The following is a 72,089-nucleotide window of genomic DNA, read 5'->3' as shown; positions in this document are numbered from 1 at the left end:
GGTAAACGCAGTCCTTGCAGACCCAGCATACCCAACACATCAGGGGGCGTCTGTCCCCTCGCTCCTGTGGGATTAACCATATTCACCTGTTGAATGCGCCCCTGCCCTCCGGGGTTTCCCTTTGTTAGGGGGCCGTCCAGCATGGTCGCTGTCACTGCTCTCTCCATGCGGTCGGGTTCCTACGCTCCGGGATTTCCCTTCGTCTAGGGGTCCGCCAACATGGCCGCCCACTATACGACTGCCACGCAGGTAGTCCCCTGCACTCTGGGGTCTCCCTTCGCCCAGAGGCCGTACTGGGTGGGTGCTTGCAGCGGTTCCTTGTTCCGAGCCCTTGGTTGTGGCACTTTGTAGCCCTATTGCAGTTCCTTTTCTAGCTGGTTTGTCCCTCCGTTCCTGTGTTCCGCCCCCGCCTGTTCCCTCTCTTCCTGTGCCCCCCCCCCATTCCCTTCCTTTCCTTCCCCTTTCTCCCCCTCTCCCGTATATCCCTCGTTTGTCCCTCTTTCCCCCTGCTCCTACCCCAGTTTGCTCTCCTGCCTCTGTGGAGTGGTTCCCCCCCTCTGCCTGGCACCGTCCCTCCTGTTGGGAGCACGCTGCGGCCCTGCTTTATTGCGTGCCCCCGGCGCTAGCTTTCCTGTTGGGGGGTGACCCCCCCCCCCCCCCCCCTCCCCGCGAGTGACTGTCTCGCTTCTCCCTTGCCCAGTGTTTTTATGCCCACTCTTCCCCAGTCCTACCCTGCGCTCCCTCCGTTTGCTCTCCCTTCTCCGCTACTCTCGTGCCCTCGTGCTGGGGCCTGGTTTCCCACCTGTGGCAGTTCGTTGGGTAGCGGTTTGATTTTTGTTCAGGGTGCGCTCGCCATGGTGGGGGTGAGGGCGGGGGGGTCCTAGCGTTGCCTCACCCCTCCCCCCCCCCTCGGTGTGTTGTTGCCCCTTGCCAGGGGCCCCGTATTTCTACCCTCGCTGTTAGTTTTCCAGCCCGTGTTTCTCGATAAACCTGTTTGCATCGGCGGGGGCTGTAAAGAGATACTCTCTTCCTTGGTATGTGACCCAGAGTGTCGCTGGGTATAGCATACCAAAACACACATTGTTCTTGTGAAGGGCTGCTTTTGCTCTGTTGAATTCGGCCCGTTTCCTGGCGAGGCCTGCCCCAATGTCCTCGAACACTCTAATGGAGGTGCCCTTCCCATCTGCAGGTTCTGTTTTTCGTGGCCCAGCACAGGATTGTTTCCCTGTCTTGGTACCGGTGCAGTTTAGCTATAACTGCCCTCGGGTGTTCTCCGAGCCTGGGTTTCGGGTGCAGCGACCGATGTGCTCTGTCCATTTCTGGTGGGATGGGAAAGGTTTCCCTCCCCACTAAGTTGCCCAGCATCTCGGCCACGTAGGCCGTGGGGTTTCTACCCTCGATCCCCTCCGGTAGGTCCACTCTCCTGACATTTTGTCTTCTTGAGCGGTTTTCCTGGTCGTCCACTCTGCCCTTCAGGCTCCCCTGCGTTGGGCCCAGTCGCGCCACCTCCTTCTCCAGGGCCGTGATCCAGTCGCTCACGTCAGTCGCGGCTTTTTCCAGCTCCTTAATGGTTGCCTCTTGGGTTTCCAGTTTCTCCTCCTGGGCTTCCAGTTTCTTCTCTGCTCTGCCCAGGGCGAGCTGCACCTCCGCCAGGGCCTTGGCCATTGCTGCCTGTACTGCAGCCTCTATGTCTGCTCGGGTCCCTGCCTTGCTTTCCCCCTGGTGTTCCCTCAGCACCACGGCAAAGGCTGCCTTCCAGTTCCCCTCTGGCCCAGGGGGAAAATGCTCCCGTCTGGCCAGTTCTTTTTGTTGCGGCCAGACTTCCATTCCGCCGCTTCGTGTGCCAATTAGCTCGTCAGAGCGGGCTCGTGTATTGCCCAGCTTGCTTTGGTGCCCTTTCTCCCTCTGCCTTGGCTCCCTTCTGGCATTTCTTTCCCCCTTTTCTTTTCCCCCCTCCCCCTTTTTTTACCCCCTCCTTTTTTTTGTCTTTTTCCTCCCTTTCTTTTTTCTCCCCCAACCCCTTCTAAAAGCTCATTTCAGGTAAGTTTTTTTTGAAAAATGTGGAAAGAGGGAATTTTCTTTTCCTTTAACAGTTTTCTTTTCAAAGTCCCCCCCCCCCCCCCCCCCCCCTTCTCCCCTGGGTGGGGGTTCTCTCTTTGTCGCTCACTCTGCTCCTGAGCGCGCAGGTCTCCGACTTTGCTCTATTTTGGAGTCCGGGTTACTTCTCTTCTTCCTCACTGTCTCGCTGGGCGGGGTCCCAGTCGGACAGGTTTGCGCACTGAGGTGCAAGTTCTTCGCGGGGAACGGGACGCAACCGTGTTCCCCCCTCAAGAGCTCTCTTCCCGCGCCAGAAGCCGAATCCCAAGAGCACTCTACCTTGGCCCACGCCCCGTCCTGTCCTCGTAACCTAGTAACCCACCCAACTTGTTGGCCACTCGGGAACAATTTATCACGCCCAATCCACCTAACTTGTACATCTTGGACTACGAGAGGAAACCAGAGCACCAGGAGGAACCCCATGCCACCTCGGGGAGAATGTACAAACTCCACAGATACCCAAGGCTGGAACTGAACCCGGGACCCTGGCGCTGTGAAGCAGCTGTACTAACCACTGTGCCACCGTGCCACCCTTTGTATATTCCCTTGTCTTGCTAGTCTTTTTAGGGTGAAATTCTATTTTACGACTTAATCAGCCTGTCTATTTAGTGGCGCATTCTAAGGTTTTCCTTCTCACTATTTTCCACACCACCAATTTTGTGCCATTTGTGAACTTACTTATCATACCTCCTACACTCACATCCAGATCATTGAGGTACATTACAAACAAGAAGGGACTCAGCACTGATTCCTGCGGAACACCAGTGGACACAGGCATCCAGTCACAAAGGTAATCTTCGACCATCATCCTCTGCCTCCTGCCGCCAATAATCTAATTTTGGATCCTATTTGCCCTGGCTCCCATGGGCTCTTACCTTCTTGGCCCGTCTCCCATGTGATACCTTGTCAAGAGTCTCACTTAAGTCCATGTAGAGTACATCAATTGCACCATCTTCATCTACACACCAGGTCACCCCCTCGAAAAATTCAAATCAAATTGGTCGGACATGATCTCCTCCTGACCATCCTTGATTAATCCTTGCCTCCCAAATGGAGATTAATTCTGTCCATCAGAAATATTGCAATACCTTCTCTACCTACAGCAGCAATGGGTAGCACAGCTGCCTCACAGCGCCAGGGACCTGGCTTCAGTTCTGACCTTGGGTGACTGTCTGTGTGGAACATAGAATAGAACATAGAACATACAATGCAGAAGGAGGCCATTCGGCCCATTGATTCTGCACTGACCCACTTAAGCCCTCACTTCCACCCTATCCCCGCAACCCAATAATCCCTCCTAAGCTTTTTGGCCATTGAGGGCAATTTATCATGGCCAATCCACCTAACCTGAACATCTTTGGACTGTGGGAGGAAACCCACGCAGACAGGGGGAGAACGTGCAGACTCCGCACAGACGGTGACCCAGCGGGGAATCAAACCTGGGACCATGGCGCTGTGAAGCCACAGTGCTAGCCACTTGTGCTACCGTGCTGCCCAAAATGTAGGAGCAAACAGCATCCCTGGGTGTTCTCAAACCACCAACATTTTGGTTAACAGTCAAACGCGCTAACCAATTGAGCCACAGCGACTCGGATAAGTTTGCACATTTGGAGTTTGCAAGTTCTCCCTGTGTATGTGTGGGTTTCCTCCAGGTACCCCCGTTTCTTCCAACAGTCCAAAGATGTGTAGGTTAGGTGGATCGGCCATGCTAAATTGCCACTTAGTGTCCAAGAGATGTGCAGATTAGGTTCCAGGGATAGGGCGGGGTGGGCTTGAGAGTGGACCTAGGTAGAGTACGGTCGATTCAGACTCAATGGGCCGAACAAGTTCCTTCTGAACTGGAGGAATTCTATGATTCCACAGAAGTTAGACTCATTGATCTGTAATTTCTTGGTTTTCCCCTACTTCCTTCCATGAATAATGGTCCCTCATTCGCTATCCTCCAGTCCTGTGACCAGAGAAACTTTGAAAATTGTCAGAACCTCTGCAATCTCCTCCCTTGCCTCTCACAGCAGCCTGCAATACATCTCATCTGGGCCTGGGGTTTTAAACAAGTCAACAATTGAAGATGAGAATGAGAAAAAAAATGGAAAGGGGGAGAAAGTGTTTTACTCACAGATGTTGGGGACAGGAGGAAGTTTCAGTTTGTGTGAAGCTGGAGGAGCAGCAGCTGTGCTAGACAGACAGACTCTGATTGGCTGGAGGATCAGCGCATCTCCGGTCCTCCAAGAGTTCTCATTGGCCAGTTTGCCTGATGTCTCCAATTGGAGGAAAACCCACAGACCAGGGGTGGGAGGACCTCTGACTTGCGGTCGCACTGAGCTGTTATCCAATCCGCAGTAATGCTGTTTCTGTGACCAGTGCTGGCAACGCCCCTCTGACACATTGTGCCGTCACAATAAAGGCCTTCCTGAATCAGCGAATAGGAACTTCTCTGCTCCGCGCTGACGTCTCCGAGTTCCAGTGTGCAGACCCGGCGCGCGGCACGGGATCCCCGCCCCACCCTTTACTCCCCCTTCACCTCCTCGAGACAAGGTTTCCAGGCAACCGGCTTCGGACAGAGCGAGAAGGCGCTGGGTGAACTCCTCCGGCCCGAATCTGCGCATGTCCAAGGGAAAGGGGAAGCTGCGTTTGTGCGGGGGAAGGTGCAATTTTTGACCTTCCTGCTGAGATGTAGACCAATGAGAAGAGTTGCCGGACCGGAAGGACTCTGCTCCCCCAGCCAATCAGAGCGCGGGCTGTGAGTGCGTGTGAATGAAGATTGAGTTTTACTCAGACTGAAACGTCCTCGTGTCTCCAACATCTGTGAGTAAAACACTTTTTCTTTTCTCCCCCTTTCCGTTTCTTTTCTCATTCTCACCTTCAATTGGTCACTTGCAGCAACTGAAGGGAAAGGAAGTGATTCCAGGGAGGGTGCAGACTCTGCAAAGCTAGGCCCAGGTCTCTCTCTCTCTCTCTCTTAAAGACATTGACATCCTTTGCTCCTTAAGCTTGACACATTTATTTGTATGGCTAAAAGGATGGTCTCTTTCCCAATGTTCACGATTAAAGGGCTGGTTTCCCCAGGAGGTGGCTGATATTTAAGGGGACAGTGAATTAATATTGAAGGCAGCACGGTAGCATTGTGGATAGCACAATTGCTTCACAGCTCCAGGGTCACAGGTTCGATTCCAGCTTGGGTCACTGTCTGTGCGGAGTCTGCACATCCTCCCCGTGTGTGCATGGGTTTCCTCCGGATGCTCCGGTTTCCTCCCACAGTCCAAAGATGTGCAGGTTAGGTGGATTGGCCATGATAAATTGCCCATAGTGTCCAAAATTGCCCTTAGTGTTGGGTGGGGTTACTGGGTTATGGGGATAGGGTTACTGGGTTATGGGAATAGGGTGGAGGTGTTGACCTGTGCTCTTTCCAAGAGCCGGTGCAGACTTGATGGGCCGAATGGCCTCCTTCTGCACTGTAAATTCTATGAATGTTCTATATGTCTAGTGGTGCAAAGTAGATCTGTTATTTATGGTTCACAAAAAGATGCATTGATTCTTTCCATTTTTGGATGGTTGTCACTTGGTACCACAGAACTTGAGTATTGCTAAAAAGAGGGACTTGGTGTTGAATCTTTTCATCTGCACTCATTGGGATAGATGAAAAAATACCAAATTTCAAAGGGAACAATGTATAATGCTTCTGAAAACAGGTCCTGGTTGGTTGCAAAGTCAGAATTGATTGGGTGATAGTTTGTTTGGTGAATGCAACAGAGAGGTATTGACACCAGCCTTTTGTGTATTGAGAAAGGGTGCAAAATATCCAGCTAATTGTATTCCAGTTCTCTATGATCATCAGATCTCTGTTTCTTGAATGGGAAGTGGTGAGGATTGACCTGTTGACGAGAATGAACCAGCACCTTATGGAGAATTGGGAGGTTGTTTATTAAATACAGCAGAGTGAGAATGGAGGAAGAGTGTGAGAGGCAGAAATTTACTTTTGGGGTACAAGTGAGGGAAGAATGTTCTGTTTCTGTTCTGAATCTCTATTTTGTACTGGCAGTGATGAATTTTGTGAACTTCTTTTACAGGATGTTAAAAGAGGGGGATTCAGGAACAGAAATCTCAAACCTGATGTCGTGGGAAGATATGACAGTCTCTTGATTCATTGGGACTGGAACATTATCGACTTTGGAATCTTCATGCAAAGTTGATTGTTTGTCCTACCTGGTTAAAAGTATTATAATCATCAGCGTGACTGGAAAAGGTCTGAGACTCACAGGCACTCGAGTGAGAGTGATCCAGAGCACTGACCATGCACTGAGCTTTATCCATTTACACAACCTGAAAAACACTGTACCAGTCACAGCGGGAGAGACCGTACACATGTTTTGTGTGTGCATAGTGCTTCAATAGATCATCGAAGCTGGAGAGATACGAGGACACCCACACTATGGAGAAACCCTGGAAATGTGAGGACTGTGGGAAGGGATTCAAAAACCCATCGCAGTTGGAAATTCATCGACGCAGTCACACTGGGGAGAGGCCATTCACCTGCCCCGTGTGTGGGAAGGGATTCACTCAGTCATCCCACCTGCATACGCACCAGAGAATTCACACCGGGGAGAGGGCGTTCACCTGCTCACAGTGTGGAAACAGATTCACTCGGTTATCCCACCTGCATATCCACCAGCGAGTTCACACTGGGGAGAGGCCATTCACTTGCTCCGTGTGTGGGAAGGGATTCAGTCAGTTGTCCAACATGCTGAGACACCAGGGCAGTCATAACAGTGAGTTGAAATGCTCTGACAGTGTAGGTGGCTCTGTCGACCTGATGTTCCACCAACACATGAACACTGAGGAGGAGAGACCGTTCAGCTGCTCTCAGTGTGCGAAGAAGTTTAAAATGTCATCCGACCTGTTGGTCCACCAGCGAATTCACACTGGGGAGAGGCCGTTCACCTGCTCTCAGTGTGGGAAGGGATTCACTAAGTTATCCAACCTGCTGGTCCACCAGCGAGTTCACACTGAAGAGAAGCCATTCATGTGCTCTGTGTGTGGGAAAGGATTCAGACATTCATCCACCCTGCGGACACACCAGCAAGTTCACAATGGGGAGAAGCCTTTCACCTGCTCTCAGTGTGCGAAGAGATTCACTCATTTATCCAAATTGCAAACCCATCAGCGTGTTCACACTGGGGAGAGGCCATTCACCTGCTCTGACTGTGAGAAGAGATTCACTCTGTTACGGAACCTGCGGAAGCACCAGCGACTTCACAAGTCTTCACAGGGATTGGATTCTGCTGTTATTGCTGCTGTTAATGACACCCAGACTGAACCATGTTCATTCTGACAGTGGGTGAAGTGGGAGATTCACAGGGTTTCTTTCTGTTGAACTGTCCCATGTCACCACTTTTCTCCCAGCCTCAAAGAGCGTCCGTCTCCTTTCGGTATTTTAAGTATGCCATTCAATTACTTTTCACGTTCAAGCCAGAAAGTTTCATATTCCTATTTGGAGCAAATGCGACCTTGGGCTTCAGGAATAGATGGATTGAGAACAAAAACAGGGAAGTTATGTTGAACCTTTCTAAAGCTCTGGTTAGGCCACAACTAGAGTATTGAGTCTAGGTCTGGGTTACCACACGTTAGGGAGGATGTGAGGCTCCTCGAGAGGGTGGAGAGGAGATTTACCAGAATAGTTCCGGGGATGAGCCATTGAAACTACAAGGTTCGGTTGGAGAAGCTGGGGTTGTTCATCTTGGAGCAAAGGAGATTGAGGGGAGATTTGAGAGGGGTGGACAAGATGTTTAGCTAGGGTGGATAAAGAAAAGCTGTTCCCATTAGCTGATGGGACAAGGATGAAGGGGATACAGATTTCGGGTTTTGAATAGTTTGCAAACAGTTTTGGTTCCCTTAGCTAAGGAATGATTTACTGGCATCAGAAGAATCCCAGAGAAGGTTCACTCGGTTGATCCCGGGAAGGGAGCGATTTTCTGATGAGGCGAGGTTGAGGAGGTTGGGTCTGTACTCATTGGAGTTTAGAAGAATGAGAGGCGACCTTATTTAGACATCTAGGATTCTCGAGGGGGCTTGACAGGATAGATGCTGAGAGGATGTTCGTCTTGTGGGAGGGTCTAGGACCAGAGGGCATAATCCCAGAGTAAGAGGTTGCCCATGGGCAGCACAATGGTTAGCACTGCAGCCTCATGGCACCGAGGTCCCAGATTCGATCCCAGCTCTGGGTTGCTGTCCATGTGGAGTTTGCACATTCTCCCTGTTTTTGTGTGGGTTTCGCCCCCACAATCCAGAGATGTGCAGGGTAGGTGGATTGGCCACGCTAAATTGCCCCTTAATTGGAGAAAATGAATTGTGTACTCTAAATTTATATTTAAAAAAAGAGGTCACCCATTTCAGACAGAGGTGAGGAGCAATTTCTTCTTTCAGAGGGTAGAGAATCTGTGGAATTCTTTACCACAGAGAGCTGTAGAGGCTGGTTCGCTAAGTATCTTCAAGACTGAGATAGACAGATTATTAATCAGGAAGGGAATCGAGGGTTATGGGGATAAGGCGGGAATGTGGAGTTAAGGTCATATCAGATCAGTCACAATCTAATTGAATGGCAGAGCAGACTCAATGGGCCAAATGCCCTACATCTGCTCCTATGTCTTATGGACTCGAGCTATATCTAAATCACAGCCTGGAATCAATGGGCTGAATGGCCTCCTTCTCTGCCCTAATTACTCGGTGATCTAAAGAGAACAATTTCAGCTGCTCCATTCTCTCCAACTCACTGAAGACCCTCATCCCTGGTGCCATACTCGTAAATCTCCTCTGCATCCACTCTGAGAACTTCACATCTTTCCTAAAGTATGGGGCCCATATATAGGGTTCCATTCCAGAGTGATAGAATTGAAAAGCAGGGAGGTTATGTTCAACTTGTTTAGAGCTACACTGGGAGCACTGTCAACATTTGTCATCTCCATTTAGTGAAAGGAAATAGAGGCACTGGAGAAGGTTCAACAAAGATTCACAAGAATAATCCCAGAACTGAGAGCATTTCACCCTCAGGAAAGGCTGGGGCTGCTTTCCTCCAGAAAAGAGAAGACTGAAGGATGACCTGATGGAAGTCTTTAAGATTATGAAAGGGTTCAATAATCCGATAGGGATTTGATGAGAAACCTCTTTACCCAGTGAGTGGTGAGAATGTGGAACTCACTCCCACAGCGAGTGGTTGAGGTGAACAGCATGAATACATTGAAGGGGGAGCTAGATACATACATGAGGGAGAAAGGAATAGAAGGAGATGCTAATGGGGGGAGATGAAGAGGGGTGGGTGGAGGCTCATGTGGAGCATCAATACTGACAGAGACCAATTGTGTTGCTGAGCTCCGAGGCTCAAAGAGCATCAGACTAATGAGGATTTTGACCAATGACGGAGCGAGTTGTTGACACAGAAAGAAGCCATTTTGAACTTGATGTCTCCAAAAGAGAATCCAAAATGTTTGCGTCTGGGAAATGAACTGAAAAATGAAGCTCCAAAGCTTCATTGGGGGGGATCTATAAACATGGAAGAAAATAAAGTTCAACAGGTGAACTCTGAACAGACTGTTTTCAAAACTGAACTTGAAAGTTCCCATCTGAACAGCAACGAGGATTCTCCTCTCACAGAAGGAACTTTGGACGATAATTATTGGAAGAAGAAAAGTTTCAGAAAACACAGCAAGCAGTAATGTTTTCTATCTTCAGTGGACTGTGATTCCTGGACATGGAATTCAGCAGTGTGCTGATGGCAAGATAGACTGGTGAAAGTGAAGGGGACAATGGAGGGATTATTCTGTCTATTGCAGGTTATCAGATATTTAAACACAGGAAAACATCGGATTAGGAGCAGGATTAGGCCATTCGGCCCTTCGAGCCTGCTCCACCATTCAATAAGATCATAGTAAGAAGTCTTACAACACCAGGTTAAAGTCCAACAGGTTTGTTTCAAACACGAGCTTTCGGAGCACGGCTCCTTCTTCAGGTGAAGAAGGAGCCGTGCTCCGAAAGCTCGTGTTTGAAACAAACCTGTTGGACTTTAACCTGGTGTTGTAAGACTTCTTACTGTGCTCACCCCAGTCCAACGCCGGCATCTCCACAATAAGATCATGGCTGTTGTTAAGATGTACAGCATGTTGGCGCTGTGGTTAGCACTGCTGCCTCAGCGCCGAGGTCCCGGGTTCGATCCCGGCCATGGGTCACTGTCCGTGTGGAGTTTGCACATTCTCCCCGTGTCTGTGTGAGTCTCACCCCCTCAACCCAAAGATGTGCAGAATAGGTGGATTGGCCACGCTAAATTACCCCTTAATTGGAAAGAAGATGTACAGCACGTTGTAAGTTGTAACATTTCTAATTAGGATATGATGAGGGTGATACATTTTCATTTCTTCCTGGGGAGGATGTTGCGAATATCAAGTTTAATAATCAAATGTTTTAGAAATATAATGTTTATTTGGGAATGGGATTTTTTAAAATGTAAAATAAATGGAAAACCTGTGTTGTGAATCTTACCGTCAGGAAACCTGTGTTGTGAAACACCCTCAGGGAATTTGCAATCACAGGGGCCTAAGATGTCAAAGCTGGAAGGGTAAGATCTGTAAAAGGGCAGCTGGGCTCCTTTAGCTGGAGACCGGGAGACATCGAGTCTGACAATTACTGTCCTGTCTTTATTCCAGAGGTGAATCCTTCACACACACCTCGGGTCGGAAGGTTTGGTTTTGAAGCTAAAAGCTGATTAATTGAAACATTTGTTGTACAGCCCAATGAGTCTGTGTTACCATGGGGATAAGTGATTCAGGGTGGAGCCTTGGTTGGAATTCTCGATGTTTCTCACAGAAAGCAGGAAGTCTGCAGTTAGCTTGGAAGCAGTCAGCTGTGGGCGCAGCAGCTGTGAACCAGCTGGGGGAGCAGCAGCTGTGAACCAGCTGGGGGAGCAGCAGCTGTGAACCAGCTGGGGGAGCAGCAGCTGTGAACCAGCTGGGGGAGCAGCAGCTGTGAACCAGCTGGGAGAGCAGCAGCTGTGAACCAGCTGGGGGAGCAGCAGCTGTGAACCAGCTGGGGGAGCAGGAGCTGTGTACCAGCTGTGGGAGCAGGAGCTGGGAACCAGCTGTGGGAGCAGGAGCTGTGTACCAGCTGTGGGAGCAGGAGCTGGGAACCAGCTGTGGGAGCTGTGAACTAGCTGGGGGAGCAGGAGCTGTGTACCAGCTGTGGGAGCAGGAGCTGTGTACCAGCTGTGGGAGCAGGAGCTGTGGGAGCAGGAGCTGTGGGAGCAGGAGCTGTGGGAGCAGCTGTGGGAGCAGGAGCTGGGAACCAGCTGGGGGAGCAGGAGCTGGGAACCAGCTGGGGGAGCAGGAGCTGGGAACCAGCTGGGGGAGCAGGAGCTGTGAAGCAGCTGGGGGAGCAGGAGCTGTGAAGCAGCTGGGGGAGCAGGAGCTGTGAAGCAGCTGGGGGAGCAGCAGCTGTGACCCAGCTGGGGGAGCAGGAGCTGTGAGCCACTGTGGGAGCAGTGAACCAGCTGTGGGAGCGGGAGCTCGGAACCAGCTGTGGGAGCGGGAGCTCGGAACCAGCTGTGGGAGCAGGAGCTGTGACCGAGCTGTGGGAGCAGGAGCTGGGAACCAGCTGTGGGAGCAGGAGCTGTGAACCAGCTGTGGGCACGGGAGCTGTGAACCAGCTGTGGGAGCAGGAGCTGTGAGCCACTGTGGGAGCAGTGAACCAGCTGTGGGAGCGGGAGCTCGGAACCAGCTGTGGGAGCGGGAGCTGGGAGCCAGCTGTGGGAGCAGGAGCTGGGAGCCAGCTGTGGGAGCAGGAGCTGGGAGCCAGCTGTGGGAGCAGGAGCTGGGAACCGGCTGTGGGAGCAGGAGCTGTGAACCAGCTGTGGGCACGGGAGCTGTGAACCAGCTGTGGGAGCAGGAGCTGTGAGCCACTGTGGGAGCAGTGAACCAGCTGTGGGAGCGGGAGCTCGGAACCAGCTGTGGGAGCGGGAGCTGGGAGCCAGCTGTGGGAGCAGGAGCTGGGAGCCAGCTGTGGGAGCAGGAGCTGGGAGCCAGCTGTGGGAGCAGGAGCTGGGAGCCAGCTGTGGGAGCAGGAGCTGTGAACCAGCTGCGGGAGCAGGAGCTGTGACCGAGCTGTGGGAGCGGGAGCTGGGAACCAGCTGTGGGAGCGGGAGCTGGGAACCGGCTGTGGGAGCGGGAGCTGGGAGCCGGCTGTGGGAGCGGGAGCTGGGAACCGGCTGTGGGAGCGGGAGCTGGGAACCGGCTGTGGGAGCGGGAGCTGGGAACCGGCTGTGGGAGCAGGAGCTGTGAACCGGCTGTGGGAGCAGGAGCTGGGAACCGGCTGTGGGAGCAGGAGCTGGGAACCGGCTGTGGGAGCAGGAGCTGGGAACCAGCTGTGGGAGCAGGAGCTGGGAACCAGCTGTGGGAGCAGGAGCTGGGAACCAGCTGTGGGAGCAGGAGCTGGGAACCAGCTGTGGGAGCAGGAGCTGGGAACCAGCTGTGGGAGCAGGAGCTGGGAACCAGCTGTGGGAGCAGGAGCTGGGAACCAGCTGTGGGAGCAGGAGCTGGGAACCAGCTGTGGGAGCAGGAGCTGGGAACCAGCTGTGGGAGCAGGAGCTGGGAACCAGCTGTGGGAGCAGGAGCTGGGAACCAGCTGTGGGCACGGGAGCTGTGAACCAGCTGTGGGAGCGGGAGCAGTGAGCCAGCTGTGGGAGCAGGAGCTGGGAACCAGCTGTGGGAGCAGGAGCTGTGAACCAGCTGTGGGAGCAGGAGCCGAGAGGGTGAGGAACCAGGGGTGTTTCTAATGTTTAAATCCCTCAGCAAGAAGGGAACGAAGCTCACGCTTGGACTGAGGAGTCCACAGTTAACGGAAGGTTGGAGAATGATTTGGATGAAAACCAATGGAAGGACCCCGATAAAATCTTGGAGCTTGGAGAATAACTGGAATATGGAGGAGAATTAAAGTGAATTCTGGAGAACTTTCACCTTTGGGATAGTTCCAGTAATAGAAGTGAATGAAACTTTAAGATATTGTTAAGTATAAGCGAGCTATTATTGGGAAGTTAACAAGTAGAACTTAGTTTATAGCGCAAGTCATTCTAAACTACAGTGTCAAGTTTGTCATGCTGGTTTTTAATTTTCTTTTGTTTTGTATAAACATCAAAATTTGTTTTTTCAAAAACATGGAATCTTGTGACATAATTTGTTCTGTTAATCACTGAGTGTTCAAATTTCTTTTTACACTTTAATGGTCCTGACATGGATCGTAACAGTACGCACAATATTATTTCAAAACAACTCGAAGAAAAAAAAAACAAGCTTTTCCTTATTTTGTACAAAGCATTACATAACACCCCAGAGTCCCTTTGAGGGGCAGAGCTGACTTGTGGTGATTTAACCTGAGGATCACCACACTTCAGGCAAGGGTGAGAAAACAGGGAGTCACGCAAACAGGGTACAGAGGAGCCGAAGAGAAACCATTTGGGTCCAGAACATTGTGAACATCCTTTTACTCTGATTGTCTTTGATCCTCAAGTCACTTTCTGTTCTTTTTTTAACCATGTTCTGTTTCATTAATAAACTTTTATCAGTAAAAATATTTGATATTTCTCATCTTTCATGATTAGATCGATGCACTTTCGGGAAAGTGGGTGAGAGGGGTTGACAGGCTCTTTACAAGAAGTGAGTCCCTCAAAGGAGCCAGAGGGGGAGATAAGATTTTATTTTATTTTTTTGGCACAGCAAGTTGTTCTGATCTGCCTGAAAGCAGATTCAATTGTATCTTTCCAAAGGATAAACACTTGAAAGGGAAGAATTTGCAGGGCTGTGGGGAAAGAGCAGAGCAGTTGGATGAATCAGAGAGTCCTTTCAAAGAGCAAGCAGGGGCATGATGGGAATTCCAGACATTGTTGACATCACTGTAGATATTACAGACACACATTTATTTGTCTGTGATCACAGAATCACCACACAGAAGGAAGCCATTCGGCCCATCGTGCTGGCTCTTCAAAAGAGCTACTCAATTAGTCCCACTATCCTGCCCTTTCCCCATGAATCCTGCAAACTAGTTCCCTTCCGGTATTTATCCAACTCCCTGTGTTGAATCTGCTTCCACCAGCTTTTCAGGCAGTGCATTCCAGATCACAACACCTCACTGTGTGGAAGATTTATCTTCCTCATTTCCTCTCTGGCTTTTATGTCAATATCCTTAAATCTGTGTCCTCTGGTTAACAACCCTTTTGTCAGTGGAAACAGTTTCTCTTTATTTACTGGATGTAAACCGTTCATGATCTTGTTTAAACTCAAATAATAGAAATATCCTGAACAATCCCATTTCACTGGAACGATGGAGGTTGAGGGGTGACCTGAGAGAGGTTTATATTAAATGTGTTGATAGGGGCAGCACGGTAGCATTGTGGATAGCACAATTGCTTCACAGCTCCAGGGTCCCAGGTTCGATTCCGGCTTGGGTCACTGTGCGCAGTCTGCACATCCTCCCCGTGTGTGCGTGGGTTTCCTCCGGGTGCTCCGGTTTCCTTCCACAGTCCAAAGATGTGCAGGTTAGGTGGATTGGCCATGCTAAATTGCCCTTAGTGTCCAAAATTGCTGTTAGTGTTGGGTGGGGTTACTGGGTTATGGGGATAGGGTGGAGGTGTTGACCTCGGGTAGGGTGCTCTTTCCAAGAGCCGGTGCAGACTCGATGGGCCGAGTGGCCTCCTTCTGCACTGCAAATTCTATGAAAGTTTTTCCCAGGGTGGAAAAGTCAATCACATGGGGACATAGGGTTTAAGGTGCAAGGGGGAAAGTTTAGAAATGTGAGAGGCAAGTTTTTGTACACGGTGGTGAGTGCCTGGAACACGCTGCCGGAGGAGGTGATGGAAGCAGATGTGATAGCGGCATTTAAGAAGCATCTTGACAAATATATGAATAGGATGGGAATAGAGCGATACGGACCCCAGAAATGCAGACGTTTGGATAGACATCACGATTGGCGCTTGCTTGGAGGGACAAGGCCTGTTCCTGTGCTGTACTATTCTTCATGTTGTTCTGTTCCATGGAACAATTTACATCAATGGTTAAATCCAATCAAATTAACCCAGTAATAAGAATGAGCAATTGTCTGATGACAACCAGATCTGATTCAAGGTGAGGTAATTGAAGGGTTAAAAGTGGATTTCAAGAACCATCTTGGGCTCTGCAAGTTGGAGTCCAGTCGTGGAGAGAAAGAGTGGTCCCTGAGTCAGGATTTTGGGAAATCACTGTTGGTTCAGGAACCTGAGAACGATTCACACTTCTACCTGGGTTGGTCAGCCAATTCAGCCAGTGAAATTCACTCGTGTCTTTCATCAGCATACCATCTAAAAAAAAAATATATAATATATTTTTTTAATTTGGAGTACCTAATACTTTTTTTTATCCAATTAAGGGGCAATTTGGTGTGGCCACCTACCTGCGCATCTTTTGGGTTGTGGGAGCGAGACCCACGCAGGAGAATGTGGAAATTCCACGGAGCGTGACCCGGGGCTGGGTCGAACCCAGGTCCTCGGCACTGTGAGACAACAGTGCTAACCACTGCACCGCCCCTAAATAAATATTAATATTATTTGCTATTTCAGTGTGCTTTATGGGACAATTTGGAATTACACAACTACAACTAAATTGAACTGAATCTAGTGATTCGAAACAAACCTGTTGGACTTTAACCTGGTGTTGTAAGACTTCTTACAGTGTTGTCTAAAACTACAGACAGATCAAAAATAAATACAGAAAGGCCTGGAAAAACACAGCAGGTCTGGCCAGCATCTGTGGAGGGAGAAACAGAGATAACATTTCACGCCCAATGTAACTCTACTTCAGAAATAAAGAGAGGGAGAAGTGAAGGAGACATTGTGAACATCCTTTTACTCTGGTTGTCTTTGATCCTCAAGCCATTTTCTGTGTTTTTAACCATGTTCTGTTTCATTAATAAACTTTTATCAGTAAAAATATTTGATTTTTCTGGACTTTTCATGATTAGACTGATGTACTTTAGGGAAAATGGATGAGAGGGGTTGACAGGCTCTTTAACAGAAAGTGAGTCCCTCTGAGGTAATTGGCAAAGGGGCCAGAGGGGGAGATGAGATTTTATTTTATAATTTGACACAGTGAGTTGTTCTGATCTGCCTGAAAGCAAATTCAATAGTATCTTTCCAAAGGATAAATATTATACAATTACAATAGATTATAGAATATCATTTTATTTTCTTGTGGTACAGATCACCTCACTCGAGGGCTGGAGAAAGTAAATAAAGATCAAGAGTAATAATGAGACAAGGGTGAAGATGACTCACAAGTTGAAATGGCATTTTATCCCCATCAGAATGAATGAATGAAATAAATAACACATAACCTCGGTACACTTAGCAATAAACAAATCCAAAATCCAAAAGAAACTCTCCGACCCTCCCACTTCACCAAGTGTCAGAATGAACATGGTAATAGTAATAATCCTCATTGTCACTAGTAGGCTTACATTAACACTGCAATGAAGTTACTGTGAAAATCCCCCAGTCACCACACTCTGGCGCCTGTTCAGGTACACAAAGGGAGAATTCAGAATGTCCAAATTACCTAACAGCACGTCTTTCGGGATTTGTGGGAGGAACCCGGAGCACCCGGAGGAAACTCACACAGACACCGGCAGACTCCACACAGACAGTGACTCAAGCTGGGAATCGCACCTGGGACCTGTTGTGTTACTCTGGGATAACACAGGCTGCAACTCGATGCAGCTTTGGCCAAAAGATACTCCAGACGTTCAAGTAAGTTCAATGTGATTTATTGAACCATTAGCACAGTTCTCTATGAGTTCGCCTCTCCTGCTAATCTTGCTATCATAACTCAGTCTAACTAACCAGTCTGCTCTAAGCCACGTGGTGGGTGTGATGCTTCTGATCGGCCCCTGTCCTACTCTCTAAGCGTCGCCTCTGGAAAGAGACAGAGCATGTGTGCCCTGTCCTTATATATGGGTTGTGTAATGCCCCCTTGTGGTAGTGTCACCTCTGGGTGTCTTGACTGCTCATTGTTTGTGTCCTATTCTATGTGTTTATTAGCTGTATGTCTGCATGTCATTACATCTCTGGTGCTCCCTCTAGTGTTTACTTAGTTGTAGTGTATTTACATTAACCCCTTGTGTATTTACAGTGATGCATATCACCACAGGACTCTGGCGCTGTGAAGCCACAGTGCTAATCACTGTGCTACCATGCTGCCCAAGGTTCAGTTCTGGATGTGATTAACAGCAGCAACAACAGCAGAATCGAACCCCTGTCATCACTCATGAACCTGATAGTGTCTCAGCAGGGGTGTTGACCGAGTGAATCCCTTCCCACAGTCAGAGCAGTTGAACAGCCTCCCCGCAGTGTGAAACCGCTGGTGTGTCTGCAGCGCAGATACCAGAGTAAATCCCTTCCAACAGCCAGAGCAGATGAACAGCCACTTCCCAGTGTGAAACAGCTGTGTGTCTGCAGCGCAGATACCAGAGTAAATCCCTTCCAACAGCCAGAGCAGATGAACAGCCACTCCCCAGTGTGAATTCGCTGGTGTGTCTGCTGGGCGATTGATGTTCTAAATCTCTTTGTGCAGTGGGTGCAGCTGAACGGTCTCTCCTCAGTGTGAATGCACTGGTAAATCATTAAATCCCGAGACCTTTTGCAGCCGCTCCCACAGTCAGAGCACTTAAAGGGCCTCTCCTTGGTGTGAGTGATATTGTGGCTCAGCAGTTTGGATAACCAAATGAATCTCTTGCCACACATGCATCTGGTAAATGGCTTCTCCCCGGTGTGAACCCTGTGCTATTTCCAGAGTGTAGATGAATCACTGAAGCTATTCCCACACACAGAGCAGGTGAACGGTGGCTGAATTGATGAGTTTCCAGCTCAGATGGGTACTGGAATCCCTTCCCACAGTCCCCACATTTCCAATGTAGCTCCATTGTGCTGGTGTCCTTGTGTCTCTCCAGGTTAAACAATCAGTTGAAGTCTCACACAGAACATTGATAGGGTCTCTACCTGCTGTGAATGGTGCAATGTGTTTTCAGGCTGTGTAACTGGTTAAAGCTCTTTTCAGTCGGTGCTCTGGAACACTCTCACTCAGGTGTGTGTGTCTCGGTGTTTTTCCAGTCACACTGATTTGAAGCAGACAGCAGAGACAAATATTTCTCCTTCTAGTTTCAAAGGTCAAAGATATTCAGATCCCAATGAATTGAGTGAGTCTGTCAGATCTTGACGTGACATTTAGTGTGAGATTTCTGTCCTCAGCTTCTCATATCCTGTAAAAGGAGTTTACACAAGACATCACTGTCAGTATAGGACAGAAATTCAGAACAGGCAATTGTTGTTTCTATGGAACATTCTTTCTTCTCTCATTCCCCAAAAGGTGTAAATCTCCATCCCACACACTCTCCCTCCATTCTCACTCTGCTGTATCTAATATTCGCCCTCCCAATTCTCCTGAAGGTGCTGATTCAGGCTGATTGACAGATCCCTGCTCACGGCTTCCTGCCCTGGACACAGACACCCAGATATCTTCAAGCAGGCTGCCAGCCTAATGAAAATATATCTGCATTACTGGACTAAAAATATGATTAATGGATAAAATTGTTTCAGTTAGTTCAGATACAGGGGGTTGGAATTGATCATGAATGATAGATTACAGATATATTGATTTACCGATTGCTTCATTGATTTATTTGGGACCTCTAAGAATTGATGCAGTATAATTTTAAATTCATTACTTGGAAAGAAAATGGAACATCCACAAAGTCATAGTTTCAGATAGAAATATGAGAATTGCTGTACAAAGCTAATATTGTTTCAAAAGACACTTTTTCATAAGGCCTTCGCAATGAGTAGATCATTGTTCCACAATGTATCAAAAGCATGGTTAGTGCAAGCATCTAATCTTTGTCAGAATGGCATACATGGCAGATGCACATAGACATTTAATTAATTTGATGGACATTGGTGAATTTTAAATAATTCCTGGATAACAAACCATGGTCTCAGTGACAGACAATTGTTTGACTAAATCGGAAAGTCTCTGCTGAGAATTAGAACCAATGAGAGTAAATAATGAAATGAAATGAAAATCGCTTATTGTCACAAGTAGGCTTCAAATGAAGTTACTGTGAAAAGCCCCTAGTCGCCACATTCCGGCGCCTGTTCGGGGAGGCTGTTACAGGAATCGAACCGTGCTGCTGGCCTGCTTTCAAAGCCAGTAATTTAGCCCTGTGCTAAACATGTGGAGCTGCCGGTGTTGGACTGGGGTGAGCACAGTAAGAAGTCTTACAACACCAGGTTAAAGTCCAACAGGTTTGTTTCAAATCACTAGCTGTCGGAGCACTGCTCCTTCTTTAGTTAAATACGAATCACGAGCTTTCAGAGCACAGCTCCTTCCTCAGGTGAATGGGGTTAGACCATTAGACCATAGATTTTTTTTTTTTTTTTAATTTTTTTATAAATTTAGAGTACCCAATTATTTTTTCTAATTAAGGGGGCAATTTAGCGTGACCAATCCACCTATCCTGCACATCTTTTGGAATGTGGGGGCGAAACCCACGCAGACACGGGGAGAATGTGCAAACTCCACACGGACAGTGACCCAGGGCCGGGATTCAAACCCGGGTCCTCAGCGCCGTAGGCAGCAATGCTAACCACTGTGCCACCGTGCTGCCCCTATTAGACCATAGATAAAGATTCCCGTAAGAACGTGATCCAGAGCAGCACGGTGGTGCAACGGGCTAGCACAGTTGCCTCACGGTGCCAAGGTTCGAGTCTGCTCCGCCATTCAATCATGGCTGATATTTTCTCATCCCCATTCTCCTGCCTTCTCCCCATAATCCCTGATCCCCTTATTAATCAAAAAACTATCTATCTCTGTCTTAAAGACACTCAGTGATTTGGCCTCCACAACCTTCTGCGGCAAAACTCTGGCTGAAGAAATTCCTCCTCATCTCTGTTTTAAAGGATTGTCCCTTCAGTCTGAGATGGTGTCCTCTGGTTCTTGTTTTTCCGATAAGTGGAAACATCCTCTCCATGTCCATTCTATCCAGGACTTGTAGTATCCTGTAAGTCAGTGTTCTTCAAGCTTTTTTTCCGGGGACCTATTTTTACCAACCGGCCAACCTTCGGGATCCAACCCGGCCGACCTTCGCGACCCACGCCGGCCGACCTTTGCGACCCATGCCAGCCGACCTTTGCGACCCATGCCAGCTGGCCTGCGCGACCCACCATTTTCTCTTAGCTTGTTTGCTGCTGATAAAAATGGAGGAAATGGTTTTGGGTCCCTTTGGCCCTCGTACACGCTCCTCCAATGGAACCTGTTGGATGAAGGTGTCGGAAAGTATGGAGTCTCCATCTGTCCAAAGTTTTGCATTTTTTTCCTGCAAAAGTTTATCAAATAAAACCCCCGCCGAACTTGTAAAAAAACTAAAAATAAAATGAATCAAATATATGAAGAAATAAAAATTAAATGAATAAAATAATTGAATAAAACTGCCCTAAATTTGTAAAACAAAAAGCTGCGACCATTAAAAAAAAGCGGCCGCGCTGCGCATGTGTGCCCAATCGTAGGTGCGCATGCGCATAGTTTTGCACATGCCGCCGATGATCAGGCACGCATGCGCAGTGCGGCCGCATTTTTTTAGATGTTCGCGGCCATTTTGAAGATCGCTTGCAGCCGCCGTTATTAACAGCCGGCTGTTGCTACAGATTTGCGCGGCGACAGACGGCACGACGACCCACCCGACACCCGCCCGCGATCACCTGCGGGTCGCGCCTCCAAGTTTGACAATGCCTGCTATACACGGTCGACCTACTATGGTATGTGTCGGACCCGCTGGAGAGCATGGAGAGGAAGTTTGAGGAGTTCTGGGCGTGTAGGCGAAACATATGAAAAAGTGAAATGTTCCCTGTGAATGAGTTGGGTCGGTGAGCCAACCTGTATGCTCGTTCTGGGTGAGTGTGCTTAACACTCAATTTGGCTCTGTTTCCTGTTCTAAGCTCTGGAGTCGCCAGGTGCCGTTAAGACACCGCCACAGGCTTCAAGGTGAAGTTCAAAGCAATAAAACCGTACACCAATTAGTAAGTCCAAACAACTAGAGTTTATTATAATACAATTATAATAACTACCCATGAACACGCTAAAGGATTAAACTTACTCCTACCGCTAAACAACTAACACTTATCTCGAAGGAACTGCTGGGTCAGGGAACAAGGCCTCTTGCTTTGCTCTGGTCTGCAGACTTCAGGTTGGTATCAATTAAAAAGAGAGTCAGGAGTGCCTGTCTCTGGTAGCGGTCATTGGGAGGCACTTACTTGTTGGTGGCTGCTGTCTGAAGGGTGGATCAGGAGACAGGAGCCAGGAGACTGAACCATGTGTGGGACCTTTCTTTTATAGGTCCCAGGGGGTCCGCGCCCCTTTGGGCGGACTCACTTACCTGCTTGGAATCGATTGGGTCTCTTCCCAATCGATATGTTTGAATCCCCCCAATACTGAGGCTGTTCCTTAGCTACTGGGCGGGCCTTCAGGCTCTTTGTTTTCGAACCTTGCTGGTGCCTGAGTGTCTGGTATCCCTTACAATGTTGCAGTTGCTTCCCCAATTGTGTCCATTGTCTCTGGAATCGTTCCATTAGCATGCTAATTATCCCGGTGATTGCCTCATTAGTATGCAGAATGTTCGTTTCGGTGCTGTCTGCTTTCTTAGCAGACAGAATCCACACCTGCTGGGGGCAGCCTGCTGGGGCTGCAAACATTGTCCATTTTATCCTGTATGCTTTGCGTTCCTCCATTTTGTATTTAGGGAATGGCCAACTTCGGTGGCTACAGGGGGGTGCCATTTAAGGTGGCCAGAGACAAGTTTAGATACCTGGGGATTCAGGTAGTGAGGGAAAGGGCGATGCTATACAGATTGAATTTAACAAAACTGGTGGAGGAGGTCAAGGAGGATTCGGAAGAGGTGGCACACGCTGCACTTGACTCTGGCAGGGAGGGTCCAACTGGTGAAGATGAACATTCTGTCGAGGTTCCTGTTCATATTCCAAACACTCCCGATCTTTGTACCGAAGGCCTTCTTTCGAAAACTGGATACAATTATTTCAGACTTTGTCTGGGCAGGGAAGGTGCCAAGGGTTAAGAGGACCCAGTTACAGAGACAGAGGCAGAAGGGAGGGTTGGCATTGCTGAACCTGCTACAGTATTACTGGGCAATGAATGTGGAGCAGGTGAGGTGGTGGTGGGAAGAGGGGGCAGAATGGGTTAGGATGAAGAATCTTGTTGGGGGTCCAGCTTGAGGACTATGGTGATGGCGGCACTGCCAATGTCGCCAAGGAAACACTCAGAGAACCCTGTTGTGTAGTCCATGACGAAGATCTGGAACCAGCTGAAGAGGCAGGTTAGGATAATGGGGATGTTGGTGTTGGCGCTGTTGTACGAAAACCATGGTTTCAAAACCGGGGGGGGGGACAGACGGTATGCATAGGAAGTGGAGAGAACTGGGACTGGTTAGTGTGAGGGATCTGTACCTGGACGAGGGGTTTGCCAGTAGAGAGGAACTGAAGGAGAGGGTAGAGCTCCCGTGAGGAAGTGAGTTTAGGTATCTGCAGGTAAGGGACTTTGCGCGGAAGGTTTGGAAAGAGTTCCCCAGGTTACCGAGGTACACCCCGTAATGTTCCTTGATTGTGTTGAACCTTGAGATTGTACTGTGAATAAAGAACATTAGACTTTCTTTCATAATCAAAGTTATTTATTACTAACACTGCACTAACAAACTTACTAAAATGTCGAAGATTAATACAGTTGGAAATAATGGTCGAACACTAATTTACACTCAGATATTACAGAGCTACTCTAATATGCGACTACTACTACAAACGTCTTACTAACACCTTCTCCTGGAACACATGGGGCTGGATTCTCCGCAGCCTCGTGCCAAAATTGCGTTCGGCGCGGGGCAGGGAATCTATTTTCACGCTGAAATCGGGCCTGGTGCCAGTCCGGCGATTCTCCGAGAACCGAGAATCGGCCTTTTCGCGAAGTAGGCCGCGCGGCTGGGGACTCATTGACAGAAGCCTGCCCAGCGATCCTCCACTCCGGACCGGCTGAGTTCCCGACGGCGTGCAACTAACCACCTATTGCCAGTTGGGATGGTGGTGTGGCGGCTGCGGACTGGCGCGAGGGGGGGGGGGATATGTGTGTGGGGGGGGGGTATCGGACATTGGCGGGGGCCTTATAGGCAGCCTGGGAGTGCTTGTGCATGGTTAGATGCTCGGCGCCGGGCCGATTGGGGGTGTCTAATTTTTGCGTCTGGCTCCGCGGTCCGAGTCCGCCATGGAGCTCGGCGAGGCCGCTGCCATGCGCATGCGTGGACTCTGAACCGGAATTGCGGGGCCAGTGTCCGCAGCTGAAGCTGCGAGATTTACTCCGGGTCCCTGCTAGCCCCCTGTAGGGCACTGAATTAGCTGTACTTTTTTACAGGAATCTCTGGAGTAAAACTCCAGCGTTTTTACTCCGGCGTGCGGATATAGTTCCATTTTGGGAGACTCCAGCCCATGGTGTGTCTGGGTCACGTGTCTGCATACTCATAGCACCTGGTGGCCGGATGCTGGAACTACAACAGTTCTACATATATTATTATTTACATACAGATGATAATACAAATAACAATCTACTTATCATCACACACCCTGTTGGAGCGATTGCTGCTTCCAGATGTGGACGGGGGATGCAGGATCGGGGACAGAGACGGTTGGCTGGAAGAGCAGGGAGGTGAGCAGATGGTGGAGATGAAGGAGAAGTCGGGAGGGGGTAAGTGGGAGGAGAGATAAACTGGGGATTATGGAGTGAGACGCCATGAAGGATAAATGTGACTTCCGCGTGTGCAAGGATGAGCCTGATACAATGCAAGGTGGTAAACAGGGTACATCTGATTCGGGCAATACTGAATGGGTTCTTCCAGGGGGTGGCAGACGAGTGTGAGAAGTGTGGGCAGGGACCAGCAAACCATGTTCATATGTTCTGGGGCTGCGAAAAATTGGAGAGATTCTGGGCGGGAGTGTTCGCGACGCTGACAAGGATAGTGGGGGGTGGAGTTGGAGCCTGACCCTTTGGTGGCGCTTTTTGGGATATCGGAGAGGCCGGAGCTGATGGAGGGGAGGAAGGCCGATGTTTCTCGCCTTGTCCTCTCTGATTGCCCAGCGAAAGATTTTATTGGAGTGGCGGTCAGCAACGCCAACCGGGGTGGTGACCTGGCTGAGTGACTTATACTAAAAATAATCTTTATTGTCACAAGTAGGCTTACATTAACACTGCAATGAAGTCACTGTGAAAGGCCCCTAGTTGCCACATTCCGGTGCCTATTCAGGTACACGGAGGGAGAATTCAGAATGTCCAATTCACCTAACAAGCACGTCTTTCAGGACTTGTGGGAGGAAACCGGAGCACCTGGAGGAAACCCACGCAGACACACCGAGAATGTGCAGACTCCACACAGACAGTGACCCGGCGGGGAATCGCACCTGGGACCCTGGCGCTGTGAAACAACAGTGCTAACCACTGTGCTATTATATGACTTTCTTCGGCTGGAAAAGATCAAATACAAATTAAGAGGTTCACTGGAAGGCTTTGGGATGTTTGTGGCCGCGTTTGAGAAGTTGTTTGTCACCGGGAGGGGGGAGGAGGGGGAGGGGGGGAAGGGGGGAGGGGGGGGAGGGGGGGAAGGGTGGCGGGGGTGAAAAAGGGAATAATTTGTACAAACTGCATAGTTGGGTGCTGGGGAATTTGCTACCTGAATTGTTTATGTTTGGCAACACATAGATTTACAGGGGCTGGTTTAGCACAGTGGGCTAAACAGCTGACTTAATGCAGAACAAGGCCAGCAGCGCAGGTTCAATACCCGTACCGGCCTCCCCAAACAGGTGGCGGAATGTGGCAACTGGGGTTTTTTCACAATAACTTCATTGAAGCCTACTCGTGCCAATAAGTCAGTGCCAATTATTATTATTTGGAATAAAATACATAAAGAAAAAACATCTTGGCGCAGTAATTCGCTCGCAGCCAGCAGTCCGGGTAGCTGGGGAAATGCTGCTGTCTCCTTGCGGAGGAAGTTTCTCGGTTGTAGGTATCGGAGCTCGGTTCCTTCTGGAGTTGGAACGTTTTCCCGCTACTCGACCGTCCACGTACAGGTCCCTTCCTGTCAGCAACCCTTTGTCCTGTGTCAACGTTTCGAAGGCAGCGTCTATTTTCCCCGGGATGCATTTATAGTTTCTGCAGATGGGAGCTGCAGCGGACAATGCACCAGGATTGAAATGGTGCCTGAGCTCGTTCCAGGTCCGTAGCATGACCACTAGCACTGGGTTTCTCGAGTATTTGGCTGGGGAGAGGGGGGTGGGGGAATGGGGCTGTGGCCAGTGCTCAAAGGGATGTCCCTCTGCAGGAGGTCTTCTTCATCTGTACCCCATTCCGCCTCTGGCTCCTCACCCACCCCCACACTCGTTCTGCATTCGCTGCCCAGTAGTAGAGGAGGAGGTGCAGCAGTGCCAAGCCCCCCCCCCCCCCCCCGCCTCCCCACCCATACTCCTCCTTCTTTGTAGCATGCTTTCGCGGATTCTGGGTCCTTTTTCCCCACCCACACAAACACCATCACTAATTTATCTACTTTGGTGAAGAAGGTCTTGGGAATGAAGATCGAGAGGGTTCTGAATGGGAAGAGGAATCTTTAGAACATGGAACATAGAAAAATACAGCACAGAACAGGCCCTTCAGCCCATGATGTTGTGCCAAACGTTTGTCCTGGATTAAGAACAAATCAATCTACACCCCAGCATTCTACCGTAATCCATGTACCTATCCAATAGCCGCTTAAAGGTGCCTAATGTTTCCGACTCAACTACTTCCGCAGGCAGTGCATTCCATGCCCTCACTACTTTATGGGTAAAGAACCTAACTCTGACATCCCCCCCTATATCTTCCACCGTTCACCTTAAATTTATGTACCCTTGTTGGCAACACGTTCATTTTTATTGTCTGCACCCTTCCCGCCTGGGAGAGCAGAAGCGAGTCCCACCTCCACAGGTCTCTCTTTGCCTCCTCCATTAGGGTCAACAGGTTCCGCTTATGGATCCATGTCCAGTTGTGGGCTATCTGGACCCACAGGCATCAGAACTTGGTCTGGGCCATTTTGAACGGCAGGGTCTCCAGCTCTGGTTCTCTCCCCCGGGGGTTCACGGGGAAGATTTTGCTCTTGCTCAGGTTGCGTTTGTAACCTGAGAAAACTCCGAACTCCCTTACACGTTCCGTTATCCTTCCCATGCTGTCTAGGGGGTTTTGAGATGTAGAGAAGCAGGTCATCCGTGTAGAGACACTGTGCTCTCTGTTTCCCCTTTGACTGCCTCTCCACCCTTTTGCCAACCTGAGAGTGATCGCCAGGACAAATAGCAGCGGGGACAATGGGCATCCCTGCCTCATGTCTCTGTGCAGCCTGAAATATTCCGAGCTGGTGGCGTTTGTCTCTATGCTCGCCATGGGGTTGCTGTATAGTAGTTTCCCCCACGAGGTGAACCCAGGCCCAAACCCAAACCATTCCACCACCACCATGAGGTTCCTCCATTGGACTCTGGTGAAGGCCATCTCTGCTCCAGGGAGATGATCACCTCTGGTGTCTCCTCCCCAGGTGGAGTCATAATCACGGCCAGCAGGCCTCTGCTGTTAGCTGTCTGTCCTTGACACGCGATTACATCTGGCACGCAACTCTCCAGTCGTTTCGCCAGAGCCTTCGCCAACTTTGGCATCAGGATCAGAAGTGAGTTGAGTCTGTCGGACCCGCACCCAATTGGGTCTTTGTCTTTTTTTTTTAATTTAAGAGTACCCAATTTTTTTTCAATTAAGCATGGCCAATTGACCTATCCTGCACATCTTGGGTTCTGAGGGTGAGACCCACGCAGACACGGGGAGAATGTGCAAATTCTATACTGACAGTGACCCAGGGCCGGGAGAGAACCCGGGTCCTTGGCACCGTGAGGCAACAGGGCTAACCCACTGTGCCACCCAATTCTCAGGCTCTGTCAATGGGACCTGTTCCCCTGGTCCCTCCACTTTCCCCTCAAGCACTTTCTGGGTCTTCACCAACTTTGCTCCCTTGGATTCGAGCGAGGCAATCCGCTCGTCTTGGTCAGTGGCCGATTTCTCCAGGTCCCACACTGTCGCTTCCTGGGTCTCCAGTCTCTGCTCTGTCAGTTGTTTCCTTTATGGGGACCATTGCGGTTTCTATTGCCATTTTCATGGCCGACATGAGGTCCCCTTTTATTGAGCCTCTGTGTTTCTGGCTCTATCGAGAGAATATCCATCAACTGCTTCATCCATGAGTGGGCCGGTGTTGGTGACCCTGTTGGGTCTGTCATGTTCTGATCTGGTTTGCCCCTCCTTTCCCCATGTTCTGGGATTTTGGTTCTTCTTTCCTGACTCTTGCTGTTGTTGCGGCTCCATAGCTAGTCTGGTGGCATTTCGGTCAGCTGGGTATTGGTTGGGGAGTTTTGTGGTGTTTTTGTGCCTTTTGATAGGTTAAAAGAGCCTTGTGAGAAGTTTCCAAGAGAGGCATCTTTCATGCGGTCGCTCGGCTCATGGCCTCCACCAGAGGTGAACACCCAGATAAATAAAACAAAAGAATCATATCATTGCCTATCTTCATGGCAACGTGGCATGATTTGAGATGTTCCAAACAGAAATGCGAATTAAATATCTTCTAACTCACAAACGCCCTTACACACTGTGACCCTTGTGAAATTTGAAACCAAGCATTCGCAACAAGGCTCAAAGGGCATCACTCCACTGGGTAAGACCAGCCAGTCCAGCAGAAAGAAACCCTCCACATTGACCAACTGGAAGAGTGAGAAAAATACAGCCCTGGGTGTAATAGAGAGCAGAAACAATAACAACAGAAAACAACCCCTGGAATCAATTGTGAACTTGCTGGTGTCTCAGAAGGTTCGATGAATCACGAAATCCCTTTCCACATTGAGAGCAGGTGAATGGCCTCTCCCCGGTGTGAACCTGCCAGTGTCTGCGCAGGTGGAATGGATCACTGAATTCTTTACCACACTGAGAACAGGTGAACGGCCTCGCTCCGCTGTGAACTCGTCGGTGTCGTCTCAGGGTGGATGAATCACTGAATCCTTTCCCACACTGAGAGCAGGTGAATGGTCTCTCCCCGGTGTGAACTCGCTGGTGTGTCTGCAGGGTGGTTGAAACACTGAATTCCTTTCCACATGTAGAGCAGGTGAATGGTTTCTCCCCAGTGTGAACTCGCTGGTGTGTCTGCAGGGTGGATGAATCATTGAATCCCTTCCCACACACAGAACACGTGAACGGCCTCTCCCCTGTGTGAATTCGCTGGTGTTTTAGCAGGCTGGATGACTGAGTGAATCCCTTCCCACACTGAGAGCAGAAGAATGGTTTCTCCCCCGTGTGAATTCGCTGGTGTGTCCGCAGGTGGGAAGACAGAGTAAATCCCTTCCCACACTGAGAGCAGGTGAAGGGCCTCTCCCCAGTGTGAATTCGCTGGTGTCTCTGCAGGGTGGATGAATCACTGAATCCCTTCTCACACCGAGAGCAGATGAAAGGCCTCTCCCCAGTATGACTACGTCGATGAGCTTCCAGCACAGATGGAGATCTGAATCCCTTCCCACAGTCTCTACATTTCCACGGTTTCTCCATGTTTTGGATCTCCTTGTATTTCTCCAGGTTGGACAATCAGTTGCAGCCTCGCCCACACACAGAACACATGTACGGTCTCTCCCCGCTGTGAATGGAGCGATGTTTTTTCAGGCTGTGTAATTGGTTAAAGCTCTTTCCACAATCAGTGTTCTGGAACACTCTCACTCGGGTGTGTGTGTGTCTCGGTGCTTTTCCAGTCACACTGATGTTTAAAATCTTTTGAAGCCGACAGATTGGGCAAACATTTCTCCTTCTAGATTCAAAGGTCGATGATAGTCAGGTATCGAGGAATCAAGTGACTCATTCAGATCTAGATGTGGTTTTGAGATTTCTATCTGCAATTTCTCCCTCCTAATACCCTGTAAAAACAATTTACAAAAGACATCACTGCCAGTAAAGGATAGAAATTCAGAACAGACAATTCTAGTTTCTATGCAACATTCTTTCCTCTCTCATTCCCCAAAAGCTGTAAATCTCCATCCCACACACTCTCCCTCCCTTCTCACTCTGCTGTATCTAATATTCACCCTCCCAATTCTCCTGAAGGTGCTGATTCAGGCTGATTGATAGATCACTGCTCACCGCTTCCTGTCCTGGGCACAGCGACCATAACAAATCGGAGCAGGAGTCAGCCATTTGCCACTATTCAATGGGATCACTGGCTGATCTACCTCAACACCATTTCCTCAAACTATTCCCCATATTGTTTGATGTCTTCAATATCTAGAAAGCAATGAGTCTCTTTCTTCAATATAATTGATGACTGAGGCTCCACGGTCTCTGGTGTTGAGAATTCCAAAGCTTTACCACATCCTGAAGTGAAGAAATCCCTCCTCATCTCAGCTTTCTCTCCATTTTGCTGCTGCTTCCTCATAATACTTGACCCTCTCGGCAATCAAAAATCTGTCCAACACGTCCTTTAATATATTCAATGCCCCCCCCCACCCCACGCCGCCCCCCCCGCCCACCCCAGCCCCCGCCCCCCCAGCCCCCCCCCGCCCCCCCACCGCCCCGCCCCCCCAGCCCCCCCCCCCCCCCCCCAGCCCCCCCCCCCAGCCCCCCCCCCCCCCCCCCCCAGCCCCCCCCCCCCCCCCCCCCCAGCCCCCCCCCCCCAGCATCCACTAGTCACTGTGGGAGAAACATCCAAAGATTGACAAGTCAAGTCCAAAGATGTACAGGTTAGGTGGAATAGTCATGCTAAAATTGTCCCTAAGATTGCTACAGGACTCTAATACACGGCGAGAAATATAAATAAATGTACTTTATTACAAAACCATAAATGATATATCTAATCTGGAGCACATAACAACACTAGGCATTTCTCTGTCTGATATTAATTTACTGTCCCTTTAAATGTCAGCCATCTCCTGGGTAAGCAGCCCTTTAATTGTGAACATTAGGAAAGAGACCATCCTCTAGTCCCTGTGGAAGAGAATTCCAGAGACCAACAACCCCCTGAGGAAAGAGATGAATGCAAATATATAATGTAGCTACAGTACACTATTACACAACTGGAAATATCAATATACTTTATTACAGAACCATAAATAATATTTGTAATCTGCACCTTATAACAACTAGACATATAACTCTGACCAATATTCATTTATTGTCACCTTACATGCCAGCCATCTCCTGGGGAAACCAGCCCATTAATTGTGAACACTGGGAAAGAGACCATCCTTTTAGCCAGACAAATAAATGTGTCAAGCTGAGGGGACAAAGGATGTCAATGTCATTAAGAGAGAAGAGAGACCTGGGACAAGCTTTCCAGAGTCTGCACCCTCCCTGGATTCACTTCCTTTCCCTTCAGTTGCTGCAAGTGAACAATTGAAGGTGAGAATGAGAAAAGAAATGGAAAGGGGGAGAAAAGAAAGTGTTTTACTCACAGATGTTGGAGACAGGAGGAGGTTTCAGTCTCTGTGAAGCTCCATCTTAATTTACACAAAGCCCGCGCTCTGATTGGTTGGAGGACCAGAGTCCTTTCGGTCTTCCAATTGTTCTGATTTGTGAACACAACAGCAGGAAGGTCAGGGTGCGCGTTCTCCTCCGCACAAGCGCAGCGTCCGCTCTCCCTTGGACCTGCGCAGTCCCGGGCCGGGGGGGAGAAGTCACCGAGCGGCTTCTCGCTCTGGCCGGAGCCGTCAGCCGGTTGCCTGGAAACCTTGGTGGAAGAGGAAGAGGAGGAGGAGGGTAACTGGTGGTGGCGGCGGGTCTTTCGTGTCCGCGCGCCGGGACTGCGCACTGGAATAAGTTGACGTCACCGCGGAGCAGGGTGATTCCTATTGGCTGATTCAGGCAGCGCTCCATTGTGACCTCACAAAGCGGACGTTGCAGTTCAGACTGAAACTTCCTCCTCTGGGCAACATCTGGGAGCAAATCAATGTTTCCCCCTTTCCATTTCTTATCTCATTCTGGGGGGACATTGGGGACTGACAGCAACTGAAGGGAAAGGAAGTCAATCCAGGGAGGGTGCAGACTCTGGAAAGGTCTCTCTCTCTCTTAAAGACTTGTGACACCTGAGTAAGACTGTTCAAGGGCACTGACTGTGGAAAGAGCTTTAACCAGTTTCAGCGCCTGAAAATCATTGCACCATTCACAACGGGGACAGACTATACATGTGTTCTGTGTGTGGTTGAGGCTTCAACTGATTGTAGAACCTGGAGAGACAAGGACACTCTCACCATGGAGAAACCGTGGAAATGTGGAGGCTGTGGGAAAGGATTCAAAGCACCTTCTGAGCTGGAAACTCATCGACGCAGTCACACTGGGGAGAGGCCGTTCACCTGCTCTGAATGTGGGAAGGGATTCACTCAGTCATCCAACTTGCTGGCACACGAGCGAGTCCATGCTGGAGAGGGGCCAGTCACCTGCTCCATCTGTGGGAAGGGATTCACTCAATTGCCAACTCTGCTGCGACACCAGGCAGTTCACACTGTGGAGAGGCCGTTCACCTGCTCTGAGTGTGGGAAGGGATTTACAAGATCATCCAGTTTGCTGACACACCAACGGGTTCATGCTGGAGTGAGGCCATTCACCTGTGCTGATTGTGGGAAGGGATTTACAAGGTCATCCTGTCTGCGGACTCACCAGCGGGTTCACACCGGGGAGAGGCCATTCACCTGTACTGAGTGTGGGAAGTGTTTTGGGGATGCATCCAGCCTTGCGAGGCACCAGCGAGTTCACACTGGGGAGAGATCATTCATCTGCTCAGTGTGTGGAAAGGGATTTAATCTTTCATCCAACCTATGGCGACACCAGCGAATACACACCATGGAGAACCTGTTCTGCTGCTCTGAATGTGGGAAGGGATTCAGTAATTCATCTGCCCTGCAGAAGCACCAGCGAGTTCACACTGGGGAAAAGCCATTCACCTGCTCTCAATGTGGGAAGGGATTCACTCGGCCATCCCATTTGCAGACACACCAGCGAGTTCACACTGGGGAGAGGCCGTTCACCTGCTCTGTGTGTGGGACGGGATTCAGTGAATCATCCAACCTGCTGGCGCATGTTCGAGTTCACACTGGAGAGAGACCATTCGCCTGCTCAGTGTGTGGGAAAGCATTTACTCAGTTATCAACCCTGCTGCGGCACCAGGCAGTCCACACCGGAGAGAGGCCGTTTCCCTGCTCCGTGTGTGGGAAGGGATTTACTCGGTCAACCAATCTGCTGACACACCAGCGAGTTCACACTGGGGAGAGACCGTTCACCTGTTCTGTGTGTGGGAAGAGATTTGCGGATGTCTCCAGCCTCGGGAGACACCAGCGGGTTCACACTGGGGCGAGGTTGTTCACCTGCTCCTTGTGTGGAAAGGGATTCACTCATTCATCCAACCTTCGGAGGCACCAACGAATACACGCCAAGGAGAGGCCATTCACCTGCTCTGACTGTGGACAGGTATTCACTGAGTCATCCAGCCTGCAGAAACACAGGGAAGTGCACACAGAGGAGAGAGACCATTCACCTGCTCTGAGTGTGGGCAAGGATTCACTGAGTCACCCAGCCTCTGAGACACCATGGCAGTCACAGTGAATCGATACCCTTCACACACAGACAGGATGTTAATTGTGAAATGAAATGAAATGAAAATCGCTTATTGTCACAAGTCGGCTTCAATGAAGTTACTGTGAAAAGCCCCTAGTCGCCACATTCCGGCGCCTGTTCGGGGAGGCTGGTACGGGAATTGAACCATGCTGCTGGCCTGCCTTGGTATGCTTTCAAAGCCAGCGATTTAGCCCTGTGCTAAACATTGTGTCAATTGCGGTTCAGTCTCGACAGATGGAGGGCATTGATTGGTTTCTTGAGCACATATAATGCTTTTTCTATAGAGTTCGTATCCCCTCCTATAATGTGAGGTCCAATTACCTAATGGGGAGGTTCGGAGTTGTGCAAATGCTCCATCTGGTTCCTCCTGTGGCCTTGCGGTGTATGTAGGTCACTGAACCCGTAAACCACAAACCTCGAGCAAGGTTCCAGGTCTCCCCCCCCCCCCCCCCCCCCCCCCAGGGTAGATGGTAATAACCATTCTGTGGCAGGCTAGGTGAGCTCATGAATATGCATCGGGGACCCGGAGTGGAGGGTACTGCATGCAGCAGTCCCGTACAACCATAGGTTGCATTGGTTCACGGACTTCACAAGATACCTGTGTTCTGCTGCGGCCTTGGGGAGTCTATGGACCCTGTGTGTGTGTAAGTTGTAATAGATTGCATCCCCTTCTCAGTTATTTCAAAAAACTTTTACTCCAGTTTTGTTTTCACTTCCTGATCTTCAGGCACCTGGTGTGCAATGGGGTGGGGTTGTGTGCATGGAGGGAGGAGGACCTCCTCATGATCTTGCTCTTGGGCCAGGCCAAACTTGTCATGCACAAGTCCAGGCAGCGGGTCATCGAGGGGGTCGGCAGCACAACATTCTGCCCCTTCCCCGTGACTATATTCGTAGCTGGCTGCCCTTGGAGGGGAAGCACGAGATGTCTGCCGGCTACATTGAAACTTCCCAAACCCAGTGGACACCGTGGGGATTGAGGTGTTTTATTGAGCCCTCTCGTCACATTTTATTCTGTTGTTTGAAGCTTCCTTTGCGATTTGATGCAGTGCCCCTTTAAGCGACGGCTCTTTTCATTTGTCCCTTTGTTGAATTTGATTTAATTGGTTTGTCGTTTGTGAAAAGAGAACGAAACCCAGTTGCCAGGTGCGGCATGATGGGGGTGGAGGGATCAGGAGGGAGGAACTCCTTGTAAGCCGGCCGCTGTACAGGGCTAAGCTGGCCAGTAACTGGTCCAGGCAGCTGGCAGTCGAGAGGGTTGTCCAACCTGACTTAGCCTCCCTACCGTGGCTATGTTCATGGATGGCATGGATGGATGTCCCGGGAGCATTCAGTGTCCACCAGCACGTTGGAGGCCTATTCCTGTCTGTTGGGCACTGTGGGGGCTGGGGTGCATCATCACCCCCCAACCCTCCCATCATCATGGGGTGCATCATCACCCCCATCCCCGGCAGCACAGTGGTTAGCACTGTAGCTTCACAGCACTAGGGTCCCAGGTTCGATTCCCTGCTGTACCATTGCCTGTGTGGAGTCTGCACGTACTCCCCGCATCTCTGTGGGTTTCCTCCGGGTGCTCCGGTTTCCTCCCACAGTCCAAAGACGTGCAGGTTAGGTGGATTGGCCATGATAAATTGCCCTCAGGGACCAAAAAGGTTAGAAGGGGTTATTGGGTTACGGGGATAGGGTGGAAGTGAGGGCTTAAGTGGGTCGGTGCAGACTTGATGGGCCGAATGGCCTCCTTCTGCACTGTATGTTCTATGTCTAACCCCCCCCCCCATTTGGTCATTTTGGATGGTGAAGGCCAGCACGAGGGGACATAGCTTTAAATTGAGGGAAGATAGATATAGGACAGATGTCAGAGGTAGGTTCTTTACTCAGAGTCGTAAGGCTGTGGAATGTCCTGCCTGCAGCAGTAGTGGACTCGCCAAAATTAAGGGCATTTAAATGGTCATTGGATAAACATATGGACGATAAGGGGATAGTGAATGTAAGAGAATGTAACGTTTCATTCTGTAAATAAATCTATACAAAGTAAAGATTGGCTGCAGTTTCTTCCTTCACCGTAAGGCTGTCAGTATTCTAAAAGCAAATTACTGTGGATGCTGGAATCTGAAACGAAAGAGAAACTGATGGGCTTTAGATTGGTTTCACAGCTTGGTGCATCATCGAGGGCCGAAGGGCCTGTACTGCGCTGTTACGTTCTTTGGGATTTATGCTTTTAGTTGGTGTTGCTGTAAAAAAGCACCCCACCTTTTCTTTTATTAACTTATCCAGCAGTTTGTTTGTCCTTTGTGTTAATTGTTCTGTTTTGCTGAAAAAGAGCACAAAGGTACACACACGGGGCGCAGAGGGGGTGTGAGGATGGAGGAGGCACTCCTTAGAAATCTGCTCCTGGCCAAAGTAACCACTAACCTGGAGGTCAGTGATCGAGGCGGTCGTGTAATCTGATTGCCCCTCTTCTGTGGCTATGTTTGCAGCCGGGTGTCCCTGGAGGAGGAGCACATGGTGGTCACGGCAAGGCTTAAGGCCTCCTATGGCCAATGGGCATTGTGGAGGCTGGAGTCCATCATCAGCCCCAGGAATAACATTTTCATTTAAATTTGTGAGTTTCCTTTTAATGTTTTGTTCTTTGTTCCAGTATCCTGTCAGGGTCGTCAATCCCTTTTATGAGTTTATTTTATTTATTTACAGTTTTCCATAAAAGAGCATATGAAGCCACACTTACTGACGTGGGGTGGAGTGGGGCCAGGAGGTATATACCTGTAATGTTTCATTCTGTAAATAAATCTATACAAAGTAAAGATTGGCTGCAGTTTCTTCCTTCACCGTAAGGCTGCCAGTATTCTAAAAGCAAATTACTGTGGATGCTGGAATCTGAAACGAAAGAGAAAATGCTGGAAAATCTCAGCAGGTCTGGCAGCATCTGTAGGGAGAGAAAAGAGCTAATGTTTCAAGTCCAGATGACCACGGCTTTGAAAAAGGGTCATCTGGACTCGAAACATGGCTCTTTTCTCTCCCTACAGATGCTGCCAGACCTGCTGAGATTTTCCAGCATTTTCTATTTGGTGTCAGGATTATATCATGGCAACACAGAATGCTCGTCTAATGGTGAATGTTCAAAACTAAAGGAAAATAACATTTCAGACAGAATCTCACAATCCCAGTAGTTTCTGCGATAAATGTCTTTAGGCAAGTGGAAATTGTCAGTGTCTTGATTACTCGCCGATGTTCTCGGAGTCTGAGCCATACGACCAGTGGAAGAATGAAGTGGAGATGTGGACATGGGTTCCATCCCCACCAAGGAGGAAACAAGGTCTGGCCTCGGCATTCTCACTTCCTAACAAAAAAAAATCTGAAGCAAAGTATTTGGTGAGCTGGGTGTCCATCAGTTGGATCCTGATGAAAGTAGTGATCTTCTATTTGCAGTGATCTGGGTGATGATCAGCACGGTAGCATTGTGGATAGCACAATTGCTTCACAGCTCCAGGTTCGATTCCGGCTTGGGTCACTGTCTGTGCAGAGGTTGCACGTCCTCCCCGTGTGTGCGTGGGTTTCCTCCGGGTGCTCCAGTTTCCTCCCACAGTCCAAAGATGTGCAGGTTAGGTGGATTGGCCATGATAAATTGCCCTAAGTGTCCAAAATTGCCCTTAGTGTTGGGTGGGGTTACTGGGTTATGGGGATAGGGTGGAGGTGTTAACCTTGGGTAGGGTGCTCTTTCCAGGAGCCGGTGCAGACTCGATGGGCCGAATGGCCTCCTTCTGCACTGTAAATTCTATGATGATAGCCAGTTTGGCAGGAAGGGACAGAGTGAACTAGCTATAGAGAGCACCAACAGTTAAGACCAGAGAGTGGAAACATGGTAAAAAGACAGAGTTAAAGGCAGGGTTGGGGTTTTGTGCTGCATTTATTTTATTTTGTGTTGCAATGTTTTGTAAATGTTAAAAACATGAATAAAAATACTTCAAAAAAAAATAAGATCATGGCTGATATGTCTGCGTTTCAAAATCAACGACCCCGATAACAAAGAACAATACAGCACAGGAACAGGCCCATCGACCCACCAAGCCTGCACCGATCATGATACCAACCTTGGCCATAACCCTTGGCTCTTCCTTGTGCCGTATCCCGCTATACCAGCACGGTACCACAGTGGTTAGCACTCTGACTTCACAGCGCCAGGGTCCCAGGTTCGATTCCAGCTTGGGTCACCGTCTGTGCAGAGTCTGCACGTTCTCCCCGTGTCTGCGCGGGTTTCCTCCGGGTGCTCCGGTTTCCTCCCACAGTCCAAAGACGTGAAAGTTAGGCGGATTGGCCATGATAAATTGCCCTTAGTGACCAAAAAGTTTAGGAAGAGTTATTGGGTTACGGGGATAGGGTGGAAGTGAGGGCTTAAGTGGGTAGGTGCACGATGCGCCGAATGGCCTCCTGCACTGTATGTTCTATACCCATCCTATTCATGTGTTTGTCAGGATGCCTTCTGAATGCCGTTTGCCATTTGATCCCTTTTCCTGACAAGAATGTATCAACCTCTGTCTTAAAAATATTCAGTGACCCCCGCCACCCCATCTCCAAATCCTGAGGCAGAGTTCCAAAGTCACACAAATAATCATCATCTCTGTCCTAGAGAGGTGATCCTTAATTTAAAAACAGTGCCCCTTAGCCCTGGACTCGCACACAAGAGACAATGTCCTTTCCACGTCAATTCTGTTCCGAATGCTACACACATTCAGATACGGAGTGTTTAACTCTGTCTTTTAACCATGTTTCCACTCTCTGGTCTTATCTGTTGGTGCTCTCTATAGTTAGTTCTCTCTGTCCCTTCCTGCCACACTCTGGCTATCATTACCCAGATCACTGCTCTGCTCCGTTACCTCCTTGATTCCCTTTGATTTACCACATCTCTTGCATCATCCCTTCCCCCACACGTCAGTTTAAATCCCTCTCTACCACCCTGGTTAAACCACCACCGGTCAGCTCTCCTCCTCAAAGGGGAAAGCAGCCTATGGTCATCTAGGACCGTGGTAACTTTATTGTAATGCAGCTTTAAGAATAAAAAAAACTGGTGTTAAGGTCGGGAAGGGGTTCGAGCACCAGCTATTCCAGGACATCCTGTTGTGACGCAAGTTTTAGTTTGCAGTGAGAAGGGACTCCAAGCTGATTGGCTCAATTTGTGAAATATTTGATGAAGAAGTCGAACAGCTGCACAAACTTGGGTTCAGTGTCACAAGGTTACCTTCAAAAAGGTCTGTTCAGTAACTTGAGTTTGAGTCTAAAACAATCCAGTCAGTCCCATTCCCCCTCGATGTCCCTGTTCCCCTGCAAGTTTATCTCCTTCCAGTGTCCATCAATTTCATTTTGAAATTGGTCGTTATCTCCAATTCCTCCACCCTTGTGGGCAGTGAGTTCCAGATCATTACCACTCGCTGTGTAAAAATATTCTCCCTCACATCCCCCCTGAAACACTTACCCAAATCCTGAAATCTGTCCCTCCCTCATCCTTGTCCCATCAGCGAATGGGAACAGCTTTTCTTTATCCACCTGATCTAAACCTGTCATAATCTTGTCCACCTCTATCAAATCTCCCCTCATCCCCCTCTGTTCCAAGGTGAACAACCCCAGCCTGACATTGACAAAGAATAAACAAACAAAATATGTTAATACCTGGGATCAGATGGGAGTGTTTGATTGTCCTGGACAGTAAAGGAATCAGAATAACTCACCTTGGGTGTAGTTAACTGGAATGTATCAATCTGGTGTCCACCTACATTCCAGTGAGATTCCGGAAGTGTAGATGAGATGAATAAGTTGATACCTTTGTCTTGGTAATATTTTTACCATTTGCCGCAGAACCCTTTATTTTTCAAGGAAAACCATGTTTAAGATCTGAGGTGCTGCCTGAATCATCGGGATGATAAAGGGAGAGATAAGCAAAGCTTGTGAGATGGACACTCCCTGTGGAGTTTAGATAAGATCGTGTGACATGTTGAGGGACTAAGATCTCACCCTGGATATTCTTTCTATAAAATATATAGAGATATGGTCACTGCACAAAGACACAAAAATGGCTGAATCTGTCTGTCTGTGACTCTCAAACTAAAGGAGCTATCTAGTGGTCTGGGAAAATCTGCATCTCGTTATCCCTGAAGGGTCACTAACGACATTGTGGGCCACACAGACCAAATTCAAAGAGAGCTATACAAAAGCCATCTGCATTTCATATCCCAGGCTGTCCGACAGGATTCTGCTTGTCTGCGAAGACAAAGAGCCCCACAGCCTTCCTTTCAATTAATTCTTAATGGCTGAGATATTCAACAGTCTCGGGGGTACCCGGTGAGGGATACAGGTCCTTTGTCAAAGGCAGTGCGGAGAGATAGGAGTGATGCAACATGAGCCTCTGGTGTATGAAACCAGTAATATCGCCTTGCTGCACTGCACAGTCTTAGTCTGCCTTTTTAATATCTAATCAGAAGCATCACAGACTGGGCGCTCTGGCCCAGATTGGACAGCTGGCTCCACCTACACTGCCTCTGCTGGACATTCCGTACCATCGCCAACACGACTGATTCATCTCTGCATGTCTATTTCATTGCATGAAATCAACACCACTCTGCTGCCACGTCTGCTGGGTCTCTTTGCATTTTGTCTCCCTGCTGCCACAAAGCCCCTTTTGTTCAAGTTCAAAGTGATTCACGTGGTTTGTGGGGGACAGAGTTGCAGTTGGAGGGGGAAAAGGATGTTCTCTGATCACTATACACCTAGGCTGGCCCACACAGGAAGGCGCAACACTTGAGGGACTCTCAATTCTCCCCATTCCATAACTTGATGGTTCATCGAACCCACTATTTGCAGCACAGAATCCCAGAAAGCTCACAGCACAGAAGGTGGCCATTCGGCCCATCATGCCTCTGCCATCTCTCAGCAAGAGCTGCTCAGCTAGCGCCACTCCCCTGTTGTAGTATTGTGTGAAGCAAATAATGGCATGATGGGAAAACTAGTCAAGTCTTCTTGGTACAAGTGAATTTAAACTGATTTTCATATAACCTAAGGCCCAGAATACAGAGACAGCCGAGGTCAGCATGTCTTGGGAACTGGGTGACTCTGAGAGTCTAGATAAGGCTTGGAGCTAGAAGTAGTCTTTATACATAACAAGCTGAACAACTGTCTCTTTCTGTATGTAAACAACTTCTTCCCTTTCTTAAAACAAAGACAAGATAATGATATGAAACTCAAGTCCCCTAAAGGTCAGAAGGTGACGCCATTGTAACGATTATTACTTATGTTTTACTTTCAATCAAATTCCTGACCAAGCTGTATTCATGTTATCTTGATCCTATAATGTATAAGAATCGCCTTCTTTTCTGTACTATCGCAGACTTGGGACGGACTCCGCAGTTTGTAATTGACTGCCTTCCGACTTTCCAAGTATCAGCCAATTTCTGCTAGCAGTTCTAATTAGTGAATAAAGTTCAGTTTTGCTTATCTAATGAATGCTGTTTGAATTTCTCTATCACAGTCAAGACGCGGGGAAAATATAAAATACAACATTTGGCGCTGCGAGAAAAAATCCAATATCCTGAAGTGAGCTTCCATGAGGGACTGAGAAAAAGTGATCAAAGCCATGACCGGAGTAAAGAGACAGACGCCGGCACAAGGTAAGATTGACCTTGGTCTCTCTCTCTCTCGGATCTGTGCTGCGACCCCTCATCCCTGACGGAAGTAACTAAACAGGTGACGGTTCTCGAATCTAAATTTGACTGTGAATACATTTTTTTTGTGTAATTAGCCGCAGGTCAGGGACCTTGTTGATCTCGTTTTTCATCCGCATCAGATTTATACAGGCTGTCAATAAATTTGGGTCAGGGACCCTTTGATTAAGTTTTGGGGTCAGGGACCCTGTCAATAAGTTTTGGGGTCAGGGACCCTCTCAGTAATGTTTTCGGGTCAGGGACCCTGTCAGTAATTTTTTGGGGTCAAGGACCCTCCAATTTGATTTGGTACCAGAAATTTTGTTTGAGCGTTTTTTTGCCTGGGGCACATTTTACTGACATTATGCGACAAACTTTAGACAAAACTAGCGGCAAATCCCCTCTATTTTTCATGTGTTTAGAAACCTCTTCTCAAGAACGTAATATTCGAAGATTGGCTGCAGCGCTGCTTTAAACAATAAATTAGGTAACGATATCTGGCCACTAGGTAACACAGGGATCTTGGAACTTTGACAATAGCATTGATGCAGGAAAAAAAAGCAATCTGGAAAAAAAATGCCGGTTTCAAATTGTTTAATTTTACAGTGGAAAGAAACAGTCCACTTAACGCAACGAACAATCACAATGAGTTGGAGAGATAAAGCCCGCAAAAGAGATATTAATGAGTGTGTGAACGGTAAAGCGAAAAATTGGGAGACTTTAAAATTGTAATGTGAGCTTTGGGATAGAAAACAATCAAAACACTAAAAAAAGCAATCTGGCAATAACAAATCTCCTGCCGGCAGAAAAGTAGGACTGGCCAATAAGATTATAGGAAAGGAGGATCCTCCCAGTTGCTCTGGCATGCCGATGTTCCCCTATTCAAGCGATACGGAAGACGAGGAGGATTTAAACCCTGGACCCCACCCTCATTTTGCGCTCCCCGATCTTGCAATTCCACTGTCCTAAGTCCTGACTCTCACTTCTGATCCCATTACCAATGAAACTCCTGCTAACGTATCCCCCTTAGCGACACGCACTCGGTCACAGACGCAAGCCGTAAATATCGAACAACCCTTCTCTACGGAAGACATGATAATTGACTAAAAGATGTTGATTAAAAGATCCACAATAAGGAAATTATAGAAGTGAAGTTAATAAGTTATCAATTTAGAAGCATGCTAGCAATAATGACTGGATTTTAACATTGTTTTTGAACGAAATTTAGTACATCAGATGATGTGAACTAACTACTGCTTGGAATGTTGTACCGGACTTATTATGATAACAAGTGGTTCTTCTGAAGGACAACAAAATGCGTACTCGAATTGTTTTTAAACTAATGGCAAAACATTCATATTTCCTCTTGCAAATGTTCCCAAGCTTCCCAAAATGTTTTCAAAGTTGTTCAGTTCACACTATATCAGTTTAAAAGAAAGTAACTTTACAAATAAGAGTAATTGAAATATGAATAAGTTTTTAGATTGCGTGAAAAGACGTAAATGGCATCACGCCAAGTTCTCCGCCCCTTAGATTCTGCAGGAAACATTAACCATTTCAACAGACAGTTGGTCTTTTCTGAATTGACAAAGAAAAAATACTTCTCAAAGAATAGCTAATACCTCTAAAATTAATCAATGCAAAGTGACTTAAATGGAATAACACAGATAAAGTTTTCGAAAGAGAATGAAAAATTTTTGTTCAAAATTTGTCCGCAAGGACAAGGGCTGAATCCAAGAGAGAGAAAGAGAGACAGAGGAAGAGATTGAAGGAGAGAGAGCCAGCGACAAGAAACAGGAACTGTTAGAGAGAGCGAAAGAGAGCGAGCCCGGGAGAGGCAGAGATGGAGAGGTAGGCAGATAAAGAGAAAGAGCAACAAGAGTTCCGAAGACAGACAGAGTTATGTAGAGAGGGAGAGAGATAGATAAGAGAGAGAGGGAAAGAATTCATATTTCATTTTTCAGACTTTGACTTTAAAAATTATGTTTCAAGCTGTGATGATTTGAAAGAGGTAAAGAGATATCGATGCCAACATGGTCTTTGTTATTACCTGAAACCTTCGCGATAAAAGGTTCCCGTTAACTTTGTAAGGCGGGTGGCATAGAATCTTTACGGTGTCACCTTCGAGCTGTTAATTGGTTTGCATGGAGCGCGATTACTCCGTGATTTAAATTATAATCTCCTGCAGATGCGGATAACTCTGCTTAATAACACATAAACAGGGTAAAAAGCGTGCGGACCCTGACATAAAACATCACACACGTAATTTCCTTAATCAATTGTTAAAATTGTAATTGGAGGACCATCTGGCACCAGACAAAGTGGGCAATGGGTAAAACTTTAGATACAACTTTTTAAATGGCAGCGTACTGCAAACGCTGTGTGAACAACTAAAGGCCTATCAACAGTAATAGAAGCTCAACAAGTGATTTAGGAAAATAATAGGGAGTCAACTGCTAAAAAGTTAGTTGCTCTATGGAGGGAATATTGTCCAAAATTGAAGGATGCCTCCTTGTTAGCCAGCTGGCAGGATAAAGAATTAAAATTGAGTATAGAATTGACAGGTCTTGAAAACGGAATGCGCATATGGAAAAGCCATGATGTGGAGATGCCGGCGTTGGACTGGGGTGAGCACAGTAAGAAGTCTTACAACACCAGGTTAAAGTCCAACAGGTTTGTTTCAAACACGAGCTTTCGGAGCACGGCTCCTTCTTCAGGTGAATGGAAAGGCTTGTTCCAGAAATGCTTATATAGACACAGTCAGAGATGCCCCGGAATGCGAGCACCTGCAGGCAATCAAATCATCAAAGATGCAGAGAGAGAGGTAACTCCAGGTTAAAGAGGTGTGAATTGTCCCAAGCCAGTTCAGTCGGTAGGCCTCTGCAAGTCCAGGCTTGTTGGTGGGGGCCGAATGTAATGCGACATGAATCCCAGATCCCGGTTGAGTCCGCATTCATGCGTGCGGAACTTAGCTATAAGTTTTTGCTCAGCAATTTTGCGTTGTCGCGTCTCCTGAAGGCCTCCTTGTAGAATGCTGACCCGGAGATCAGAGGCTGAATGTCCTTGACTGCTGAAGTGTTCCCCAACTGGAAGGGAACAGTCCTGCCTGTTGATAGTCGCACGATGCCCGTTTATTCGTTGTCGCAGTGTCTGCATGGTCTCGCCAATGTACCACGCTTCGGGACATCCTTTCCTGCAGCGTATGAGGTAGACTACATTGGTCGAGTCGCACGAGTATGCGCCGCGTACCTGGTGGGTAGTGTTTCCACGTGTAATGGTGGTGTCCATGTCGATGATCTGGCATGTCTTGCAGAGATTACCCTGGCAGGGTTTTGTGGTGTTGTGGTTGCTGTTCTGAAGGCTGGGTAATTTGCTGCAAACAATGGTTTGTTTGAGGTTGCGCGGTTGTTTGAAGGCCAGTAGTGGGGGTGTGGGGATGACCTTGGCAAGATGTCCATCCTCGCTGATGATGTGTTGGAGGCTGCGAAGAAGATGTCGTAGTTTCTCCGCCCCAGGAAAGTACTGGACGACGAAGGGTACTCTGTCAGTGGTGTCCCGTGTTTGTCTTCTGAGGAGGTCGGTGCGGTTTTTTGCTGTGGCGCGGTGGAACTGTCGATCAATGAGTCGAGCGCCATATCCCGTTCGTACGAGGGCATCTTTCAGCATCTGTAGGTGTCTGTTGCGCTCCTCCTTGTCTGAGCAGATCCTGTGTATACGGAGGGCTTGTCCATAGGGGATGGCTTCTTTAATGTGTTTCGGGTGAAAGCTGGAGAAGTGGAGCATCGTGAGATTATCTGTGGGCTTGCGGTAAAGCGAGGTGCTGAGGTGACCGTCCTTGATGGAGACGAGTGTGTCCAAGAATGGAACTGAATTTGGAGAATAGTCCATGGTGAGTTTGATGGTGGGATGGAACTTATTGATGTCATCGTGTAGTCGTTTCAGTGATGTCTCGCCGTGGGTCCAAAGGAAAAAAATGTCATCGATGTATCTGGTGTATAGCATCGGTTGAAAGTCCTGTGTGGTGAGGAAGTCCTGTTCAAACTTGTGCATGAAGATGTTGGCATATTGAGGTGCAAATTTGGTCCCCATGGCTGTTCCGTGCGTCTGGATGAAGAATTTGTTGTCGAAGGTGAAGACGTTGTGGTCTAGAATGAAACGGATGAGTTGCAGAATTGCGTCTGGAGATTGGCAGTTGTCGGTGTTGAGGACTGAGGCTGTTGCAGCAATGCCGTTGTCATGGGGGATGCTGGTGTAGAGTGCCGAGACATCCATTGTGACGAGGAATGTTCCTGGTTCAACTGGTCCATGGGTGCTGAGTTTCTGTAGGAAGTCCGTCGTGTCGCGACAGAAGCTGGGTGTACCTTGTACGATGGGTTTCAAGATGCCCTCGATGTGGCCAGAGAGGTTCTCACACAGGGTCCCATTGCCTGAAACGATAGGACGGCCTGGTGTGTTGGCCTTGTGTATTTTCGGGAGGCAGTAGAGATCTCCAATGCGGGGATTACGTGGGATGAGAGCACGTAGGGTGTTCTGAAGGTCTGGATCTAAGGTCTTGATCAGTCTGCTGAGTTGGCGGATGTGTTCCTTGGTTGGATCTGCGGGTAACTGCCTGTAGTGTTCCTGGTTGTCGAGTTGCCGGTATACTTCTTTGCAGTAGTCTGTTCTGTTCAGTATGACGGTGGCCCCTCCTTTGTCTGCTGGTTTGATGACGATGTTGCGGTTGGTCTTGAGAGTGCGGATGGCGTTGCGTTGTGCTTGGGTGACGTTTGAGGCTGCCTTGTGATTGCGAGTGATGAATCTGGCATTGACACGACTTCTGACGGCTTGAGCATACATGTCGAGTCTAGGGCAGCGGCCTTCCGGAGGGGTCCAATTTGACTCTTTCCTTTTCGGTTGCTGCACTGCAGATCTCGCGGTCTGCTGTTCCGGTTCATTGGTCGTGTCCCTGGGTTCGCTGTCGGCCTCTTGGGGTCTGTGGAAGAATTCCCGGAGCCTCATTCGCCTGATGAATTCCTCCGTATCTGCCGCGAGACTGATGGGGTCCATTTTGGTGGTGGTGCAGAAATTGAGCCCTCTGCTGAGGACTTCGTTTCGTCTGGTTGAAGGGTGTAGTCTGACAAGTTGACAATGGATTTCCCTGTATTGTTTTCGACTGTTGTACCGGGAGAAGCTTGATTGCTGCTGGTGGTGATGCCAAGTTTCTCAAGCTTCCTGTTCTTGGTGTGCATGTAGGTGGCATAGTATTGCTGTCTCATCTGTTTGGCGGTGTTCCGCAGCTGGTCTGCTGTGTCCTGAGCGCAAGTTGAGAATATGGCCTCTCTCTTGGTTTCCAGGTTGCGTCGACTGCTGTAGAGTTGGTGTACGAGGTGTTTGAGGAGTGTGACAGAGGTGTGGTGGCAGAGTCTTTCAGCGTAGTCTGTGTTGTAAGTCGACTTGAGTGGGTTTTTGATCTGTAGTCCTTTCGGGATCTTGTCTGCTTTTTTGCATCTTTGTAGAAACTGAATGTCAGTGTCTATATGCGCGATCTTCCTGGAGATCCTCTCCACTTTGAGCCGGCAGTTTGCGGTGTCAATGGTAGCCATGATGTGGAGATGCCGGCGTTGGACTGGGGTGAGCACAGTAAGAAGTCTTACAACACCAGGTTAAAGTCCAACAGGTTTGTTTCAAACACGAGCTTTCGGAGCACGGCTCCTTCTTCAGGTGAATGGAAAGGCTTGTTCCAGAAATGCTTATATAGACACAGTCAGAGATGCCCCGGAATGCGAGCACCTGCAGGCAATCAAATCATCAAAGATGCAGAGAGAGAGGTAACTCCAGGTTAAAGAGGTGTGAATTGTCCCAAGCCAGTTCAGTCGGTAGGCCTCTGCAAGTCCAGGCTTGTTGGTGGGGGCCGAATGTAATGCGACATGAATCCCAGATCCCGGTTGAGTCCGCATTCATGCGTGCGGAACTTAGCTATAAGTTTTTGCTCAGCAATTTTGCGTTGTCGCGTCTCCTGAAGGCCTCCTTGTAGAATGCTGACCCGGAGATCAGAGGCTGAATGTCCTTGACATTGGACCCCTCCGGAAGGCCGCTGCCCTAGACTCGACATGTATGCTCAAGCCGTCAGAAGTCGTGTCAATGCCAGATTCATCACTCGCAATCACAAGGCAGCCTCAAACGTCACCCAAGCACAACGCAACGCCATCCGCACTCTCAAGACCAACCGCAACATCGTCATCAAACCAGCAGACAAAGGAGGGGCCACCGTCATACTGAACAGAACAGACTACTGCAAAGAAGTATACCGGCAACTCGACAACCAGGAACACTACAGGCAGTTACCCGCAGATCCAACCAAGGAACACATCCGCCAACTCAGCAGACTGATCAAGACCTTAGATCCAGACCTTCAGAACACCCTACGTGCTCTCATCCCACGTAATCCCCGCATTGGAGATCTCTACTGCCTCCCGAAAATACACAAGGCCAACACACCAGGCCGTCCTATCGTTTCAGGCAATGGGACCCTGTGTGAGAACCTCTCTGGCCACATCGAGGGCATCTTGAAACCCATCGTACAAGGTACACCCAGCTTCTGTCGCGACACGACGGACTTCCTACAGAAACTCAGCACCCATGGACCAGTTGAACCAGGAACATTCCTCGTCACAATGGATGTCTCGGCACTCTACACCAGCATCCCCCATGACAACGGCATTGCTGCAACAGCCTCAGTCCTCAACACCGACAACTGCCAATCTCCAGACGCAATTCTGCAACTCATCCGTTTCATTCTAGACCACAACGTCTTCACCTTCGACAACAAATTCTTCATCCAGACGCACGGAACAGCCATGGGGACCAAATTTGCACCTCAATATGCCAACATCTTCATGCACAAGTTTGAACAGGACTTCCTCACCACACAGGACTTTCAACCGATGCTATACACCAGATACATCGATGACATTTTTTTCCTTTGGACCCACGGCGAGACATCACTGAAACGACTACACGATGACATCAATAAGTTCCATCCCACCATCAAACTCACCATGGACTATTCTCCAAATTCAGTTCCATTCTTGGACACACTCGTCTCCATCAAGGACGGTCACCTCAGCACCTCGCTTTACCGCAAGCCCACAGATAATCTCACGATGCTCCACTTCTCCAGCTTTCACCCGAAACACATTAAAGAAGCCATCCCCTATGGACAAGCCCTCCGTATACACAGGATCTTCTCAGACAAGGAGGAGCGCAACAGACACCTACAGATGCTGAAAGATGCCCTCGTACGAACGGGATATGGCGCTCGACTCATTGATCGACAGTTCCACCGCGCCACAGCAAAAAACCGCACCGACCTCCTCAGAAGACAAACACGGGACACCACTGACAGAGTACCCTTCGTCGTCCAGTACTTTCCTGGGGCGGAGAAACTACGACATCTTCTTCGCAGCCTCCAACACATCATCAGCGAGGATGGACATCTTGCCAAGGTCATCCCCACACCCCCACTACTGGCCTTCAAACAACCGCGCAACCTCAAACAAACCATTGTTTGCAGCAAATTACCCAGCCTTCAGAACAGCAACCACAACACCACAAAACCCTGCCAGGGTAATCTCTGCAAGACATGCCAGATCATCGACATGGACACCACCATTACACGTGGAAACACCACCCACCAGGTACGCGGCGCATACTCGTGCGACTCGACCAATGTAGTCTACCTTATACGCTGCAGGAAAGGATGTCCCGAAGCGTGGTACATTGGCGAGACCATGCAGACACTGCGACAACGAATAAACGGGCATCGTGCGACTATCAACAGGCAGGACTGTTCCCTTCCAGTTGGGGAACACTTCAGCAGTCAAGGACATTCAGCCTCTGATCTCCGGGTCAGCATTCTACAAGGAGGCCTTCAGGAGACGCGACAACGCAAAATTGCTGAGCAAAAACTTATAGCTAAGTTCCGCACGCATGAATGCGGACTCAACCGGGATCTGGGATTCATGTCGCATTACATTCGGCCCCCACCAACAAGCCTGGACTTGCAGAGGCCTACCGACTGAACTGGCTTGGGACAATTCACACCTCTTTAACCTGGAGTTACCTCTCTCTCTGCATCTTTGATGATTTGATTGCCTGCAGGTGCTCGCATTCCGGGGCATCTCTGACTGTGTCTATATAAACATTTCTGGAACAAGCCTTTCCATTCACCTGAAGAAGGAGCCGTGCTCCGAAAGCTCGTGTTTGAAACAAACCTGTTGGACTTTAACCTGGTGTTGTAAGACTTCTTACATATGGAAAAGAACCAAGTTAGGCTATCCACCTTGATTAGAAAGTTGCTAAAACACTCCTTTAGTTTTTGTTCAAGAATATCTGAGGATGCCAAATCTCCCAAAATGAAAAAAAAGGGGAGCAAAGTCAAAACAAGATTACGGTTAGGAACTTAACAATGGATTCTTGTCTAAAATAACTTCAGATCGTTTCAGGCTGTCCAGATAGACTCGGCGGTGGTTCAGTTCATTTGAAATAAAAAGAAATAATAAACATCCAGTAATGTCTCTTTCCAAAAAAAAAACCGGGTAAATAGCAAACATTGAAAATTGACTGAAATATGTCCCAGTCATAGTCTTCTCCCAGGAAGGATGTACCTCAACTAGCGACACCTGACCATATTAGGCAGACAGACGCTGCAAATTCGGAGCGGTAATACAAGTGCATTGATAATGGTATGTTTATAGAACTGTCTCAAATACGAGGTCACCAGCTGCAGAATTTAATAACTTCTGTGCCTGCGCCTGATTGCTCTGTGTTCCATGCTGGCAGCTAACGTTAACCCTGAGTACCACTGTTTAAAACACCCAATAGAGTCCAGATGAGAGAATATAGTGACCCAAGCCTTGATAACCGCATTACCATATCACCTATCCCGCAGGCCCAGCTTCGAAACTTTCCCCTATTCACTACTCCACAGTGGTGATCGATTGATTTTGATCCCTCACATTTTTCACCTCCCTTAGATATTCCCAATCCACATGTCACTCTTTGCTACGATCATACAGTAACCTCGCCCGATTTGGAGAGCATTTACTAAGACAAAAGAAGGGTCTGCCTTTCTTGTCGATTTACCCCACAGCCTATGGCGTCAGTTGAGACTTGTGTCACCCCACGTGACCCTTTCTGTCAACGAAGGCTACAGTGCCAAGTCCTTGGGATTTCTGGCAGCTGCACTACGAGGACAAGCTGATCCTTTCCTTAATGATAGTCAAACCCTACCCGCAGGCACTTTAGAATATTTTAAACGCCCATTTGTCCACATTGGCACACTGCACCATCATCATTCAACCCAATCTACAGCTTCTGAACTACCCACAGATTTATGGGCAGCCTCCAAACACGAAGTTGGTCTCACTAATGTCCCTCCTGTTGTTATTAGAATCAAACCTGATATGCCCTTACCCTCTATTTCACAGTACCCTTTGCGTCCCGAGGCTGAAAAAAGAGTCTCGGTCATTGTTCAATCGTTCCTTCAACAGGGAATTCTGATACCATGCCAATCGCCCTGTAACACCCCGATTCTTCCACTTCCTAAGATAGGAAGACCATCCGAATAGCGTTTAGTCCAAGACCTCCGGCTTATTAATCAGATAGTTGAACCCTTACATCCCATTGTCCCAAATCCAGCGACAATCCTTAGCAATGTCCCACCGGACGCGACTATTTTTACCCTTGTTGATTTGCAACATGCCTTTTTTGCGATACCCCTCGCCCCTGAATCACAGTATTTGTTTGCCTTTACATTTAAGAAGACGCAATACACTTGGACTCGACTTCCACATGGTTTCATTCATTCTCCAACCCTTTTCTCACAGGCATTGCACCCCCAGTTAGCGACATTAGCACCTCCTGGTGGCTCCACCATCATTCAGTATGTTGATGACTTACTCCTTGCCAGCCCTGATTTCATCGCTAACCAACGTGACACCTTTTACCTGCTCATCCGTCTCCATTCATGGGGATATGTGATCCCGCCCGCTAAAGTTCATAAAGGCCAACGACAGGTCAAATTTTTGGATGTCCTAATTAGTGCTACTGATCGCTCCCTTACTCAGGAACGCATTACTCCTATATTGCAGACCCCATTTCCTACATTGCCCAAGCAGATGCGAGCCTTTTTATGATTAGTGAACTTTTGCAGACAATGGATTCCGAATGTTACTGTATATACTAAAGAATTAACTCCGTACTCCTTTCAAAATGCTCCTCTTAAGTTTGAACTACCTGATTCAGCAAAGCAATCTTTTATTACCCTGAAAAACGCCCTGGCTATCGCCCCAGCACTAGGACGACCTATGTATGACAGACCTTTTCACCCAAATTCTTACTGCTGTCCATTTGTTAGTCCAGGCAGCCTCTAATCTAACCCTTCAACAAACAGTACAAGTGCATACTTCACACTCTATCGTGGCTCTCCTAACGTCTCAGCAAACCCAGCATCTGACTCAAGCGCGATTGAGCCGCTATGAGATTTCACTATTGCAAAACCCCTACCTCTCTTTTCATTATTGTTCAACCTTAAATCCTGCTGTGTTCCTCGAACAGCCCCCCGATAACCTTGGGGACCCACCACACGATTGTTTACTTCGGAATCACTTCCTTTCCACACCTCGCCCGGATTTAACAGACAGGCCTATTGATAATCCAGATCTAATTTTTTATGTTGATGGCAGTTCTTCCATTTCCCCATTTCCCGTCCCACAGTCGGGATATGCTGTGGTAACCGACACTGACGTGCAGGAAGCAGCAGCCTTCCAGACCCCTGCCTCTGCACAAAAAGCCGAGCTAGTCGCCCTTACTCGAGCATGTATTTTAGCCACAGACAAAAGTACTAATGTTTACACTGATTCTAGATATGCCTTTGGCATGACCCCATGATTTCGGCCGCCTCTGGCAACAGCGAGGTTTTCTCACCTCTGTGGGAACTCCCATTCAAAATGCACTTTGGGTTAAAAATCTCCTCGATGCTATTCAGCTTCCCCGTCAATTGCCAGTTATTAAATGCATTGCGCACACGAAGGGTGACACTCCTGTTCAATTAGGAAATGCCCGTTCTGATTCAGCTGCTAAAGCTGCAGCTTCATCAACCTCTTTAATTGTTCCCAGTGGGGCTAATCAGGCTCTAAACCAGGTACCTGCATTAAGGACGAAGGGCATGCCAGAGATAGCTGAAGTTCAAAATTTGCAGAGGGACGCCTCTGATTCTGAGTGAACACTATGGAAGTCAATGAGGTGTTCGCACTCCTTGACACGAGACCTCTGGCTGACTCCAGTTGGTCATGTTTGTATTCCGAATTCTTTATTGCCGTTACTTGTTGATTATTTGCATTCTTGTACCCATCTTGGCAAGGAGGGAGTGGTACAGCTACTCCTAAAAACTTGGTGGCACCCAGATTTGAATACAGCAGCACAAACGCGGCTGGATCGATGCGTCATTTGCATGAAACATAATAAGAGTAAAGGTATTAAATGCCCTCCGGGAACCACCCCCTTGCCAGATGATCCTTTTGCTTGTATACAGCTTGATTTTATCGAATTGCCAAAAGCACAGTGTTATAAATATTGTTTAGTAATAATCAATGTGTTTAGTAAATGGATTGAAGCCTTCCCCACCACTAATTGTATGGCACATACAGTAGTGAAGTTGTTGTTAACGGAAGTCATTCCTCGTTTTGGGGTACCCAAAATGGTGAGCTCAGACAATGGACCACATTTTGTAGCTCGGATCAATACTGAATTGTGCAAAGCCCTTGTAATTAAACAGCAACTGCACTGCGCGTATCACCCGCAGGCAGCAGGAATTCTGGAAAGAGCCAATGGGACTTTAAAAGAAAAATTATCTAAATTAACAAAAGAAACTGGGTTAAATTGGCTAAAAGTATTACCCTTGGCGCTGTTTCACATGCAAGTGACTCCCCATTCGCGGACCGGACTGTCAGCTGCAGAGATAGTCTATGGTCGGCCAATGAGGACTCCCTGGGATGCCCATGAAAAACCCCTAGAGGGAGTAGACAATGTGATGGGGGAACAAATGCAGAACTATTTGATGCAATTAACACTTTCTTTGAAGTTTCTTCACTCACAGGTAAAACAGGTACATCTACCAGTAATGACAGGGACAGCCGTCCCTTGGTATCCAGTGGTCAAACCCGGAGACCACGTGTTGATGAAAAAACTGGGTTAGAAAGAAACTAGGACAACGCTGGAGTGGACCATTCCTCGTACTACTGACGACGCCAACTTCGGTCAAACTTGAAGGACGTTCAAGTTAGATACATATATCCGATTGCAAGAAGATAGTCTCCAATCCAGACGAGAACACAGGATGAAGATCTTCAGTATAATTTTTGGACTTTCTGGACTATTTAGCCTTGATGGCCACTCGGTAGTAAAAAAAACGAACTAAACGAGACCTGCCTTCCAATACCTATTTACATATGTCATATCTTTACACCGAAAAATTGAATATTAGCAAGTGTTGGGTTTGCACCCACATCCCTGTCCATTCAAGGGAAGGAATACCTCTCCAATCCCTCCCCTTTCATACCACAGAAACAGTTGAATGGATTGTACGACAAAATCAAACAGGAATCAGGGGAGATAGGGGGAATATGAAAATATGGAGATCTGCTGGCTATGACATGGCTAAATTTTCAGCTTCGTATCAACCTACCTGTAATCATGCCTTAACTCCACCCTCCCTCACTGTCCACTCGTATAATGTTCAAGGTTCCATATGTTTTAATAAATCAGGGAAAGGAAAGTTAATGGGGCAAAGTAGGTGCAACCTACCAATACAATCCCCTGGATGACATCAGCTGATGATTTTACAGCCTATAATGGAACCTATTTCATATGCGGCACTAAAGCATATCCGTGTCTCCCCATTGATTGGACAGGATCCTGCTTTTTGGGATATGTCATACCCCAAATGCATCACCGACCCATCCTTAAGCACTCTCCCTCGCGAGCAAAAAGAACAAATTCTAAAATGGAACAATTCCTTATGATGGCCTTTCCCTTGTACGGAACGGGCAAGGCATCCAACGAACTGATCTACATGGCCTCAGCATTGGAACATCTGGCAAACATAACTGCAACAGAAGCCAGGGACTCTGGACAGGCACTGGCCGAGGTCTCAGCTGAGCTAGTGACTGTCCGGACCGTGGCATTACAAAATCGACTGGCTTTGGATTATCTGTTAGCCTCGCAGGGAGGAACGTGCGCTATCATAGGCCAAGAGTGCTGTACTTACATTCCAGATGGCTCTGAAAATATCACTAACCTGGCCGACCATATTAAGAGACAGGCTGCTCAAATTCAAGAAATTGGCAGTGAATTTCACGACTATAACCTGTGGTTGGGTCATGGATTATTTGATTGGATCTTTAAGGCCTTTATTCTACTGCTACTAATGCTATTAGGGATAGGATTGCTTTCCTGCTTGTGTAAATGCATTTTCAAACGAATCATGGATATACCTATTTAGCTAGTTGTCATGATATGACAAAAGGGGGGAGTGTAGTATTGTGTGAAGCAAATAATGGCATGATGGGAAAACTAGTCAAGTCTTCTTGGTACAAGTGAATTTAAACTGATTTTCATATAACCTAAGGCCCAGAATACAGAGACAGCCGAGGTCAGCATGTCTTGGGAACTGGGTGACTCTGAGAGTCTAGATAAGGCTTGGAGCTAGAAGTAGTCTTTATACATAACAAGCTGAACAACTGTCTCTTTCTGTATGTAAACAACTTCTTCCCTTTCTTAAAACAAAGACAAGATAATGATATGAAACTCAAGTCCCCTAAAGGTCAGAAGGTGACGCCATTGTAACGATTATTACTTATGTTTTACTTTCAATCAAATTCCTGACCAAGCTGTATTCATGTTATCTTGATCCTATAATGTATAAGAATCGCCTTCTTTTCTGTACTATCGCAGACTTGGGACGGACTCCGCAGTTTGTAATTGACTGCCTTCCGACTTTCCAAGTATCAGCCAATTTCTGCTAGCAGTTCTAATTAGTGAATAAAGTTCAGTTTTGCTTATCTAATGAATGCTGTTTGAATTTCTCTATCACAGTCAAGACGCGGGGAAAATATAAAATACAACACTGTAACCCTGCAAATTCCTTCCCTTCATAGAATTTACCCAATTCCCTTTAGAAAACGATGATTGGATCTGCCTGCACCACCCTCTCAGACAGAACCTTCCATATCCTCACCACTCTCTCTGCAAACAAGATTTCCCAAATGCCACCTTTGGTTCCTTTCCCAATTTGAGTGTCAATGTGTGCGCGACTTTAAGGGGAAGCTGGAAAGGTCCATGACAGAGAAAGGAACATAGGGATTGGCAGATTGAACAAAAGACTTGTATTTGTGTAACACCTTTCAGGGCCACTGGATTTCTTGATGCACTTTCCAGCCAATGATGTACTTTCTGAAGTGTAGTCACTGTTGTGTAGGAAACGTGGCAGCAAATTTAGGTAAAACAAGATAGGAACATAGGAACAGGAGTATGCCATTGAGCCCTTTGAACCTGCTGCCCCATTCTATAAGATCACGGCTGATCTGGTTTTGACCTCAACTCCACTTTCCTGCCTCACCCCCACAACCCTTGTCTCCTTTGTCAATAATCTGTCTAACTCTGCCCTGAATATTCAATGACCCAGCCCCACTGCTCTCTGGGGAAGAGAATTCCACAGACTAAACACCCTCTGTGAGAAAAACATTCCTCTCAATCTCTGTCTGAATGGTGGACCTCATATTGATAAACTGTGTCCACTGGTTCTCGACTCGCCCACAAATCATAGAATCATAGAATTTACAGTGCAGAAGGAGGCCATTCGGCCCATCGAGTCTGCACCAGCTCTTGGAAAGGGCACCCCATTTAAGCCCACACTTCTAACGTTTCCGTGTAACCCAGTAACCCCACCTAACCTTTTTGGATTCTGAGGACAGTTTAGCATGGCCAATCCACCGAACTTGCACATCTTTGGACTGTGGGAGGACCGCGGAAGAAACCCACGCAGGCACAGGGAGAACGTGCAGACTCCGCACAGACAGTGACCCAAGCCGGGAACTGAACCTGGGACCCTGGAGCTGTGAAGCAACTGTGCTAACCACTGTGCTACCGTGCTGCCCCTCCTGACTTCTACCCTATTAAATCCCCTCAGGACTGTAAATGTTTCTATAATATCACCTCTCCTTCATCTAAACTCCAGAGTGTATGGGCCCAACCTGTGATGAATGTCACGTCGGCCGCAGAATTCGGTTTAAAATAAGGCATTAATACAAACAGCATTTTAATTCAAAGTGGAATAAAACCACTTCAGCTAAAGGTCATGTAGAAGTTACCACTTGCTGGGAGAAACTCGGAGCTGGTTTCAAAGGCTCATTAATACAAATAATTACAGGATAAGAAAGACCTTCCTTTGACACAGCATAAATTCTTTGGGATCACTCCCTATACCTATAAATAGTCAAACAATGAGGACAGGAAATTCTTCAGATTAATAATACACTAATTCTTCCTTAACTATATAACTCTTGACACTTAGACTAAACACCCTCACAAAAAGTGTCTGTTTTGGTATCTAAAGAACATGACAACACTGAAAAAAGACAGGCCTCTATTCGAGTCCCCTTTGCCAATATATCTTAAGACACCTGTCATTTACACAGACACCACAATCATTAAAATATGTATTGATGATAATACATCCAATTAGCCATTTGTCTATAGGTAATTAACCAACAATAAGTGACAAGATAACATGCAGTTCTTGACTGATAAGATAATTTAATGTACATAAAAAGAGGGGCATTTTTGGCAGAGATGTACCTTTCTCACTCCCCTGCAGGAGTGTGGGTCAAAGCTCTGTTCTTCAAGCTTGCCTCGCCAGACAAATCCTCAGGTTTTGTACGTATGTTTTTGTTTAACTTTTTAGAAATGTATTAAGAAATTGATAGGAGATACTTTAGGATTTTCCATGTTTCAGATATCTCATTCTCTTAAGAGAAGTTAGTGTGTTAGCAGATAACAAAGAACTGTTAACAGGTTTTTATATTATTAACAGATAACTAAAGACTGTTAATCAATTTATATTTTTAACTCTGCAATTCTGTGTGTATCTTTTGGGAGTATTTTTCCAATAAAAATACTTTGATTAAAATTATACTGTGTGAGAATTACTCTCAAAGTTTAAACTCCTGGACACTCATTTAGGAAGCTTTAAATGACTAGGACCCACAACGACAGAGGTAGCAATTTAGTTATGAGTGACGCATCTGAACCTTCCCCATAAAAAGTAACTGAGATCCTGTTTAATTGTCTTGAGACCCGGAAAAGCATTCTCCCTTCGTGAGATCCATTCTGAGTCTTGGCAGGAAAACAGGTTTCCCTCTTTTGGTGGGTTAACCTAGGGCATAGGTTATTAATAAAGTATTATCAGGTCCGGAATAACCTAAATCCTTCACTAACCTTTCTTCAAAAGAGGGGCCCCTCATCCCCAGGAATGAGTCGAGTGAACCTTCTCTGAACTGCAGCTAACACAATTATATCTTTGTTTTTCAAGCAAGGTGAAGATGCAGCGCACAATATTCCAGATGTGGTCTCACCAAGGCCCTGCACAGTTGCAGCTTCCATTTCTCCTTGGGAGAAACATTAATATTCCAGTTGATTTCCTAGTCACTTGCTGTACCTGTACACTAATTCATTCTAAATCGTGTGCTAGGACACCAGATCCCTCTGTAACACTGAGTATTGCAATCTCTCTCCATTTAAATAGGACACTGCTTCTCTATTCCTCCTGCCAAAGTGAACACATTCATAGCCTCTGAGAATATTGTAGCCGTACTATGGGAGGCCACCTCAGAGGGCTCATACAATGAGGCAATCTGGGTAGACCTCAGGAACAGGAAGGGGGGCAATCACAATGTTGAGCATTTATTACAGGCCCCCCAACTGCCAGCAAATGATAGAGGAGCAGATAGATACAGAGATTTTGGATCGGTGCAAAAGTAACATGGGTGTTGCGGTAGGGGATTTAAATTTCCTCTATATTGACAGAGACTCACTTAATGCTAGGGGTTTAGATGGGGCAGAGTTTGTAAGATTTAGCCAGGAAGCCTTCAATACCTAATATTGCGGAATGAACCTGGACAGGTGGTTGAGGTTTCAGTAGGGGAACATTTTTGGAGTAGTGACCACAATTCCATAAGTTTTGGGGTACTTTTGGACAGGGATGAGGGTAACCCTCGCGTTGAGGTGCTAAACTGGGGAAAGGCAAATTACGATAACATGAGACAGGAATCAAAGAATTTGGATTGGGTGCAGCTGTTGGAGGGTAAATCAACATCGGACATGTGGGAGTCTTGCAATCCACAATTGATTAGGATTCAGGAAAAGTCACGTTCCTGAGAGAACAAAGGATAAGTCTGGGAAGTTTAGGGAGCCTTGGAAAACTAGGGTTATTGTGAGCATTGCCAGAAAAAAAAGGAGGCTTTTGTCCGGTCTAGAAGGATGGAGACAGTTGAAACCCTTGAGGAATATAAAGAAAGTAGGAAGGTACTTTAAAAAAAAAAATTAGAGTACCCAATTCATTTTTTCCAAGTAAGGGGCAATTTAGCCTGGCCAATCCACCTACCCTGCACATTTTTGGGTTGTGGGGGCGAAAACCACATGAACACGGGGAAAATGTACAAACACCACACGGACAGTGACCCATAGCCGGGATTGAACCTGTGACCTTGGCAGCGTGAGGAGACAGTGCTAACAACTGCGCCACCGTGCTGAGTAGGAAGGTACTTAAGTGGGAAATTAGGAAGGCTAGGAGAGGTCATGAAAAGTCCTTGGCAAGTAGGTTTAAGGTGAATCCTAAAGGTTTTTATTCATATGTAAAATGCAAGAAGGTGGCCAAGGAAAGGGTTGGATCACTTAAGCACAATGGGGGGGGGGGGGAATCTATGTGTTGAGCCAGAGGAAATGGGCGCGATACAAAATGAATACTTTGCATCAGCGTTCACCAAAGAAAAGGACTTTGTGGAAGATGATTCTTGGGTAAAGTGTGTGGACAGTCTGGGTCATGTCGATATCAAAACGGAGGAGGTATTGGGTCTTTTAAAAGATATTAAGGTGGATAAGTCTCCTGGGCCAGATGGGGTTTATCCCAGAGTACTAAGGGAAGCAAGGGAGGAAACTGCTGGGACCATGACTAACATCTTTGTATCCTCATTGGCGACAGGTGAGAACCCAGAGGACTGGAGAATAACTAATGTGGTACCGCTGTTTAAGAAAGGTAGCAGGGATAATCCAGGAAACGTTGGCCAGTGAACCTCATGTCGGTAGTAGGTAAATTATTGGGGAGAATCCTCAGGGACAGGATTTAGACCCATTTGGAAACAAATGATTAGCGATAGACAGCATGGTTTTGTGAAGGGGACGTCGAGCATCACTAAGTTGATAGAGTTTTTTGAGGAGGTGACAAAGATGATTGATGTGGGGAGGGCGGTGGATGTTGTTTACATAGGCTTCAGTAAAGGCTTTGACAAGGTACCTCATGGCAGATTGGTACAAAAGGTGAAGTCACACGGGATCAGAGGTGAGGTGGCAAGATGGATACAGAACTGGCTCGATCACAGAAGGCAAAGGGTAGCAGTAGAAGGGTGTTTTTCTGAATGGAAGGTTCTGACTAATGGTGTTCCATAGGGATCTGTGCTGGGGCCTCTGTTGTTGGTAGTATATATAAATGATTTGGAGGAAAATGTAGCTGGCCTGATTAGGAAGTTTGTGGATGACACCGTTGGTGGAGTGGCAGATAGTGTTGAGGATTGTCAAAGGATACAGCAGGACATAGATAGGGCAGCACGGTAGCATTGTGGATAGCACAATCGCTTCACAGCTCCAGGGTCACAGGTTCGATTCCGGCTTGGGTCACTGTCTGTGCGGAGTCTGCACATCCTCCCCGTGTGTGCGTGGGTTTCCTCCGGGTGCTCCGGTTTCCTCCCACAGTCCAAAGATGTGTAGGTTAGGTGGATTGGCCATGATAAATTGCCCTTAGTGTCTATAATTGCCCTTAGTGTTGGGTGGAGTTACTGGGTTATGGGGATAGGGTGGAGTTGTTGACCTTCCAAGAGCTGGTGCAGACTCGATGGGCTGAATGGCCTCCTTCTGCACTGTAAATTCTATTCTATGAGGTTGGAGGCTTGGGCAGAGAAATGGCAAATGGAATTTAATGTTCAACAAATGCCTAATATTGCCCGACAGATGCCTCCCCTTAACAAACCCTGTCTGGTCTTCTCCTATCACCCCCAGCACACAGTCCTCAATCCGTGAGGCTAAGACCTCAGCCAGCAACTAGGTATCTTCATTTAGCAATGAAACTGGCCGGCCGGACCCACTCTGCTCCGGGTCCTTATCCTTCTTTGAAATTAAGGAAATCGAGGCCTGCAACAACGTGGAGGGAAGTTCCTCCTTCTCCTTTGCCTCATTTAATGTCCTTACCAGCAGGGGTCCCAGGTTTCCTGAGAATTTTTTGTAAAATTCCACTGGGAAGCCATCCGGGCCCTTCCCCACCTGTACGCTCCATCACCATCACCAATTCAATGGGAGCTTCCAGCCCTTCCAGCCGGTCCTCCTCCACCTTGGGGAACTCCAACCTGTCCAGAAAATAACTCATTGCCTCCACCCCGGCCGGAGAGTCCGAATCAAATCGTCCCTTGTAAAAGTCCTCAAATACCCCATTCACCCCCACCGGGTCTAAGGCCTTGTTCCCCCTCCTATCCTTCAGCTTTCCGATCTCCCTCGCCACCTCCTTTTTCCTCAATTGGTGTGTCAACATCCTATTCGCCTTTTCCCCATATTCATAGACTTCCTCAACTGCCCTACTGACTTACCCGGAGTCTCCAGCCCAAACTCCATCTGGGGTTTCTGCCGCTCTTTCAACAGCCCAGCCCTCTGCGGCCACCGAGTACCTCCTATCAACCTGCAGGATCTTATCTGTCAACCTCACCATCTCAGCCCGCTCCATCTTGTCCCTTTGTGCACATATCGATATAAACTCCCCCCTGACCACTGCTCTCAGCACCTCCCATAGTGTGAGTGCCGAGACCTCCCAGACATACCTCCGAATAGTAGCCCTCACCCGCTCACAAACTTCCTCATCCGCTAATATCCCACATATAACCTGCACTGCGGGTGCTGCCCCCCCCCCCCTCCGGCGCTGCCCCCCGTCCCCCCAATCCACCTGCAAGTCCAACAAATGCAGCGCATGGTCTGAAACCACAATCGGCAAGTACTCCGAGCTGACCACTCCCGCCAACAATGTCCTATCCATCAGGAAATAGTTGATTCGAGAGTACACCCTATGTACATGGGAGAGAAACAAAAATTCCTTCGCCCTCAGCCTACCAAACCTCCATGGGTCCAATCTTCCCATGCGCTCCATAAACCCTTTCAATTCCCTCGCCCCGCTGATACCCTCCCTGGCTTCGGACTCGACCGTTCCAATTTCGGCAAAATAACTGCATTAAAATCCCTCCCCATTGCCAGCTGGTGCGAGTCCAGGTCCGGAACCTTCCCCAGCACCCGCCTCTTAAACTCAACATCGTCACAGTTCAGGACATAAATGTTCACCAGGACCACCAACAGCCCCTCTAATTTCCCGCTCATCGTTATGAACCTCCCCCTGAGTCTGCTACTATATTCCCCACCTCAATCACTACCCGCACATTTATTAGGACCGCCACATCCCACTTCATATCTAATCCTGAATGGAAGACCTAACCTACCCACCATTTCCTTAGCTTGGTCTGAACCCCAATCTTCAAGTGTGTTTCCTGCAAGAATGCCACATCCGCCTTTAAGCTCCTCAAATGCGCGAACATGCGGGACCTCTTGACCAGCCCCTTCAGTCCTCTCACATTCCACGTGATCAACCTAGTCGGGGGACTCCCCATCCATCCATCCATTCCCCCCCCCCCCTTCTCCCCTCACCAGCCAATCAACCATAGCCCCTCTTGCCCCAGCCTCCGGCCCACGTCACGCAACCCTAGAGGCCCGACCTCGGATGTCCACCATCACCAACACCTTTCTCATCGTACTTCAAACGCCCCACCCCTGTCAGCAGTTCCCTCCCCAACCAAACAAAACAACAATCTAAACCTCTACTAACACACTAATCACCTGCTCACTCCCTTTCATTATCCTCCCAGGTGCTTCGCCTCGCCTGCCTCGCCCACCTCAAGATCTTTTCTTTATCAAGGAACCGGTGCAACCGCACCGCCATCGCCCTCAGCGGCTCGTTTGCCTGCGGCTTCTTCATCAGCGCCCTGTGCGCCCGATCCACCTCCAGGTGCTGGTCGAAGGCCCCCCTCCCCAGCAGCTTCTCCAGCATTTTGGCTACACAAAAGCCAGCGTCTGCTCCCTCGATGCCCACTGGCATCCCCATAATCCTCAAATTTAGCCTCCAGGAGCGGTTCACCACACCCTCTACTTTCTCCTTGAGCCGCTTCTGAGTATCCTTCAACATCCCCATTTCAGCCGCCAACAAAGTAGGCTGCTCCTCGTGCTCCCCCATCACCTCCTCCGCTTTCTGGATCACCTGACTCTGGGTGTCCAACCTCAGCTCCACATGATCGATCCCCGCGATCACCGTCTTTGCCAGGTCCTCCAGAGCTTCTCTTCTCTGCTGACTGAACTTCTCATTCAAAAAGTCCACCAGCTACTCCATCGACCATTGAAGTGGTAGGGCCGGGCCCTTGCTCTCCACCATCTTTCCCTGTGTCGCAGGAAAAGTTTCTTCCTCCAACAGCTCTTTTCTTCTAATAACATTTCTGGTCCACAAATCCATTCACCAATGGAGTATAGTCTTCCTCCACCACTTTTTTGATTAAAACATCCACCATTTAATTGGCAAAAAGGACCAACAAAACCGCCTTGAGCAGGAGCCACCAAATGTGCGACCACTCATACCATGGCCACTATCGGAAGTCGGAAGCAGATACATTAACAGTGTTCAAAAGGCATCTCGACAAATAGGTGGATTAGATGAGTAGAGAGGGATATGGCACTAGGAAGTGCTGAGCGTTTTGGCCAGGGATGGTATTATGATCGGCCCAGGCTTGGAGGGCCAAAGAGCCTGTTCCTGTGCTGTATTGTTCTTTGATTTTTTTTCTCCCACATTATACTGCATCTGCAAATATTTCCCATTTACTTAACCTATTTGTATCCTTTTGTAGACTCCCCACAACCTATTGAGAAGGGACAGCAATGTGATAATGAGCAGATGATCTGTTTTTGTGATGTTGATTGAGGGATAAATATTGACCAGGACACTGGGGGTGACTCCCCGGCTCTTCTTCGAAAATAATGTGAGGTGTTTTAAATCTAACCAAGCAGGTAAGGCAGGCCTCACTCACATCTCACCTGAAAGACGGACTTTCAACAGAGCAGTACTCCCTCAGCACTGCACAAGAGGGCAGGCATGAGTCATGGAGACTTACAGCTTGGAAACAGGCCCTGTGGCCCAACTTGTCCACACCGTCCAGTTTTTACCACTAAGGTAGTCCCAATTGTCCGCATTTGGCCCATATCCCTCTATACCCACCTTTCCCATATAACTGTCCAAATGCATTTAAAAAAAACAAAATTGTACCCGCCTCTACTACTGCCTCTGGCAGCTCATTCCAGACACTTACAACAAAAAATTGCCCCTCTGGACCCTTTTGTATCTCTCCCCCCTCACCTTAAACCTGTGCCCTCTAGTTTTAGACTCTCCTACCTTTGGGAAAAGATGCTGACTATCTACCTTATCTATTCCCCACATTACTTCACAGACATCTATAAGATCACCCCTATGACTCCTATGCTCCACGGAAAAAAGTCCTAGTCTATCCAGCCACTCCTTGTAACCCAAACCATCAAGTCCTGGTAGCGTCCTAGTAAATCTTTTCTGCACTCATTCCAGTTTAATAATATCCTTTCTATAATAGGGTGACCAGAACTGTACATAATATTCTAAGTGTGGCCTTACTAATGTCTTATACAACTCCTGTATTCAATGTTCTGACCAATAAAATCAAGCATGCCAAATGTCTTCTTCACCACCCTGTCCACCTGTGACTCCACTTTCAAAGAGCTATGAACCTGTACTCCTCGATCTCTTGTCCTATAACTCTCCCCAACAGCCTACCATTAACTCAGTAGGTCCTGCCCTGATTCGATCTACCAAAATACATCACCTCACATTTATCTAAATTAAAAATCATCTGCCATTCATCGGCCCACTGGCCCAATTGATCAAGATCCTGTTGCAATCCTAGATGACCTTCTTCACTGTTCATTATGCCACCAATCCTGGTGTCATCTGCAAACTTACTAACCATGCCTCCTAAATTCTCATCCAAATCATTAATATAAATCACAAATAACAGTGAACCCAACACTGATTCCTGAACCAGACCACAGGAGTTTTGTTCTCCAGTCCTGAATGGGGACATGACCTCAGACTGAGCCCTGACTGACAGGGAAGGTGAAGAGGACTGGGAAGAGGCATATGTTGAGTGCAAAAAACATCACAGACCAGGTGAGCCGAATGGTCTGTTTCTTTGATGTCCATTTTATGTCATTTCAATCAGCGGAAAATTTCAGACTTGGAATTGTCAATTCCACAACAAGGATTTGTTTGGGTGCGATGCTGAAAATGAACTGTTTGATTGTGAATTGATTTCAGCTGAGAGTCGTGAATGAACGAGGAGAAATCACAAACAGCAGTTCTTAAAGAGGAACTGATCACCCAGCAAGACACAACTGATTCCACATCAAGGAGATGACACAGGATGTTCAATCCAAAGCTGATTCATTAGACGTCCATTCAGAATATTAAATTCCTGCTAAGTTACAGAGACCTCTAACATCAGCAAAAATAAACCCCAACTGGTCAATTTGGTTTAGTCTTGAGCAGCAGTAAAACAGCAAAGTAATTCTCCCTCTAAAATAATAAATATCTGTCCTCCCAAACGCTCTCTTGTCCTTATTGATTTTAACACTAATTAATCCCACTATTCTCCTCATGTTTCCCCCCAATTCTCCTCCCCTGAAGGTGCTGACCCTCTGGTTCAGTTTCACTCTCACCTGTTGCCCTCCCCAATGTCACCCAGGTGGCTAAATCGTTACACCTGAAGGTAACAAACTGTTTTGCTAAGGGGGGGAGTCACAATCCAACCACTGACTACCCAGATATACTTTGTATCAGGATGACGTCACTGCGCCCCGCCCCTTTTCATTCCAGTCCCAGGGGTTTGGAGACTGGGCTCCGGATGAATAATGGCGGCCCCCAGCTCCCATAATCCCCTTGCGCTGGGAGAACCGCTCTATGCAGCGCGCGAGCGGGCGGCCCGGAACTGCGCATGTTATAGGTAGAGGATATGATGCGCATGTGCGGGAGGTTGCGTTTCCTATTGGCCAAATAGCTGGCGTTACTTGATGTCAACAGTGACTTCCGTTGCCTGGTGTCTTCAGGCGTCGGGTAACCAATGGGAAGATTTGGAAGACCGGACGGACTCTAGTCCTCCAACCAATCCCGGTGCGAGTTTTGTGTGATGAAGCTCGAGCTTCACAGAGATTGCATTTTCTTCCTGTTTCCAACATCTGTGAGTAGAACACTTTCTTTTCTTCCCCTTTCCATTTCTTTTCTCATTCTCACCTTCAATTGGTCACTTGCAGCAACTGAAGGGAAAGGAAGTGAATCCAGGAAGGGTGCAGACTCTGGAAAGTTTGGCCCAGGTATCTCTCTCTCTCTCTCTTAAAGACATTGACATCCTTTGCTCCCTCAGCTTGACACATTTATTTGTCTGGCTAAAAGGATGGTCTCTTTCCTAATGTTCACAATTAAAGGGCTGCTTTCCCCAGGAGATGGCTGACATTTAAGGGACAGTAAATTACTATTGGACAGAGATATGTCTAGTGTTGTTATATGGTATATAGAACATAGAACTGTACAGCACAGTACAGGCCATTCGGCCCACGATGTTGTGCCGAACTAGTCTGAAACTAAGATCAAATCAACCTACTCCCAATCATTATAGTGCATTCCCTATGCCTATCCAATAACCGCTTGAAAGTTCCCAAAGTGTCCGACTCCAGTACCATAACTGGGAGTGCTTTCCATGCCCCAACCACTCTGAGTAAAGAACCTACCTCTGACATCCCTCCTATATCTTCCACCATGAACCTTGTAGTTATGCCCCCTTCATCCACCCGAGGAAAAAGTCACTGAACGTCCACTCTATCTATCCCTCTCATCATCTTATACACCTCAATTAAGTCACCTCTCATCCTCCTTCGCTCCAATGAGAAACGCCCTAGGTCCCTCAACCTTTCCTCATAAGACCTACCCTCCAATCCAGGCAGAATCCTGGTAAATCTCCTTTGCAACCTTTCCAATGCTTCCACATCCTTCCTATAATGAGGTGACCAGAACTGCACATAATACTCCAAATGTGGTCTAACCAAGGTCTTGTACAGTTGCCGCATAACCTCATGGTACATAAACTCAATCCCCCTGTTAATAAATGCTAGCACACTACAGGCTTTCTTCATGGCTCTATCCACTTGGGTGGCAACTTTCAGAGATCTGTGGACATGAACTCCGAGATCTCTCTGTTCCTCCACATTCTTCGGAAACCTGCCGTTAACCCTGTAATCCGCATTCAAATTTGCCCTACCAAAATGAATCACCTCACACTTATCAGAGTTAAACGCCATCTGCCACTTTTCAGCCCAGCTCTGCATCCTATCAATGTCTCTTTGCAGCATACAACAGCCCTCCACATTATCCACTGCTCCACCAATCTTCGTGTCATCAGCAAATTTACTAACCCAACCTTCAACACCATCATCCAAGTCATTGATAAAAATCACAAATAGCAGAGGACCCAGCACTGATCCCTCTGGGACAACGCTGGTGACTGGGCTCCAGGATGAAAATTTGCCATTAAACTTTACATTTATTATTTATGGTTCTGTAATAAAGTACATTTCTTCTTATTTCTAGTTGTGTAATATTGTACTGTAGCTACATTATATATTTCCATTCATCTCTTCCCTCAGAGAGTTTTTAGTCTCTGAAATGCTCTTCCACAGGGACCAGTAGAGGTCGGGATCATTGAAGAGATTTAGGGATAAGTAACGCAGGTTTATAATTGGCAAGTTAGTTCGGGGTTATGGGGAACAGGTCAGGAAATGGAAAGAAAACTAACATACGGAGAGGATGTGGAATCCTTCATTCAAGGATGTGGAATTCTTTACTCCAGGGGACTGTGGAGCCTCAGCCATCAAGTAGTTTCAGGACAGAGATTGATAGGTTTCTAGAAATTGAAGACATCAAGGGATATGAGGATGGTGTGGGGAAATGGTGCTGAGATAGATCAGCGAATGATCTCATTGAATGGTTGTTCAAGCTTGATGGGCCAAATGGCTGACTGTAACTTCTAATTCTTAAGACAGGAAGCAGCGAGCATGGATCTGTCAATGAGCCTGAATCAGCACCTTCAGGGGAATTGGGAGAGCGAATATTAGATACAGCAGAGTGAGAATGGAGGGAGAGTGTGTGGGATGGAGATTTACAGGTTTTGGGGAATGAGAGAGGAAAGAATGTTCCAGGGAAACCATAATTGTCTGTTTTGAATTTCTACCCTGTACTGATGGTGATGTCCTTTGCAAATTATGTTTTACAGGATATTAGAAGAGGAGGAATCTCAAATATCACGTCTCGATCTGGCAGAGTCACTTGGTTCCTTGGGACCCAAATATCACTGGTCTTTGAATCTAGAGGGAGAAATGTTTGCCCGATCTATCTCCTTCAAAAGATTTTAAACATTAGTGTGACTAATAAAGCTCCGAGGCGCACACACACCCCTGAGTGAGAGTGTTCCAGTGCGCTGATTGTGGAAAGAGCTTTAACCAGTTACAGAGCCCAAAAAAATCACACCATTCAGAGCGGGGAAAGACTGTACACGTGTTCTGTGTTGTCAAGATTTCAGCTGATTGCCCAACCTGGAGAGATAGAAGGAGACACAAACCATGGAGAAACTGTGGACATGTAGAGACTGTATGAAGAGGTTCAAAGCCTCCAAGGAGCTGGAAGCTCATCGATGCATTCACACGGGAGAGAGGCCATTCACCTGCTCTCAGTGTGGGAAGGGATTCACTCTGTCATCCACCCTGCAGAAACACCAGCGAGTTCACACTGGGGAGAGGCCATTCATCTGTTCTCAGTGTGGGAAGGGATTTGCTCAATCATTCCACCTGCTGAGACACCAGCAAGTTCACACCGGGGAGCGGCCCTTCACCTGTTCCACATGTGGAAAGGGATTCACTCTGTCATCCCACCTGTTGAGACACCAGCAAGTTCACACTGGAGAGAGGCCATTCACCTGCCCTGAGTGTGGAAAAGGATTCAGTGATTCATCAAGCTTGCAACTACATCAGCGAGTTCACACTGGGGAGCGACCATTCACCTGCTCTCAGTGTGGAAAGGGATTCACTCTTCTGGGCAACCTGGTGAGACACCGGCGAGTTCACACTGGGGAGAGGCCGTTCATCTGCTCTCAGTGTGGGAAGAGTTTCAGTGTTTCATCCAACCTGCAGAATCATAAGCGAGTTCACACTGGGGAGAGGCCATTCACATGCTCTCAATGTGGAAAGGGATTTCGTGATTCATCACACTTGCTGAGACACCAACAAGTTCACGAGTGATTACACGTGTTAGATACTGCTCTCAATTACATCCAGGACTTCATTCCATTCATTCTGGCAGTTGATCAGTCGGGTGGGTCGGATGGTTTCTTTGTGTTCGAATGGTCGGTCTCACGACTTGGCCTCCAGTGGGCTGATGCTCTCTGCGAATACGTGGTTTGAAATTTAACAAGGATGACAGAATGAATGGGTGTTTTTAGACGTTTGAAGATATTTTCTTCCCATTTCTGTTTGGAATCATCAAACTCGTGCCACATTGCCATGAAGATGGGCTATGGTGGTTACATGATTCCTTTGTTAAATTTATCTGGGTGTTTCTCAGAGAAGAAAACGATCAGGATATGAGGGCAAGTTGTCTGAGGTGGTCTAGTAAACTAATTAAGAGGTATGTTGGGAGACGGGCAGTAGCTAATTTTTAAGGAATTATTACATACTTACGAAGGGTCAGTTAGCTCAGTTGGCTGGACGACAGGTTTATGATGCAGAGTCACTTGAACAGTGCGGCTTCAAATCCCGTACCAGCTGAGGTTATCCATGAAGACCCCGCCTTCTCAACATTAACCTCGCCTGAGGTATGGTGACTGTCAGGTTAAATCACCACCAATCAGCTCTCTCTCAAAGGGGAGATCAGCCTATAGTCCTCTGGGACTTTGATGACTTTCGTTTCACATAAATACAACAAATATATTGCTTTAAGGGACAAAAACCCGACAGGAAAAATGATGCAATCTTGGCTAACAAGAAAAGTTATAGATTCCATTAGATCAAAGGAAGAGGTTCATAAAGTGGCCAAAATTGTAGTAAACCTGAGGATTTGGGAACTTGTTTTAGAATTCAGCAAAGGAGGACCAAGAAACTGATGAAGAGAAAATAGAATGTGAGAGCAAACTGGTGAGAAACATAAAAACTGACTGGAAAAGCTCCTATAGGAATGTGAAAAGGAAAAGATTAGCAAAGACCAATGTGGGTCCATTCCAGGCAGAGACAGGAGAGTTTATAATGAGGAATAAGGAAATGGCAGAGAAACTAAACAATGTGTGTCTGTCTTCACGGAGGAAGATAGAGAAATAATTCCAAAAATACTAGAGAAACAAGAGACTCTTGAGCACCAGGAAATTAAAGTATTGGTGAAAGTATTGGTATTAGTTAAAAAGTAATACTGGAGAAATTAATGTGGTTGAAAGTTAATAAATCCCCTAAAGCTGATGCTCTACATCCCAGAGTGTTGAAAGAGGCGGCTGTAGAGATAGTGGATACATTGGTGATCATCTTTCAAAATTCTATAGATTCTGAAATGGTTCCTGCAGATTGGAAGGGGGTAAATGTAACCCCACTAAGGAGGGAGAGAGAAAACGGGAACCACAGACCCATTAGCCTGACATCAGTAGGAGGGAAAATGCGACAATCTATTATAAAGGATGTGGTAAATACGAATTAGGAGCAGGAATAGGCCACTCGGCCCCTCGAGCCTGCTCCCCCATTCAATAAGTTCACGACTGATCTTGAGCAGCACGGCGGTGCAGTGGTTAGCACTGCTGTCTCACGGCGCTGAGGATTCAGGTTCGATCCCGACCCTTGATCACTGTCCGTGTGGAGTTTGCACATTCTTCCCGTGCTTGCGTGGGTTTCACCCCCACAACCCAAAGATGTGCAGGGTAGGTGGATTGCCACATTAAATTGCCCCTCAATGGGAAAAAATGAATTGGGTACTCTAAATTTTAAAAATAGTTCACGGCTGATTGGATTGTAACCTCAACTCCATGTTCCCGCTGACCGCCCGATAACCTTTCACCCCCTTGCTTATCAAGATTCTATCCAGCTCTGCCTTTTAAATATTCAAAGACTCTGCTTCCACTGCCCTTTGAGGAAAAGTGTTCCAAAGAATCACAACCCTCTGAGATAAAAAGGTTCTCCTCTGCCTTAAATGGACAAGTTATTACTTTTAAAGTGACTCCAATTTCTAGATTCTCCGACAAGAGGAAACATCCTTTCCACATCCACCCTGTCAAGGCCCCTCAGGATCTTATACAGTTCAATCAAGTCACCTAAACTCCATCGGACACAAGCCCAGCCTGTCCAATCATTCCTCATAAGACCAGCCTCCAATTCCAGGTATGAGTCCAGTAAACCTTCTCTGAACTGCTTCCAACACATTGACATCATTCCTTAAATGAGAGCAATACTGTACACAGTGCTCCAGATGTGGTCTTACCGATGTCAGAATCACAGAATAATACAGTGCAGAAGAGGCCCTTCGGCCCATCGAGTCTACACCGACACGTGAAATACACCTGACCTGTCTACCTAATCCCTATACATGCCCCTCATAATCTTGCAACACTTATCAGGTCGCCCCCTCAGTCTTCTCTACTTCAGTGAAAACAACCCAAGCCTATCCAACCTCTCTTCATAAGTTAAACATTCCATCCCAGACAACATCCACCTCTGCAACCCCTCCAGTACAATCACATCCTTCCTATAATGTGGCGATCAGAATTGCACACAGTTCTCTCACTGTAGCCTCACCAAAGTTCTACACAGCTCCACCATGACCTCGCTACTTTTGTAATCAAGGCCTCAATTGATAAAGGCAAGAGTCCCAAATACCTTTTTATATCACCATATTAACCTGCCCTTCTGCCTTCAAAGGTCTATTGGCAAACACTCCAAGGTTCCTTTGTTCCTCAGAACCTCCCAGTGTGAGGCCATTCATTGAATATTTCCTTATCACATTACTCCTTCCAAATTGGACCTCCTCACACTTTTCAGGTTTAAATTCCATCTGCCACTTTTCTGACCATCCTGTCTATATCTTCCTGCAAACCACCCGGCCAATCTTTGTGTCATCACAAACAATAGGGGACCCGGCACATATCCCTGTGGTACGCCACTGGACACTGGCTTCCAGACACTAAAGCAGCTGTCTGTCTTCACCCTGTCTCATCCAGCTAAACCAATTTTGAATCCACCTTATCAAGTTACCCTGTATCCCATGTGCATTTGCCTTCTCTATAAGTCTCCCATATGGGACCTTGTCAAAGGCTTTGCAGAAATCCATGTGAACAACATCAACTGCACTACCCTCATCTGCACACCTGGTCACATGTTCAAAAAATGCAATCACATTTGTTAGGCATGACCTCCCTTGACAAAGTCATGCTGACTTCCTGATCAAACCTCGCCTCTCCAAGTGGAGATAGACTTTCTCCTCCTTCTCCAGTTGTTTCCCAACCACTGATGTGAGACTCACTGCTCTGTAGTTCCCTGGTTTATCTCTACAACCTTTCTCAAATAGCGGAACCACATTAGCTGTTCTCCAATCCTCTGGCACCTTCCCCATAGCTCGAGAGGAATAAACAATTTGGGTCAGAGCCCCTGCAATCTCCTCCCTCGCTTCCCACAGCATCCCTGGGACACAATTCATCCGGACCTGGAGATTTGCCAACTTTTAAGCCTGCCAACATCTCCAATACCTTGTCAATACCATTGCCTATGACAATTTTCTCAAGAACCTCACAATCTCTCTCCTGAGTTCTTTATCTACCTCCTCATTCCTTGGGTGAAGACATGTTCATTCAACACCTTACCAATGTCATCTGGATCCACCCACAGAATGCTCCCTTTGACCACTAATAGGCCCTACTCTTTCCCTGGTTATCCTCTTCCCATTGGTATACTGATAGAATATCTTGGGATTTTCCCTACTTTA

General features: G+C 47.7%; 2 protein-coding genes and 1 pseudogene across 2 annotated transcripts; 2 read left to right on the top strand and 1 right to left on the bottom strand.

The window, feature by feature from the left end:
• The first annotated feature begins 6,706 nt into the window (after positions 1 to 6,706).
• Positions 6,707 to 8,199, top strand: LOC119952229 (gastrula zinc finger protein XlCGF49.1-like). The gene has a single exon (XM_038775880.1). It carries the CDS (start codon positions 6,836 to 6,838, stop codon positions 7,424 to 7,426), a length of 591 nt encoding a protein of 196 aa, XP_038631808.1. The 5' UTR covers positions 6,707 to 6,835; the 3' UTR covers positions 7,427 to 8,199.
• Positions 8,200 to 27,064: 18,865 nt separating this feature from the next.
• On the bottom strand, positions 27,065 to 28,670 carry LOC119952237 (zinc finger protein 239-like; the record flags this gene model as incomplete). The annotated part of the gene is made up of 1 exon (XM_038775890.1): positions 27,065 to 28,670. A coding segment is annotated over one exon (582 nt), but the record flags the coding sequence as incomplete, so codon positions are not given.
• A 2,191-nt stretch (positions 28,671 to 30,861) lies between these two features.
• LOC119951530 lies at positions 30,862 to 69,627 on the top strand (annotated as a pseudogene).
• The last annotated feature ends 2,462 nt before the right edge of the window (positions 69,628 to 72,089 follow it).

This window comes from Scyliorhinus canicula, chromosome 17 (genome assembly GCF_902713615.1).
Source record: "Scyliorhinus canicula chromosome 17, sScyCan1.1, whole genome shotgun sequence".
Classification (NCBI taxonomy): Eukaryota; Metazoa; Chordata; class Chondrichthyes; order Carcharhiniformes; family Scyliorhinidae; genus Scyliorhinus; species Scyliorhinus canicula.
Note: the sequence above shows the minus strand (reverse complement) of the source record. Positions and strands in the feature narration are given on the sequence as shown.

Coding starts and splice junctions, on each gene's coding strand:
- LOC119952229 (XM_038775880.1), top strand. CDS start 6,836: ATGCTGAGACACCAGGGCAGTCATAACAGTGAGTTGAAATGCTCTGAC.